General features: G+C 46.0%; 18 non-coding genes across 18 annotated transcripts; all 18 read left to right on the plus strand.

The window, feature by feature from the left end:
- The first annotated feature begins 27,853 nt into the window (after positions 1 to 27,853).
- Positions 27,854 to 27,925, plus strand: trnad-guc (transfer RNA aspartic acid (anticodon GUC)). The gene has a single exon. It is a non-coding gene; the product is annotated as a tRNA-Asp (tRNA).
- Positions 27,926 to 29,884: 1,959 nt separating this feature from the next.
- On the plus strand, positions 29,885 to 29,956 carry trnad-guc (transfer RNA aspartic acid (anticodon GUC)). Its single transcript has one exon. It is a non-coding gene; the product is annotated as a tRNA-Asp (tRNA).
- A 1,966-nt stretch (positions 29,957 to 31,922) lies between these two features.
- On the plus strand, positions 31,923 to 31,994 carry trnad-guc (transfer RNA aspartic acid (anticodon GUC)). Its single transcript has one exon. It is a non-coding gene; the product is annotated as a tRNA-Asp (tRNA).
- A 1,952-nt stretch (positions 31,995 to 33,946) lies between these two features.
- trnad-guc (transfer RNA aspartic acid (anticodon GUC)) lies at positions 33,947 to 34,018 on the plus strand. Its single transcript has one exon. It is a non-coding gene; the product is annotated as a tRNA-Asp (tRNA).
- Positions 34,019 to 35,972: 1,954 nt separating this feature from the next.
- On the plus strand, positions 35,973 to 36,044 carry trnad-guc (transfer RNA aspartic acid (anticodon GUC)). The gene has a single exon. It is a non-coding gene; the product is annotated as a tRNA-Asp (tRNA).
- A 1,957-nt stretch (positions 36,045 to 38,001) lies between these two features.
- Positions 38,002 to 38,073, plus strand: trnad-guc (transfer RNA aspartic acid (anticodon GUC)). Its single transcript has one exon. It is a non-coding gene; the product is annotated as a tRNA-Asp (tRNA).
- Positions 38,074 to 40,027: 1,954 nt separating this feature from the next.
- Positions 40,028 to 40,099, plus strand: trnad-guc (transfer RNA aspartic acid (anticodon GUC)). The gene has a single exon. It is a non-coding gene; the product is annotated as a tRNA-Asp (tRNA).
- Positions 40,100 to 42,059: 1,960 nt separating this feature from the next.
- Positions 42,060 to 42,131, plus strand: trnad-guc (transfer RNA aspartic acid (anticodon GUC)). The gene has a single exon. It is a non-coding gene; the product is annotated as a tRNA-Asp (tRNA).
- Positions 42,132 to 44,095: 1,964 nt separating this feature from the next.
- Positions 44,096 to 44,167, plus strand: trnad-guc (transfer RNA aspartic acid (anticodon GUC)). Its single transcript has one exon. It is a non-coding gene; the product is annotated as a tRNA-Asp (tRNA).
- Positions 44,168 to 46,119: 1,952 nt separating this feature from the next.
- Positions 46,120 to 46,191, plus strand: trnad-guc (transfer RNA aspartic acid (anticodon GUC)). Its single transcript has one exon. It is a non-coding gene; the product is annotated as a tRNA-Asp (tRNA).
- Positions 46,192 to 46,885: 694 nt separating this feature from the next.
- Positions 46,886 to 46,957, plus strand: trnae-uuc (transfer RNA glutamic acid (anticodon UUC)). Its single transcript has one exon. It is a non-coding gene; the product is annotated as a tRNA-Glu (tRNA).
- Positions 46,958 to 48,145: 1,188 nt separating this feature from the next.
- Positions 48,146 to 48,217, plus strand: trnad-guc (transfer RNA aspartic acid (anticodon GUC)). Its single transcript has one exon. It is a non-coding gene; the product is annotated as a tRNA-Asp (tRNA).
- Positions 48,218 to 48,911: 694 nt separating this feature from the next.
- On the plus strand, positions 48,912 to 48,983 carry trnae-uuc (transfer RNA glutamic acid (anticodon UUC)). The gene has a single exon. It is a non-coding gene; the product is annotated as a tRNA-Glu (tRNA).
- A 1,182-nt stretch (positions 48,984 to 50,165) lies between these two features.
- Positions 50,166 to 50,237, plus strand: trnad-guc (transfer RNA aspartic acid (anticodon GUC)). Its single transcript has one exon. It is a non-coding gene; the product is annotated as a tRNA-Asp (tRNA).
- An 871-nt stretch (positions 50,238 to 51,108) lies between these two features.
- Positions 51,109 to 51,180, plus strand: trnad-guc (transfer RNA aspartic acid (anticodon GUC)). The gene has a single exon. It is a non-coding gene; the product is annotated as a tRNA-Asp (tRNA).
- A 1,960-nt stretch (positions 51,181 to 53,140) lies between these two features.
- Positions 53,141 to 53,212, plus strand: trnad-guc (transfer RNA aspartic acid (anticodon GUC)). The gene has a single exon. It is a non-coding gene; the product is annotated as a tRNA-Asp (tRNA).
- Positions 53,213 to 55,172: 1,960 nt separating this feature from the next.
- trnad-guc (transfer RNA aspartic acid (anticodon GUC)) lies at positions 55,173 to 55,244 on the plus strand. The gene has a single exon. It is a non-coding gene; the product is annotated as a tRNA-Asp (tRNA).
- A 1,960-nt stretch (positions 55,245 to 57,204) lies between these two features.
- Positions 57,205 to 57,276, plus strand: trnad-guc (transfer RNA aspartic acid (anticodon GUC)). The gene has a single exon. It is a non-coding gene; the product is annotated as a tRNA-Asp (tRNA).
- The last annotated feature ends 13,308 nt before the right edge of the window (positions 57,277 to 70,584 follow it).

Here is a 70,584-nt window from a genome sequence, read left to right on the forward strand (position 1 = left end):
CTCCCACCCGGCTTCCTGGAAGGGCACTATTCTATTCTCACAGTTTTCCACCTCGGTTGCATATGTCCTGACGATGCCACCTTCCACACCCGTGCTTCTGAAATGTCTTCATATTTCCTCAGCCGAGTAATCACCTGCATTGTGATTGACAGGGCCCTCGACCATGTCAATCCTCTGTTGCTGCCATCACCCCTTGCCCTCCCTGCTAGAACCTAGTCAGGGTTCCACTTGTCCTCAGCTTCCTCTGCAACAGCCTTCACATTCAACGGATCATCCTCTGCCATTTCCACCATGTCTAGCTAAGTCCAACAACAAACATATCTTCCCCGGCCCTCCCGTCGCCCCGGCCTTCGCAGCACCCTGGCCCACTCTTCCTTCACCCCTAACATCTGCCTTCTCCAGCACCTTCCTATGCAAGCGCAGGAGATGGAACAGCTGCCCTTTCCCCTCGTTCGTTCCCACCATCCAGGACCCCAAACATTCCAACCACGTGAAAGACTAACGTACTTGTACTTCTTCCAATTTAACACGTCATATTCGCTGCCCACGATCCAGTCTCCTGTACATTGGGTGGACTAAATGTAGATTGAATAATTGCTTTGCTGAACGCCTCCATTCAGTCCACAAGTATGACCCTGAGCTTCAGGTCAATTGACACTTTAATTCTACATCGCACTCACAATCTGAATTCTCTGTTCTCGGCCTTCTGCACTGTTCCCCTTTTAAACTCATTGAGGAACAGCACTGTATTTTTCGATTAGGCATTTTATTGCCTTCCAGACTCAACACTAAGTTTACAAACTTCAGATCATAACCTCCGCTCCAGTTTTCTCGGACGACATGCGCAGATAATGGAGGATGGCTCCACCAGAGCCACTGAGAGTGGAGGAGGTGTAGGCTGGGGCTTGGGTGGCGATCCCGGTACACGGCCACTGCGAGTGGAGGATGTGTGGGCTGGGGCTTGGGGTGGTGATCCCGGTACATGGCCAGTGGGAGTGGAGGAGGTGTGGGCTGGGCCTTGGGGTGGCGATTTTGATACATGGCCATCGGGCTAGTCCAAATACCTGCGGTCTACCCAAATTTCTCTTCCACGTGTGCTACCCCTCCCCCTTGTTATTCTGCTGTAACCATTTACACCTCCTCTAGAACCATCTTCTGTTTCTTTAATTGTCCCATTCGCTTTGCACCATCAGTCATTTTGTCATTCAATCACTCCTGCCCTCCACTGATCTCAATCCTTCATCGTTGTTCTTTCTTGATGCTACCGCACATGTCTCTGAATCTAGCATTGCTTTAATACTGTTCATCTCTGATATCTTCCACTTCTGATGAAACGTCATCGACCTGAAATGATCAGGCTGTCTCTCTCTGCACAGATGCTGCCTTAGCTACTGAGTATTTTCAGCAATGTGTTTTTTATCAGACTTACGGCAGTCGCAGTACTTTGCTTTTGGTCAAATACTTATGCATAGTTAATAAGAGGGGTGGGTTACATAGGCGATGACACGCATGGTTTGGGGTGGATATGTAATATCAGCAAGGTGGGGGACGCCGGAGCAGGACCAGGTAGGTCTGATGCACAAATCTGGAGGGGAATGGAGCCTCCAATCCGCTGGTGTGTCCGATCACAGACCAGGGGGTTTCACTGGTCCCAGGTGTTAGACTGAGACCGGGGGTTTGACCAGTCCCGGGGGTTTGACTGGTCCAGGGTTTTGACTGGTCCCGGGGGTTTGACTGGTCCCAGGGGTTTGACCGGTCCCGGGGGTTTGAATGCACCCGGGGGGTTGACTGGTCCCGGTGGTTTTACTGTTCCCAGTGGTTTGACTGGTCCCGGGGGTTTGACCGGTCCTGGGGGTTTGACTGGTCCCGGGGGTTTGACCGGTCCCAGGGGTTTGAACAGTCCTGGGGGTTTGACAGGTTCGGAGGGATTGACTGGTCCCATGGGTTTGACTGGTCCCGGGGGTTTGACTGGTCCTGGGGGTTTGATTGGACCCGGGGGTTTGACAGGTTTGGAGGAATGGACATGTCCCGGGTGTTTGACCGGTCCTGGGGTTTGACCGGTCCCAGGGGTTTGAACAGTCCTGGGGGTTTGACAGGTTCGGAGGGATTGACTGGTCCCATGGGTTTGACTGGTCCCGGGGGTTTGACTGGTCCTGGGGGTTTGATTGGACACGGGGGTTTGACAGGTTTGGAGGAATGGACATGTCCCGGGTGTTTGACCGGTCCTGGGGTTTGGTTGGACCCGGGGGTTTGACCGGTCACAGGGGTTAGATCCTTCCCGGTGGTGTGTCCAATTCCCAGTCTTGGGGATGTGGGAACCCGGGGTTCTATCCATGGGAGTCGGGCGATGGGTAGAACTTGGGGGTGCGTGGTGAAAGCATTCCAGAAGCCCAGCAAGCCCGGCCAGTCGTAGTTAAACAGGTAAAACAGGTTAAATCCGAAGCTGCCCGCCTCATTAAAAAATGTATATTGTGTACCCGCCTCTTGGGCGCGCTTCATTGCCTCACCCACCCCCAGCTTCCGTCTCCTTTAAACTCGGAAGCGGGCGGGTTGGAGGTGGGTTGGTTCGGGAGGATGTTGTTCAATTTTCACCTCAGACCCGACCCGAACCCAACTGTTTTTGGTGCGTTAAAATCCAGCCCTTACTGTCTGGGCTCATACACGGAGAATGTGTGATCAGTAATTACCAGTCTCTTTTCCCTTCTGTGTTTTACAGTGAATTTGCTGGCGATTGTGATCCTGTCCTGGGGAAAGTGCGGGCTCTCCACCTGCACCACTCGCTACCTGGTGGCCATGGCAGCGGCCGATCTCCTGGTCATTGTCACTGAGGTCATACTGCGGAGAATCAGCATGTATTATTTCCCATGGTCTTTCCAGTCCATCACCCCTGTGTGTAGTGTAAACACTGTCCTGACCGCTGCAGCCACAGACTTTTCTGTCTGGTTCACCGTCACTTTCAACTTTGATCCATTTGCGGCCATTTGTTGCCAGAAGCTGAAATCTAAATATTGCACCGAGAAAACTGCGGCTGTGGTTCTAGCAACAACCGGCATTCTGCTCTGTTTTAAAAACGTTCCCTTCTACTTTGCAATTCAACCCAGGTGTACAATTGACAACGTGCCGTGGTTCTGTGACTCAATCCTGAGCTATTATACTGAACCCGGGTGGGTGGGATTTACCTGGTTTGATCGGGCTTTAACCCCGTTGCTCCCATTCGCTTTAATTCTGTCGCTCAACGCTCTGACAGTCAGACACATTTTAGTGGCCAGTCTGATCCGTAAGGGGCTGAAGGGTGAGAACAAGGGAGAGAAAGCCAGAGACCCAGAGATAGAGAGCAGAAAGAAGTCTGTAATTTTGCTCTTCACCATATCTGCCAGCTTCATACTGCTCTGGCTGGTCTATGTTATAAATTTCTTATTTTATAACATTGCAGGAACAAGTCCCCATTATTACAATGGCTCTTTAATTAACTTCAGACAAGTCGGAGTTATGCCGCAGATTTTAAGTTACTGCAGAAACACATTTATTTATGGGGTGACCCAGTCCAAGTTCAGAGAGCAGCTGAAGAGCGCCGTGAAATATCCACTTACCTCAATTATTCAATACATTAATAATCAGAAATAACTGAATGCAGCCCAGAGGCGGCTCCCACTGTTTCCAGCCCAGGAATGTAATATTCAGCCCCAGACTGCCATCCACTGACTTACACCAGCAATCGCTGGAGATCTGAAGATACGGCCAGCGGCGGGGCGAGCACTGTATTTAGGACTCGGCGCTGTTTCTAACTGACATTTCCCACGTTGTCTTTCGGGCAGGAACACTAGTTTGCTGCTTTCACTCTGAGCTCTTCTGTAAAGAGTCCCTTCAGCGACTGAGGGCAGCAATTCATTTGCAGCTTCCAGAGCAACAGCCTGGTCAATAAGTAGGCAGACAGAGCTGAGCTGCAGTTCAGAGGATTATATTACATGGAACATACAGCACACAAACAGGCCATTCGGCCCAATCAATCTGTGCTGGTGTTTATGCTCCACTCCAGTCTCCTCTCATTGAATCTACCTCACCTCAGCCTCTCAGAATATCTTTATATACCCCTTTCTAGCATTTACACGTCTAGTTTCCTTCTGAAAAAATCTAAAGTATTTTCCTCAAACACTTCCTGTGCTAATATGTTCCACTTTCTCAACACTCTCTGAGTACAGAAATTGCTCCTTATTTACCTATAGAATTTATTAGTAACTGTCTTGTATTTATGACCCCAAGTCTTGCATTCTCCCACAAGTGTAAAGAGTCTCTCCACATCCACCCTGTCCAACCCATTCATAATTTTCAAGATCTTTACCAGGCCTCATCAAAGTCGTCTCTCTTCTATAGCAGAAAGGCCCAACCTGGTTAATCGTTCCCGATAGCTGCAATCTTTCAGTTCTGGTGCCATCCAAATAAATATTTGTAAGACCGAAGCTATTCTTCCCGTTCACAAACTCCGTTGCCTAGGCAACGACTCCATCCCTCTCCTTAGCACCAGTTTGCTGTTTGCAACATTGGTGTCTTATTTGAGCACGGGATGATCTTCCGACCAGATATTCACTCCATCACCAGGACGGCATACTTCCAACTCCGTAATATCGCCGAAATTCGCCCCTGCCTCAGCTCATCTGCTGCTCAAACCATCATCCATGCTTTTGGTAGCTCTAGTCTTGATAACACCAACACTCTCCTGGCCAGTTCCCCATCTCCTACCCTCCCTAACTTGAGCTCCTCCAAACCTGTGCTTCCTGTAACCTAAACCACACCAAATCCCGGTAAACCACCAGCCCTGTGCTCCGCTGAATTACATTGGCTCCCGTTCCGGCAATTCCTCCATTTTAAAATGATCATTCTTGTTTTCAAATCCCTGCATGGCCTCGCCCTCCCTACATCTGCAAGCTCTATCAGCCCCTCAAAACTCCCGAGATCTCTGTGCTCCTCTAATTCTGGCCTATTGCACATCATTGATTTTAGCTGCTCCACCATTGGCGGCTGTGCTTTCAGTTGCCTGGGCCCTCAACTCAGGAATCCCCTCCCTAAACCTCTCTGCTTCTCTAAATCGCCCTCCCTCTTTAAGATACTGCTTAAAACATACCACTTTGACTAAGCTTTTGGTCATCTTTCCTAATATCTTGCTTATGTGGCTCAGGGTAAGGTTTTGTTCAATAACGCTCGCATGAATCGCTTGGGCAATTTTGCTATGTTAAAGGCGCTATATAAATGAAATTGTTCTTGTTGTAAGTCTTTTTTTGCACGTTCTCCATTTGTTCTATTCCATTTTTATGTCATGGTGAGCATAACTATGCACAGTTCTCTAAGTGTGACCTGACCCGGGTCCTAGACATGTTTAATACTATTTACAAAGTATTTACAGCACAGAGACAGGCCAGTCGACTCAAAATTCCACGTGGTGTCCATGCTCCACAGGACCCTCCTTCATCTAACCCAGTAAAAATATCGTTCCATTCCATTCCCCCTCATGTGCTTGTCTCACTCCCCTTTAAATATGTCTCTGCTATTCGCATCAACTGGTCCTTGTGTTAGCAAGTTGCACATTCTGACCAGTCATTTCTTAAACAGTTTTCTCCTCAATTCCCTATTAGGTTTATTAATGATTATCTTAAATCTGTGACCCCACGTTCTGGTCTCCCCTGCAAGTGCAAACACCTTCATCAATCTACCCTATGAAACCCTTTCGTAATCTCAAAGAACATAAGAACATAAGAACATATGAAATAGGAGCAGGAGTAGGCCAATCGGCCCCTCGAGCCTGCTCCGCCATTCAATAAGATCATGGCTGATCTGATCCTGACCACCAATCCACTATCCCAGAACCATCTCCTGAATCTAACAGAATCAGACACACGAAATAGTAGCAGGATCAGGCTACACGGCCCCTGGGCCCGCTCCACTACCCACAGGGCCATGACCGATCCGAACCTAGTCTCATGTCCAATTCCCTGCCCGCTCCCCGTAACCTTTAATTCCCTTTACTTGTAGGAAACTGTCTATTTCTGTTTTAAATTTATGTAATGATGTAGCTTCTACAGCTTTTTGGGGCAGCATATTCCATGGACCTACCACCCTCTGAGTGAAGTAGTTCCTCCTCATCCCAGTTTTGAAAGAGCAGCCCCTTATTCTAAGACTATGCCCCCTAGTTCTAGTTTCACCCATCATCGGGAACATCTTCCCTGCATCCACCCGATCCAACCCCTTCACAATCTTATATGTTTCAATAAGATCGCCTCTCATACTTCTGAACTCCAATGAGTAGTGTCCCAATCTACTCAACCTCTCCTCATATGTCCATCCCCTCATCCCCGGGATTAACCGAGTGAACCTTCTTTGTACTGACTCGATAAGAAGTATGTCCTTTCTTAAGTATGGACACCAAAACTGTACGCAGTATTCCAGGTGCGGTCTCACCAATACCTTGTACAACTGAAGCAATACCTCCCTATTTTTATATTCTATCCCCCTAGCAATGAAAGCCATTATTCCATTGGCCTTCTTAATCACTTGCTGCACCTGCATACTAATCTTTTGAGTTTCGTGCACCAGGACCCCTAGATCCCTTTGTACTTCAGTACTTTCCAGTTTCTTGCCATTAAGATAATAACTTGCTCTACTATTTTTCCTGCCAAAGTGCATAACCTCGCACTTTCCAGTATTGTATTCCATCTGCCAAATCTCTGCCCACTTACTTAGCCTGTCTATGTCCCCTTGCAGTTTTTTTATGTCCTCCTCACTCACTAATTTCCCTCCCATCTTAGTATCATCTGCAAACTTTGATATGTTACACTCGGTCCCCTCCTCCAAATCGTTTATATAGATTGTAAAGAGTTGGGGACCCAGCACTGACCCCTGCGGAACACCACTAGTTACTGATTGCCAGTCTGAGAATGAACCATTTATCCCAACTCTCTGCCTTCTGTTAGATAGCCAATCCTCTATCCATGCCAGAATATTACCCCCAATCCCGTGATTTTTTATCTTAAGCAATAATCTTTTATGTGGCACCTTGTCAAATGCCTTTTTGAAGTCTAAATACACTACGTCCACTGGTTACCCTTTATCCACCCTATACATTACTACCTCAAAGAACTCCAGCAAATTTGTCAAACATGACTTCCCCTTCATAAAACCATGCTGCCTTTGTCCTATTAAATTATGATTATCCAAATGTCCTGTTACTGTCTCCTTAATAATGAACTCCAAAATTTTGCCTACCACAGATGGTAGGCTAACCGGTCTATAGTTTCCAGCCTTCTGTCTACTGCCCTTTTTAAATAAGGGTGTTACATTTGCAGTTTTCCAGTCTGCCGGGACCTTTGCCGAGTCCAGGGAGTTTTGGAAAATGATTACCAACATCCACAATCCCTACCGCCACTTCCCTCAAGATCCTAGGATGTAAGCCATCAGGTCCAGGTGATTTATCCGCCTTGAGTACCATTATTTTACCGAGTACCACTTCCTTAGTGATTTTGATCGTGTTTAGCTCCTCCCCCCCTTTAGCCCCCTGTTTGTCCAGTGTTGGGGTATTCTTAGTGTCTTCTACTGTAAAGACTGATGTAAAATATTCATTCAGTGTTTTTGCCATCTCCATATATCCCACCATTAATTTCCCGGTCTCATCCTCTAAGGGACCAACATTTACTTTAGCCACCCTTTTTCTTTTTATATAACTATAAAAACTCTTACTATCTGTTTTTATATTTTTTGCTAATTTACTTTCATAATCTATCTTCCCTTTCTTAATCAATCTTTTTGTTATTTTTGGCTGTCTTTTAAAGTTTTCCCAATGCTCTATCTTCCCACTTGATTTAGCTACCTTATATGCCCTTGTTTTTAGTCGAATACTATCCTTAATTTCTTTACTTAGCCATAGATGGCTGTCTTTGCTTTTACACACTTTTCTTCTCAGTGGAATATATTTTTTTTGGAAGTTGTAAAATAACTCCCTAAATGTACACCACTGATCATGTATCGTCTTACCCTTTAATCTATTTTCCCAATCCACTCTACTCAATTCCGCTCTCATACCTTCATAGTCTCCTTTATTCAAGCTTAGCATGCTTGTTTGAGATCCAACCGTCTCACCCTCTAATTGAATATGGAATTCAGCTATGTTATGGTCACTCATTCCAAGGGGATCCTTTACTAGGACATTTTTAATTAATCCTGTCTCGTTACACAGGACCAGATCTAAGATGCTTGCCCCCTGGTCGGTTCAGTTGCATGCTGCTCAAGAAACCCATCCCTAATACAATCAATGAACTCATCTCAAGGCAGCCCTGCCCAATTTGATTTGTCCAATTAATATGATAGTTAAAATCCCCCATAATTATAGATGTTCCCTTATTGCAAGCCTCAACTATTTCCTGATTGATACTCCGTCCAACAGAGTTGCCACTGTTCGGCGGCCTATCTACTATGCCCACTCGTGTTATTTGCCCTTATTATTCCTTACCTCCACCCAAACTGTTTCATTATCCAGATCTTTTGACCCAATATCATTTCTCTGTGTTACATTATCTGATTATCCCTCAGTCTTCATTTCCCTAAAGAAAAGAGCCCCAGCCTGTTTAGTCTTACCTGACAGGTATAACCTCTCAGTTCTGGTATAATTCTAAAAAATACTTCGCCTTCGCCAGTGCCTCTGTGCCCTTTTTTTAAGATGGAGACTATGCTCACAGTACACCAAGTGTGGTCTAACCAAGGTTCCATACAAGTTTAAAATAACTTCTATTTATTTACAAATCTATGCCTCTGGTAATGAACCCCAGTGCTTTCTTTGTTTTTATGGCCTTATCAACCTGCATTGCAACTTATACTGATTTATATAACTGTACCCTCTCATCCCTCTGTCCCTCAACCCAGTTTAGAACTTATTTTCGAAGGAGTATGTGACCTCTGTACACTTCCTATTAAAATGCACTACCTCACATTTTTCTATATGAGGTTCATTTACCCATTCTGCTAGTTGAATAAAGTCTTCCTGGATTTTGTCGCAGTCCTCTGTATTAACTGTGAACCCTCATTTTAGGTAAGAAATCACACAACACCAGGCTATAGTCCAACAGCTTTATTTGAAATCACAAGCTTTCGGAGCGCTGCTCCTTCTTCAGGTGAAGTGGAGAAATGCATAAAGACACAGCTTATATAGTCAGAGAATCATGTCAGATGTTTACAGGTAACCTTTCCAACTGCCATTTATCGCACCTCGGCAGAGAGATAATCACAGCAGTCAAAGGTGTGAATGGTGTCCAAACAGGTCAGTCAGGGAAACATTACATCAAAGAACAATGAGGTGGGGTCACAAGGGGTCAAATATTGCAGATGCTGGGGTCTGTATGAAAAACAAAAAAACAGACAAAAAACATTTTTTTTGGCTGGAAATCACAGCAGGTCCAGCCGCATGTGTGTAGAGAGAACAAGCCAATGTCGACTCGAGTCTGGATGACCCTGCATCAGGTGGGGTTACATGTAGCGTGACATGAACCCAAGATCTCGGTTAAGGCCGTCCTCATGGGTGCGGAACTTGGCTATCAGTTTCTGCTCGACGATTTTGCGTTGTCGTGTGTCTCGAAGGCCACCTTGGAGAATGCTTACCCGAAGATCGGAGGCTGAATGTCCTTGGCTGAATGTCACTTTAGGTGGCATCCACAATGTTTGCAATTGCACTTCCGATTCCTGAGTCCGAATTGTTTAAGTAAATGGTGAACAAATGTGTTCCCAGCACCGATGCTTGTGAATCATCACTTCCCACCATTGGCCAACTTCGCTTCTTTTGAATTCTATCACCTTAGAAATAAACCCCAAATCATTGTTAGCATTTTAATTGCTTTGCTGTCCAGTGATACTGCTTTTAATTTTTTGTTCACCTGTAGCCCTACAGCCCTTTGCACTTCTGCCAGGTTCAGTTTCTTATTTTCTAACGTATCTGTGATTATAGAATCATGGAATGATACAGCACAAAAGGAGGCCATTCGGCCCACCATACCTGTTCCGGCTCTTTGGAAGCACTGTCCAATTAATCCCACTCCTCTGCTCTTAACCCTGTATTTTTTTTATCTCAAATATTTTTCCAAATCCACATTGAAAGTTACTATTGAATCTGCTTCCACCGCCCTTTCAGGCAGCGCATTCCAGGTCACAACAACTCGCTGTATATAACAAAAACTTCCTCATGTTGTCTCGGGTTCTTTTGTATTAAGTATGTGTCCTCTGGCGACCCCACTGCCACTGGAAACAGTTGCTCCTTAATTACTCTATTAACTCTATTTAGGCTTATGAACAGACCGTGCACTCAATCGTCTCCACACCTTCTGCGTCTCGCTTATTCAGATAGCCACCACTTTTACATTGTTGTTTCTTCCATTTTTTACAATCTATCGACTGCCCCCCCCATTGCTGCCACTCTCGCACCCACCATCTACCCGCCGTTAAGCCGTTCACCCTTCCAAACTTGCCGTTTGAACCGCACCTGCCATCTGCTCCTGTGATCCAATCCGATTAATATAACATGAATATTTTTTTTCCAATCTAACCTATCCAGACAGTGAAAATACATTAAGACAAGGATAAGCGAAGATCCGTTCTCTTTAAGTAGGTGGTGAGCAGGAGTCTGTGTTCAGGATGCGGGTCAGATGTGTTTTTCATTCCATTAATCTGAGGAATGTTTGATTAGGAGGGCAAATATTCCCTTTTATTGTCTCCTCTTATAATTGTGGTAACTTTCACGCTCAATGCGTCAGGAATAGTTCAGTTCAGAGAGCTTTAGAAGGAAGGTCACAATGAGCCACCTATGCTCAGAATTTTATTACCACAATTGGCACAATTCTCAAATATTTCTCTATGGAAATGGTTGTCGTTCTTTCTACCGTTGTTTTTTTCTTCCCTCAGGCTCGTTCTCTCCACTCTCACTGAATCTCTGCCGCCGGTTCTCCCGTTTTATTTGTTGTCCTCTTGCACTGTTTCCCATCAGGTTCACATTCTCCGCTCAAAATTGCACTTCCTTAGCGCCTTTCACCACCTCAGGGCATCCCAACGCTCTTTACAGCGAATGAAGTATTTTAAAGTGTATCAATATGACAATAATACATTTTCAGCCTGACACAGAGAGATGAATGGATTCGATTTTAGGCGTTGTTACTTTTCCAGAGAGCACGAACGATCAGAGACTCAGTAGGCACAACACCAGCCGGCAACTCATTTCTGCCACTGGGAACAGTTGCTCCTTAATTACCCTATTAAACCTATTTAGGCTTTTGAACAGCTCTATCAAATCTCCTCTTAACATTCTCAGCTTTAATCTGAACAACCCCAGCTACTCCAGTCTCTTCACATAACTGAAGTCCCTTATCCCTGGTACCATTCTCCTAAATTTCCTCTTAACCTTCTCTGCTCTAATCAGAACAAACCCAGCTTCTCCAGTCTCTCCACATAACTGAAGTCCCTTATCCCTGATACCATTCCAGTAAATCTCCTCTTAACCTTCTCTGCTCTAATCAGAATAACCCCAGCTTCTCCAGTCTCTCCACATAACTGAAGTCCCTTATCCCTGATACCATTCTAGTAAACCTTCTCTTAACCTTCTCTGCTCTAAGCAGAATAACCCCAGCTTCTCCAGTCTCTCCACATAACTGAAGTCCCTTATCCCTGGTACCATTCAAGTAAATCTCCTCTTAACCTTCCCAGCTCTAATCAGAACAACCCCAGCTTCTCCATTCTCTCCACATAACTGAAGTCCCTTATCCCTGGAACAATTCCAGTAAATCTCATCTTAACCTTCTCTGCTCTAATCTGAACAACCCCAGCTTCTGCAGTCTCTCCACATAACTGAATTCCCTTATCCCTGGTACCATTCTAGCAAATCTCCTCTTAACCTTCTCAGCTCTAACCTGAACAACCCCAGCTACTCCAGTCTCTTCACATAACTGAAGTCCCTTATCCCTGGTACCATTCTAGTAAATCTCTTCTGCACACGCTCAAAGGCCTTAAAATTTTCCTAAAGTTTGGTGCCCAGAATGGGACACAATGCTCCACCTGAAGCCTAATCAGCACTTTATAAAATGTTCTCATAACTACTGTGCTTTTGTACTTTACTGCTTATTAATAAAGCGAAGGATCCCATATGCTTTATTAACATACTTAGCAAATTGTCCGGCCGCCTTCAAAAATTAGTTCACATACATGCCTAGGTCCCTCTGTTCCTGCACTCCCTTTAAAGATGTGCCATTGAGATCACATTGTTTCTTCTCATTTTTCACTTCACAATTCTCTCTGTTAAATAGAATCTGCCAAGTTCCTTTTCCAATTGAATCAGATTTCGGATTATGCTGCATGCAAAGTGATTGGATTCGGAAAGAAACGCCATCAGAGAAGAGCAGGATCATGTCAAGGACGTATCTGAAGCACTCAAAACCTCCAGCCTGAAGTACAGTTTATAAGGGTAAAGACACAGCAAACTTTTCTTGGCCTTTAGATTCTTGCTTTCGGCTCCAATTATATTTTATTCTGTTAATGCAAAATATGTCAGTAAACTGAGTAACGAGATAACTTTATATGCATGAATGAGGGTCAGTTAGAAGGTGTTGCATGAATGACATTTTAACCGAAGGTCAGCCATGATCATATTGAATGGTGGAGCAGGCTCGAAGTGCTGAATGGCGTACTCCTGCTCCTATTTCTTATGCACTCTTGTTGACCAGTCAGTCTGCATCCCGTTGAAGTATGTTACTATCCTCCTCGTTGTGTGCTGCTTTTCTGAGTTTCGATGCCCTATATACTTCCCTCCAGTATGAAAAAGAACCCGTCACCACGACTCTCTGCTTTCTGACCCTTAGCCAATTTGGTATCCATGCTGCCCTGTCCCATTAATCCCATGAGCTATAATTTTGTGACCAGGTATGTCATGTGGTACTTTGTCAAACGCCTTTTCAAAGTCCATATACACAACATCAACCACACTACCCTCATGATGCTTCTATTTTCCTACCAAAGTGCATCGCCTTGCATTAATCGATGTTAAACTTCACTTGCCACATAACTGCGCAGTCTGTACGTTTTCTAATGTCTATTGTGAGAAGTCATATAGAGAAATGACTTTTCAATATTTGAAGCAAAGTATCAGTGTATTGAATATAAAACAATAATCCATATATATAAAAGGATTGTGGTGTCTGTCTGCGTGTCTGTCTGTCTGTCTGTCTGTCTGTGTGTATGTCCGGGCATAACTCAAAAGTTATAGAGCCTACCTACACATATGCTATAACAAAAGAAAGCTTATGATTATGGAAGTGTCATAGACGTATTTACTTTTTGGCCAGACAAACGTTGTTCGGACAGTATACAAAAAACGTTCACAAAACGGACAAAATCCACTCATTAGCTGTTGACCAATCCTACGGGGGAATCTGCTCATTAGCGTTGACTGACGTGAAGGTTGACCAATCCTCCGGGGGGAGCGCGCTGCGTCACGGGGGGCGTTTCATGGTGTGTGTGGGCGTGGCCTAATGCTTCAAACTGCCGTTCGTGCCTCACAAAATGGCAGCCACCCATCTTCACCCACAAAATCTCCCTCCGCTCTTACCTTTTACCGGGGGAGAGGCTGCTTTAAATTAGATTCACTCAGTGGCGTCTCTATTTATCTGTTTTGATGCGGCCCGAGAGACAGCGTGTGGGGGAGCAGCTGCGGTGGGGTGTTTGTTATGGATAAACTCTGCCTCTTTCCGACCATGGGCCCCAGTCCCACCCTCTGTCTCCTCCTCCTCCTTCTCGCCGCTTTCTCCCCTCTCTCCTGTGACCCCGGCCTCTCCGCTCTGCAGGATGTCACTGCCGAGCTCGTCGGGTCGGGGTCCCGGGGAACCATGGCCGCTTTCGGAGACTTCAACTCGGTGACAGGTGAGGAGGGTGTTTGTTATTCACGTTAGGTGGCGAGCCGAAGTGGGAGCTCAGCTCAGGTGACTCGGGCCGGGCCTCAGGTGCTACGCCGCCCATGGGGGCTCCGGGGCAGCGGACTGCAGCGCGAGCTCAGCTCGGGTGACTCGGGCCTGGACTCAGGCGCTACGCTGCCCACTGGGGCTCCGTGGCAGCGGGCCACAGTGGGAGCTTAGCTGCGGTGACTCAGGCCGGGCCTGAGGTGCTACGTCGTGCACGGGTGCTCTGGTCTATCTCCTTCCCTCACTCTCTCCTACTCTCTCTCTCTCTGTCTCTCGCACCTTCCCTCTCTCTCTCTCTCCTTCCCTCCCTCTCTCTCTCTCCTTCCCTCTCTCTCTCTCTCTCTCCCTCCCTCTCTCTCTCCTTCCCTCGCTCTCTCTGTCTCTCTCTCTTTCCCCCTCTCTCTCTCTCTCCTTCCCTCTCTCTCTCTGTTTCTCTCCCCTTCCCTCTCTCTCTCTCTCTCTCCTTACCACTCCCTCTCTCTCCTTCCCCGCAATGTCAATCAACAAGGCACAGGGGCAGACTTTGCACAGGCAGCGCCGGGCACTCCAGCTAGTAATTAATAAAGGTTGCCATCTAAAACAATGTGTGGTTTTGGAATTTTATCCAAAAATCTGAGGATTTATTGCAGAGAAACCTCATGGCTTCTCACTTTGTACCACTGCATTTCGAAGAAGTTGGTGAAGATATTATTTATATCAAATAACAGAATTGCCCTCCTGTATGCTTCAGCCTCACTTTGTGACTTTCGAAATCTATGTATGCATCGAACATACTAAACTCCTTCCCACCCCAGCTAATATCCGCAGCTCCTCCCCACCCCACCTAATATCCTCAGCTCTGCCCCACCACACCTAATATCCTCAGCTCCTCCCCACCCCACCAAATATCCTCAGCTCTGCCCCACCAAACCTAATATCCTCAGCGCCTCCCCACCCCACCTAATATCGTCAGCTCTGCCCCACCAAACCTAATATCCTCAGCGCCTCCCCACCCCATCTAATATCCTCAGCTCTGCCCCACCCATCTAATATCCTCAGCGCCTCCCCACCACATCTAATATCCTCAGCGCCTCCCCACCCATCTAATATCCTCAGCTCTGCCCCACCACACCTAATATCCTCAGCTCCTCCCCACCCCAACTAATATCCTCAGCTCTGCCCCACCCCACCTAATATCCTCAGCGCCTCCCCAACCCATCTAATATCCTCAGCTCTGCCCCACCACACCTAATATCCTCAGCGCCTCCCCAACCCATCTAATATCCTCATCTCTGCCCCACCCCACGTAATATCCTCAGCTCCTCCCCACCCCAACTAATATCCTCAGCTCTGCCCCACCACACCTAATATCCTCAGCTCTGCCCCACCCCATCTAATATCCTCAGCTCTGTCCCACCACACCTAATATCCTCAGTGCCTCCTCACCCCATCTAATATCCTCAGCTCTGCCCCACCCCACCTAATATCCTCAGCGCCTCCCCACCCCATCTAATGTCCTCAGCTCTGCCCCACCACACCTAATATCCTCAGCTCCTCCCCACCCCAACTAATATCCTCAGCTCCTCCCCACCCCAACTAATATCCTCAGCTCTGCCCCACCACACCTAATATCCTCAGCTCTGCCCCACCCCACCAAATATCCTCAGCTCTGACCCACCACACCTAATATCCTCAGCGCCTCCCCACCCCATCTAATATCCTCAGCTCTGCCCCACCACACCTAATATCTTCAGCGCCTCCCCACCCCACCTAATATTAGCAGCGCCTCCCCACCCCACCTAATATCCTCAGCTCTGCCCCACCACAAGTAATATCCTCAGCACCTCCCCACCCCATCTAATATCCTCAGCGCCTCCCCACCCCACCTAATATCCTCAGCTCTGCCCCACCCCACCTAATATCCTCAGCTTTGCCCCACCCCACCTAATATACTCAGCTCTGCCCCACCACACCTAATATCCTCAGCTCCTCCTCACCCCATCTAATATACTCAGCTCTGCCACACCCCATCTAATATCCTCAGCTCCTCCTCACCCCACCGAATATCCTCAGCTCCGCCCTACCACACCAATATCCTCAGCTCCTCCCAACCCCACCTAACATCCTTAGCTCCTCCCCAACGCACCTAATATCCTCAGCAGCTCCTGCACCCACCTAATATCCTCAGCTCCTCTCCACCCCACCTAATATCTTCAGCTCCTCCTGAACCCATCTAATATCCTGAACACCTCCCCACACCACCTAATATGCTCAGCTCCTCTCCGCCCTACCTAATATCCTCAGCTCATCCCCACCCAACCTATTATCCTTAGCTCCTCCCCACCCCACCTAATATCCTCAGCTGATCCCCACACCACCTAATATCCTCAGCTCCTCCCCACCCTACCTAAAATCCTCAGCTCATCCTCCACAGACCTAATATCCTCAGCTCCTCCCCATCCCAACTAATATCCTCAGCTCCTCCCCAACCCAGCTAATATCCTTAGCTACTCCTGAACCCTCTTAATATCCTCAGCTCCTCCCCATCCCAACTAATATTCTCAGCTCCTCCCCAACCCAGCTAATATCCTCAGCTCCTCCCCACCCCAACTAGTATCCTCAGCTCCTCTCCACCCCAACTAATATCCTCAGCTCCTCCCCACTAATGTTCCATCGAATCTTTTTGTGCTCAGCGGCTGCAATCTCTTTTGAGCTCGACCTTTTCTTCCACGGGCAAATTTTAAAACAACAAATATTGGAGCAACTTTTAGAAAAGCAACTTACCCAACAACGACAGCAGCAACAACCAGTTAAAATCATATATACAGTAATGAGATATTGCCACCCCACCACCTCAAATCATGAGGCAATCAGATAAGTTTCTGCAAGTTAAACATAACTTCCCTGCTTTTGAATTCTATTCCTCTAGAAATGAGCCCGTGCTTTATTTGCAATTTCATGGAGTTTTAACCTGCGTTGCTACTTCTGATGATTTGTGAATCTATACCCCGAGATACCTTTGCACCTCTACTCCATTTAGACTCTTATTTTCCAAGGAGTAGCTAGGCTCCTTAAACCTGCTACCACAATGCTCCACCTCACACTTACGGATATTGAAATTCATTTGTAATTTACATGCCCATTCTGCTATATTGTTTACGGTAGAATTAATTAAAAGCTTTTAGTTCGTCATGTACAAATTCTATTTAAATAAAAACTTGTCAGAAATGACTGGGATATAAAAGAACTGCAGAATAATAAATTAACACTTCAGCAACGTCACTCAGTTACACATCGACAAACAATCCAATAGCTCAATTTGAGCTGAATGAGGCAAATCCATTCGTGAATTTGTATTAATTTTAAGGTTTTCAACTTATTAGCCCATCCCTCTTGTCACTATAGTAAAGGCTGCACAAGCAGCAGGCGCAGTGACTTTCCCATGGCGCTGACGTGCTGTACGTCCTGATATGTAATCAGAATAATAATCACAATGCAACCAGGCAACCAACAAATATGAAGTGCTGTAGTTCTTTAGTACACAATATTAAAAATAATTGAACAAAAACTGGTATCCATATTTCCAAATTCAATCAATCCCATTAATAAACATGGTCTTGTTGAACCGACACACCCCACATGTAACATGACAGAAATGCAGAACTTATTCACAAGTGCAGAAAAACATATACACATTTTGCTTCGCTGAATTAAAAATAAAATGCAGGGAAAGCTATGATTTAACACAAATAAATATTCATCACTCCTCCTGGACAAGAGAACCATTCAGACTGACTTCGAAATATTTACTAATATGTTGATGTAAAGATGTTAATTTACAAATTTTGCTTCCAATGTTTTTTCTCTCAAACATTCTCCACAATATTAATCCCTGCTCTTATCACGAAAAGTGTTGAATTATTTTAGGTACTTCCCAAGTAAACAGCAGGAAACAAACTTTATTGTTGTCTCAATTTTCAATCTCCTAAATCAAAAATGTTACCTAATCAAAATGACAGATTAGCTGTTTAATCAAAGTATTTTGCGTGTCTTTCTCAATAAACAAGTAATGGTTTCTTCTAAAGTAGCTGCCTCCATTTTTCATACATCAATACAGAGTTCTTGTTTCTATTAACACTCCACTAATCATTTAAGAAGGAATCTATAGTTACGTTATTGCTGGGATTGTTCAGACTATAGAACGACAGACAAAATAAAATCGTTCACAATAGCAAAATACAGCGGATGCTGGAATCTGAAATATACACAGAAAAAGCTGGGAATACGCAGCAGGCCCGGCAGCATCTGTGGAGAGCGAGAGATGAACAAAGTTAAGGCTTCAGGTCTGTGGCCTGTTGTCGCAACTGGATAAAGTTAGAGATTTAACCAGATGCAGAGGCCGGATTTAACCACTGCTGCCTTCCACCATATCACAGACCATTCCCTTTGTTCCTTCCGCCCGCCCGCATTTCGCTGACTCTGCACCTGGTTAAAATCTGTAACAACTCTAACATTTTTCATTTCTGAAGAAAGGTCACAGACCTGAAACGTTCAACCTGTTTTTCTCTCTCTCCACCGATGCTGCCTGGCCTGCTGAGTATATCCAGCATTTTCTCTTTTTATATTATGTAAAATAAAATTGTTTGTGTTTTTCCCCATTTTTGGTTCTCTTCCTAAACGTCTTAATTATATTATTATAAAATCAATAAAAAGTAATAAGTTACTCCTCCAAAACCTCCACTGCTCTCCCCGAATTCAACTGCATGTTTCTGTGAAGCTACTCACTTCATTCCATTGTTGAAAATCAAATTTTGAGCAATTTCCAATTTAAAAAGTTTTAAGCAATTTAGCGCCTGCTTAAAATAATTCCGACTTCAAGACGCGCTTGAAACTTGTTTAGATGCGGGGAACACTGATGTTTGCTTGTTTCTTCCAAAATCATATTCGAAACGTAGGGGTAAAGAAGTGTTTATAACATTTATTTTTTGAGAACATTTCTTTAAAAATCTTTAAATTCTTTCTAGTCACATCGCAGCTATGACAGAAGAAGTTGCTCCAAGTTTCTCTTTCCCTCTTGAAAGCTGTCTTTAAACATGCTGCAATAATATAAAATAAACTCTAATTACAAACGGAGCTCAAATAAGAAAGTGAATAAAGTGGTTAAACTTCCTAAGAAGGCGGTGAGGTTATCTTTCCCCAGTACCATCGTGAACCATCGTCAGAGCTGGAAACAGTTGGAGATGCAACAGGTTTTAAGCAGGTGTAAAGGCAGGGAAAGTGGGGGAGCGGAGGAAGGAAATAAAGGGACAGTCTGTGCTAGGATTGAAGGCAGGAGAGATGAAATGTTGCAAATGGGGATGGCAGAATGATCAACAGCTGCGACCTGCAAAAATAAGTTCAGGGGTTATAGTCTGAAATTGATGAACTCAGTGTTGAGTCCAGAAGGCTGTAAAGTGCCTAATCGAAAGAGGAGGTGCTGTTCCTCCAGCTTGCATTGAGCTTCATTGGATCAGTGTAACAGGCCTAGGACAGACTGGCCTGTGTTGGAGTGGAGCGGCGAATTAAAGTGACAGGCGACCAGATGCTCGAGGTCACCATTACGGACGAAATGGACGTGTTCTGCAAAGTGGTATTCCCAATCTGGCTTTGGTCTCCCCAATGAAGAGGAGACCGCATCATGAGCAGTGAATACAGTATACTAAATTGGAAGAAGTACAAGTAAATCGCTGTTTCACCTGGAAGGGTTGCTTGAAGCCCTGGACAGTGGGAAGGTAGGAAGTAAAAGGGCATGTATTGCTACTCCTGCACTTACACGGGAAGGTGCCGGGCGAACGGGAAGGAGTGTTGGGGTGATAGAGGATTGGACCAGGGTGTTGTGGAGGGAGCGGCCCCTTCAGAATGCTGAAAGTGGAGGTGAGGGCAAGATGTGCTTGGCGGTGGTATCACGCTGGAAGTGGCAGAAATGGCGGAAGATTTTTGCAGGTGGCAGCTGTTGATCCTTCTGCAATCCCCATTTGCAACATTTCATCTCTCCTGCCTTCAATCCTAGCACAGACTGCCCCATTATTTCTTTGAATGTGGAGACTGGTGGGGTGAAAGCTGATGACAAGGGGAACCCTATTGTGGTTCCGCGAGGGAGGGGAAAAGGTGAGAGCAGAAGTGCGGGAAATAGAATGGACACAGTCAAGAGCCGTGTCAGCCACGGTAGAGGGGAATCCTAGGTTGAGGAAAGAGGAAGACATGTCTGAAGCACTGGAATGGAATGAGGCATCGTCAGGCCAGAAGCGGCGGAGATGGAGCAACTGGGAGAATGGAATAAAATCCTTACAGGAAGCAGGGTGGGAGGAAGTGCAGTCCAGACATCTGTGGGAGTCCGTGGGCTTATAGTGAATATAATAGAAAAATACTTCGGATATTGGACATCTTACATAACAACAAAAAACGCTGGAAATACTCAGCAGGCCAGGCAGAATATGTGGAGAGCCGAACAGAGTTAATGTTTCAGGTCTTGGACCCTTCATCAGAACTGGAGAAAGCTGGAGATGTAACAGATATTAAGCAGGTGCATGGACGGGGGAGGTGGCGTGGGTGGGAGGAATGTATTGAAGGAAAATACTGTGCTTATGTAGGAAGCGACTCATGCCCTCATTTGTTTAAAGTAATAAGCAGACAAAAACACAGGTATTTGATCAAAATGAACCCGCAGATGACCACGCACAAATAAACAACCAGAGAGGCAGACAGAGTTGGGAAACACCAGGAAATTGACAAGGAGTAAAGTGCTTTGCCATCAGAAAATTGCTGGATTTTGATGCTTGTTGAACGGCATCTCCCTAACAAATTTAGCTGATCACAGCATGGCTATCAATCAATTCATTGCCAGTGTGAAAAATGCAACTCTTGATACTTAGCAACGTGTGCAAGACTGGAATGAGAGAGTGCCTGGGCCGTGGTCAGTGATAGCTTATCCTGAGCATCAAGATATTCATTAGGCCTGAGCCCTTGCTGCGTAAGAAAATTCTCCTCATCTCCCCTCTGGGCCTTTTGCCAGTTATGTCCTTCGGTTACCGACCCTCCTGCCACTGCAAACGGTTTCTCCTTATTTATTCTTTCAATGCACCTTGCAATTATGAAAAACTCTATTAAATTTCTTCTTAAACTTCTGAGGAAAGCAATCTCAGCTTCTCCAGTCTCTCAACATAACTGAAGTCCTTCACCCCTCGGACCACTCTGTGAGACGTGAAACCGAGGCTCTCGCTCTCTGTGTGTCTCTCTCTATCTTTGTCTCTGTCTCTCTCTTTGTCTCTGTATACATTTCTGAGGGGGATTGACAGGGTAGATGCAGGAAGGATGCTTCCCCTCTTGGGGGAATCTAGAACTAGGGGGCAAAGATTCAGGCTAAGGGGTCGTCCATTTAAAACGGAGGAATTTCTTCTCTCAGAGGGTCGTGAATCTTTGGTAATCTCTAACCCAGAGAGCTGTGGAGGCGGAGTCATTGGATATAATCAAGTCGGAGATTGACAAATATTTGAGCTGCATAGAAACGTAGAAGATAGGATCAGGAGAAGTCCATTCGGCCCCTCGAGCCTGCTCCTCTGATCAATGCGGTCATGGCTGATCATCCAGATTCAGCATTCTGTCCCTGCTTTCTCCCCATATCCCTTGATCCCCTTATCCTTAAGAAATATTTCTAACGCCTTCTTGAATGTATTTAATGAATTGGCCTCAACTGTCTTCTGTGGTAGAGAATTCCACAGGTTCACCACTCTGGGTGAAGCAATTCCTCCTAATCTCAGCCCTAAATGGCTTACCCCTTATCCTTAGACAGTGACCCCTGGTTCTGGACTCCCGCACCATCGGGAACAGCCTTCCTGCATCTAATATGTCTAGTCCTGTTAGAATTTTATAAGTTTCAATGAGATCCCCTCTCATTCTTATAAACTCCAGCGAATATAAGACTAATCAATCCAATCTCTCTTCATACGTCATTCCTGCCATTCCAGGTATCAATCTGGTGAATCTTCGCTGCACTCCCTCCAGGGCAAGATCATCCTTCGTCAGATAAGGCGACCAAAGCTGCACACAATACTCAAGGTATGGTTTCACCAAGGCCCTGTAGAATTCCATCAACACATTCTTGTTCCTGTACACGAATGTTCTCGCTGTGAAGGACAGCATACCATTTGCCTTCTTAACCGCCCGCTGCACCTGCATGCTTGCCTTCAGCGACTGGTGAACAAGGACACCCACGTCTCGCTGCACTTCCCCTTTTCCCAATCTATTGCCGTTCAGTTAATAATCTGCCTTCCTGTTTTTGCCACCAAAGTGGATAACCTCGCATTTATTTACATTATACTGCATCTCCCATGCATCTGCCCAATCGCCCAACCTATCCAAATCGTACACGCCCACCCAGCTTTGTGTCGTCTGCAAACTTGCTGATATTACATCTAGTTCCCCCGTCTAGATCATTAGTATATATTGTGAATAACTGGGGTCCTAGCCCCGATCCCTCTGCTACCCCACTAGTCAGTGCCGTCAACTCGGAAAAAGACCCATTTATTCTAAATCTTTGCTTCCTGTCTGCCAACCAGTTTTCTATCCAAGTCAGTACATTACCCCCAATCCCATGTGCTTTAACTTTGCATGCTAGTCTCTTATGCAGGACCTTTTCGAAGGCCTTCTGAAATTCCAAATACACCACATCCATTTGTTCTCCCTTTTCTATTCTACCAGTTACATCTTCAAATAATTCCAGTAGATTAGTCAAGCACGATTTACCTTGTGTAAAACCATTTTGACTTTGTCCAACATAACAACAGAAAATGCTGGAAAAATCAGCAGGCCAGGCAACATCCTTGGAGAGAAAATAGAGTCTACGTTGAAAATAGACCAGAAACGTTGACACTATTTTCTCTCCACGGATGTTGCCTGGCCTGCTGAGCTTTTCCAGCATTTCCTGTTGTTATTGCGGATTTCCAGCATCTGCAGCATTTTGCTTTTGACTTTGTCCGATCCTGTCATTGTTTTCCAAGTGCTGTGCTATTACATCTTTTATAATGGACAATAGCATTTTCCCCACTACCGATGTCATGCTTACCGGCCTATAATGCCCCGTTTTTGCTCTACCACCTTTTTTAAATAGTGGTGTTACATTACCTTCCCTCCAATCCATGGGAATTGTTCCAGAATTTATAGAATTTTGGAAGATGACCAGCATTGCATCTATTCTTTCTAGGGCCACTTCCTTAAGTACCCTAGGATGTAGATTATCAGGCGCTGAGGATTTATCGGCCCTCAATCCCGTCAATTTCCCTAACACCATTTCCCTACAAATACTGATTTCATTCAGTTCCTCCCTTTCATTAAACCTTATGTTCCCCGACATCTCTGGGAGTTTATTCGTGTCCTCCTTTGTGAAGACAGAACCAAAGTATGGATTTAATTTGTCTGCCATGTCTTTGTTCCCCATTATAAATTCCCCTGTTTCTGAATGCAAGGGACCTGCGCTTCACTTTAACAATCTCTTTCTATTCACATATCTATAGATGCTTTTACTGTCCGTTTTTATGTTCCCTGATAGCTTACTCTCATACTCTATATTCCCCCTCTTAATTAATACCTTTGTCCTCCTTTGCTGGATCCTAAACATAGAAAGATAGAAACATAGAAGATAGGAGCAGGAGTCGGCCATTCAGCCCCTCGAGCCTGCTCCACCATTCAATGAAATCATGGCTGATCATCCAAATTCAGTACCCTGTCCCTGCCTTCTCCCCATATCCCTTGATCCCATTGGCCTGAAGAAATAGATCTAACTCCTACTTGAACATATTTAATGAATTTGCCTCCACTGCCTTCTGGTGTAGAGAATTCCACAGGTTCACCATACTGTGGCTTACCCCTTATCCTTAAACTCTGACACCTGGGTCTGGACTCGCTGGCCATCTGGAACATCCTTCCTGCATCTAGTCTGTCTAGTCCTGTTAGAATATTATAAGTTTCAATGAGACCCCCTCTCATTCTTCTAAACTCCAGCGAGTAAAAGCCCAGTCGACACAACCTCTCCTCATACATCATTCCTGCCATCCCAGGTATCAGTCTGGGAAACTGCTCCCAATCGTCAGATAGCAAAATTTTCTATAGTTATATAAAAAGAAAAAGGGTGGCTAAAGTAAATGTTGGTCCCTTAGAGAATGAGACTGGGAAATTAAAGCTGGGAAACATGGATATGGCAAAAAAGCTGAACAATTATTTTGTATCAGTCTTTACGGCGGAGGACACTAAGAATATCCCAACACTGGACAAACAGTGGGCTCTAGGGGGGGGGAGGAGAAGCTAAATACGATTAAAATCACTAAGGAAGTGGTACTTGGTAAAATAATGGGACTCAAGGCGGATAAATCCCGTGGACCTGATGGTTTACATCCTAGGGTCTTGAGGGAAGTGGCGGTAGGGATTGTGGATGCATTGGTAATAATTTTCCAAAACTCCCTGGACTCAGCAAAGGTCCCAGCAGATTGGAAAACTGCTAATGCAACACCCTTATTTAAAAAAGGTAGTAGGCAGAAGGCTGAAAACTACAGACCTGTTAGCCTAACATCTGTGGTTTGTAAAATTTTAGAGTCCATTATTAAGGAGACAGTAACGGGACATTTGGATAAACATAATTTAATAGGACAAAGTCAGCATGGTTTTATGAAGGGGAAGTCATGTTTGACAAATTTGCTTGTGTACTTTGAGGAACTAACATACAGGGTGGATAAAGGGGGACCAGTGGATGTATTGTATTTAGACTTCCAAAAGGCATTTGACAAGGTGCCACACAAAAGATTATTACTCAAGATAAAAAATCATGGGATTAGGGGTAATATTCTGGCATGGGTGCAGGATTGGCTATCTAACAGAAAGCAGAGAGTTAGGATAAATGGTTCGTTCTCAGACTGGCAATCAGTAACTATTGGTGTCCCGCAGGGGCCAGTGCTGGGTCCCCAACACTTTGCAATCTATATTAATGATTTGGAGGAGGGGACCGAGTGTAACATATCAAAGTTTGCAGATGATACAAAGATGGGAAGGAAAGTAGTGAATGAGGAGGACATAAAAAACCTGCAAAGGGAGATAGACAGGCTACGTTAGTGGGCAGCGATTTGCCAGATGGAATACAATCCTGGAAAGTGTGAGGTTATGCACTTTGGCAGAAAAAAATCATAGAGCAAGTTATTATCTTAATGGCAAGAAACTGGAAAGTACTGTAATACAAAGGGATCTGGGGGTCCTGGTGCACGAAACACAAAAAGTTAGTATGCAGGTGTAGCAAGTGATCAAGAAGGCCAATGGAATGTTGGTTTTTATTGCTTGGGGGACAGAATATAAAAACAGGGAGCTATTGTTGCAGTTGTACAAGGTATTGGTGAGCCCGCACCTGGAATACTGCATACTGTTTTGTTGTCCATACTTAAGAAAATACATACTTGCTCTCGAGTCAGTACAAAGAAGGTTCACTCGGTTAATCCCAGGGATCAGGGGCTGGTCATATGAGAGAGGTTGAGTAGATTGGGACACTACTCAATGGAGTTCAGAAGAATGAGAGGCGATCTTATTGAAATATATAAGATTGTGAAGGGGCTTGATCGGGTGGATGTGGTGAGGATGTTCCCAATGATGGCTGAAACTAGAACTAGGGGGCATAATCTTAGACTAAGGGGCTGCTCTTTCAAACTGAGATGAGGAGAAACTTCTTCAATCAGAGGGTAGTAGGTCTGTGGAATTTGCTGCCCCAGAAAGCTGTGGAAGCTACATATTTAAATAAATTTAAAACAGAAATAGACAGTTTCTTAGAATTAACGGGAATTAGGTGTTACGGGGAGCCGGCAGGAAATTGAACATGAGTCTATGTTCGGAACGGTCATGGCCCTGTGGGTAAAGGAGCGGGCTCAGTGGCCATGTAGCCTGGTTCTGCTCCTACTTCTTATGTTCTAATTATGTGTTAGATTGCAGGAGATGGTTCTATTCCTGTTCCTGGCTGGGGTGGAAATCAACTTTTACAGAATGTAAGTACTGTAGAAAATATAGGGACGAGTTGCGATCGCCCAGATGGGTCGGAGAGGAATTCCCAGATTTTTATCTCCCAAATTGGCCATTGGGTTTTTTTATCAGGTTTTTCGCCTCTCCCAGGAGATCACATGGGTTCGGGAGGGATGTAGAGTAACAGTAGATTTGAGGTTAGGATCAGATCAGCCATGATCTATTGAATGCTGGAGCAGGCTCGAGGGGCCGATTAGCCTACTCCTGCTCCTATTTCTTATGTTCTTTTGTTTGCTGCTTTATCTGTCCAATTGATATGTCCTCTCCTTGGAACTTATGCTATCATTAATTTCCCTTGTTAGCCAATGTTGAGGGAGTCAAGGGTTATGGGGTGCGGACGTTGAGCCGAAGATCTGATCAGCCATGATCTTATTGAATAGCGGGGCATGCTGGAGTGTCCGAATGGCATACTCCTGCTCCAATTTCTTCTGTACTTATTTTTATTTCTGTCCCTTCTGCCACTTTGTCCCTCTGTTCCCAGGTCGATTATTGCTCTGACAGATTCTGCATCTTTCAGTTCCTCGCTAGCATAGTGGTGAGTATCCCCGCCTGTCATGATAACTTATCCTGAGCAGTAAGAAAAACATTACGCCTGAGCCCTTGCTGCGTAAGCCAATTCTCCCCATACTGATTATTTTGCTGGTTATCTTCAATCGGTGTCCTCTGGTTACCGTCACTCCTGCCACTGGCAAGCGTTTCTCCTTATTGCCTCTATCTAATCCCCTTGTAATTTTGAAGGCCTCTTATTAAATTTCCTCTTAACTTCTGAGGAAAACAATCCCAGACTCTCAACATAACTAAAGTCCCTTAAATCTCGGGCCAATCAGCAAGACGTCAAACTGAGGGTCTCGCTCTGTATGTCTATTTTTGTCTACCTCTTTGTCCCTGTCTCTCTCTGTATAGGATTCTGAGGATGCTTGACAGGATAGATGCAGGGAGGATATTTCTCCTCCTGGGGGAATCGATAACTTGGGGGCAGAGCTCAGAATCAGTGGTCGCCCAATTAAAACAGAGATGAGGAGGAATTTCTTCTCTCAGAGTGTAGTGAAACTTTGGAATCCACTACCCCAGAGAGCTGTGCAGGCTGAGTCATTGAATATAATCAAGGCGGAGACAGACATATGCTTGAGATACAGTGGAGTCACGGGTTATGTGGAGTGGGCGGAAAAGTGGCGTTGATTCGAAGATCTGATCAGCCATGATCTTATTGAATGGCGGGGCAGGCTCGAGGGGCCGAATGGCACACCCCTGCTACAATTTCTTCTGTTCTTATTCTTATCTCTGTCCCTTCTGCCTCTTTGTCCCTCTGTTCACAGGTCGATTTTTGCTCTGACAGATTCGGTATGTTTTAGTTCCTCGTTAGTATAACGGTGAGTATCCCTGCCTGTAATGTGGAGACAGGGGTTCATCCCCCAAATTTAATCCTTTGGGCAGCTCCTTAAAATGCTCCTGGGAGAAGTTGAACAGGACAAAATGAACTAAAATAATTTAAAATATGTACTGGCATAAGAAGAACTGTATAACAATTCCCCCATATTAAATTTCCTCCTAACCGTCGGAGGAAAACAATCCCAGACTCTCAACATAACTGAAGTCCCTTATCCCTCGGACCACTCTGCAAGACGTCAAACTGAGTGTCTCGCTCTGTATGTCTATCTTTGTCACCCTCTTTGTCCTGATCTCTCTCTGTATAGGATTCCGAGGGTGCTTGACAGGATAGATGCAGGGAGGATGTTTCCCCTCCTGGGGGAATCTACAACTAGGGGGCAAAGCTTCAGGATATCCGGTCGATTTTTGCTCTGACAGGTTCGGCACCTTTCAGTTCCTCGTTAGTATAGTGGTGAGTATCCCCGCCTGTCACGCGGGAGACCGGGGTTCAATTCCCCGACGGGGAGAATTTTTAACATCCCCAATTTTAAACCTTTGGGCAGCTCCTTAAAAAGACCCTGGGAAAAGTTGAATAGAACAAAATGAACGAAAATAATTTTAAAATATGTACATGACGAAATGTATAACAACTCCCTGCACCAGTTCCTCGTTAGTAGAGTGTTCTCCTTCTGTTTGCCTGTTGTGTGGGGCACTGAGGAGGGAGAGAGAAAATGAGATAACAGCGGGAGAAAGCACGACTGCTCTTTCAAAGAGACAGCACAGGCACGATTGGCCGAATGGCCTCCCACCGTGCTGCCAGCCTCCATGAATGCATGACACTGAGGTGGATATCTGAGACATACCCACACAAAGAGAGCACATACGGGTATTTTGTGTGTGTTTGCTGCTTTGTCTCAAGCACTGCATAACCATTTCCTCGACAATGTCGTGGATATTATGATGTTCAGTTTTCACTTCCCCGACGGCTTCTCTCTGACTTTATGCCTCTGTCTCTGAGAAAAGCATAGAAGGAAATATATGGCAAATGGACGCCTTCCCGCACTTGATGCTGTGGTTTAGTGAACATGTCCTTTGTGTTCTCGTCTAAAAGATGTCATCTTGTACGAAAAGTTTGCCTGGCGTGAAAGTGATCTGAATTTCAAAGCAGCAAGGAGGAAAGTCTGCGTTGCTCTGCTTGCTGGCATGCAGCTTTATGCAGCTTACCTGGTGGTCTAGTGGTTAAGAATCAGCGCTTTCACCACCACGGTCCGGGTTCGATTCCCGGTCAGGGAACAGTGCGTTTTGAGGCTGCTGAAATGCCTCCAATCAATGCACCCGCGCGAAGCAATGCCTGCTCCTGATCAACCTTTGCAATTTCAACACTGCTGCTGCCTCAACAGGTACACAATGCACTTCCTTGCCTTCTGTAAAATGCCGGCTGTTTCAAAGTCAGCAGGAAATTACATTTGGAACGAGACAATTTAAACGTGTACATGTCCACATTTAACTGCAGCTGACAGTGTCAGAACAGTCACGGTTATTATCAAGCTTCCATGTATTTTCTTGTAGGCTGCACCCCCCTAACAAACTTAGCTTATCACAGCACGGCTATCAATCAACTCAACGCCAGTGTGAAGAATGCAACATTTGAAAGTTAGCAACGTGTGCAAGACTTTAGTGAGAGAGAGTTGGGCCGTGATAACATTTCTAAGCAGTAAGATATTCAGTAGGCCTGAGCCCTTGCTGCGTAATACAATTCTCCCCATACTGATTCTGTTATCTTCAATTGGTCTCCTCTGGTTACCGTCATACCTGCCACTGGCAAGCGTTTCTCCTTATTACCTCAAACAAATCCCCTTGTAATTTTGAAAGCCTCTTATTAAATTTCCCCTTAACCGTCTGAAGAAAACAATCACAAACTCTCAACATAGTTAAAGTTCCTTATCCCTCGGACCACTCTGCAAGACGTCAAACTGAGTGTCTCGCTCTGTATGTCTATCTTTGTCTCCCTCTTTGTCCCTGTCTCTCTATGTATAGGATTCTGAGGGTGCTTGACAGGATAGATGCAGGGAGGATGTTTCCCCTCCTGGGGGAATCTACAACTAGGGGGCAAAGCTTCAGGATATCCGGTCGCCCATTTAAAACGGAGATGAGGAGGAATTTCTTCTCTCAGAATGTCGTGAATCTTTGGAATCCTCTACCCCAGAGAGCTGTGGAGGCGGAGTCATTGAATATATTCAAGGTGGAGACAGACATATATTTGAGCTACAGTGGAGTCAAGGGTTATGGGGAGCGGGCAGGAAAGTGGCGTTGAGTAGAAGAACTGATCAGCCATGATCTTATTGAATGGCGGGGCAGGCTCGAGGGGCCGAATGGCCCACTCCTGCTCCTATTCCTTCTGTTCTTATTCTTATTTCTGTCCCTTCAGCCTCTGTCCCTCTGTCCACAGGTCGATTTTTGCTCTGACAGGTTCGGCACCTTTCAGTTCCTCGTTAGTATAGTGGTGAGTATCCCCGCCTGTCACGCGGGAGACCGGGGTTCAATTCCCCGACGGGGAGAATTTTTAACATCCCCAATTTTAAACCTTTGGGCAGCTCCTTAAAAAGACCCTGGGAAAAGTTGAATAGAAAAAAATGAACAAAAATAATTTTAAAATATGTACATGACGAAATTTATAACAACTCCCTGCACCAGTTCCTCGTTAGTAGAGTGTTCTCCTTCTGTTTGCCTGTTGTGTGGGGCACTGAGGAGGGAGAGAGAAAATGAGATAACAGCGGATGAAAGCACGACTGCTCTTTCAAAGAGACAGCACAGGCACGATTGGCCGAATGTCCTCCCACCGTGCTGCCAGCCTCCATGAATGCATGACACTGAGATGGATATCTGAGACATACCCACACAAAGAGAGCACATACGGGTATTTTGTGTGTGTTTGCTGCTTTGTCTCAAGCACTGCATAACCATTTCCTGGACAATGTCGTGGATATTATGATGTTCAGTTTTCACTTCCCCGACGGCTTCTCTCTGACTTTATGCCTCTGTCTCTGAGAAAAGCATAGAAGGAAATATATGGCAAATGGACCCCTTCCCGCACTTGATGCTGTGGCTTAGTGAACATGTCCTTTGTGTTCTCGTCTAAAAGATGTCATCTTGTACGAAAAGTTTGCCTGGCGTGAAAGTGATCTGAATTTCAAAGCAGCAAGGAGGAAAGTCTGCGTTGCTCTGCTTGCTGGCAGGCAGCTTCTTGCAGCTTTTTGCAGCTTCCCTGGTGGTCTAGTGGTTAAGATTCGGCGCTTTTACTGCCGCGGCCCGGGTTCGATTCCCGATTAGGGAACAGTGCGTTTTTTGAGGCTGTTTGAAATGCCTCCAATCAATGCACCCGCGCGAAGCAATGCCTGCTCCTGATCAACCTTTGCAATTTCAACACTGCTGCTGCCTCAACAGGTGCACAATGCACTTCCTTGCCTTTTGTAAAATGCCTGCTGTTTCAAAGTCAGCAGGAAATTACATTTGGGACGAGACAATTTAAACGTGTACATGCCCACATTTAACTGCAGCTGACAGTGTCAGAACAGTCACGGTTATTATCAAACTTCCATGTATTTTCTTGCAGGCTGCACCCCCCTAACAAACTTAGCTTATCACAGCACGGCTATCAATCAACTCAACGCCAGTTTGAAGAATGCAACATTTGAAAGTTAGCAACGTGTGCAAGACTTTAGTGAGAGAGAGTTGGGCCGTGATAACATTTCTAAGCAGTAAGATATTCAGTAGGCCTGAGCCCTTGCTGCGTAATACAATTCTCCCCATACTGATTCTGCTATCTTCAATTGGTCTCCTCTGGTTACCGTCATACCTGCCACTGGCAAGCGTTTCTCCTTATTACCTCAATCAAATCCCCTTGTAATTTTGAAAGCCTCTTATTAAATTTCCTCTTAACCGTCTGAGGAAAACAATCACAAACTCTCAACATAACTAAAGTTCCTTATCCCTCGGACCACTCTGCAAGACGTCAAACTGACTGTCTCGCTCTGTATGTCTATCTTTGTCTCCCTCTTTGTCCCTGTCTCTCTCTGTATAGGATTCTGAGGGTGCTTGACAGGATAGATGCAGGGAGGATGTTTCCCCTCCTGGGGGAATCTACAACTCGGGGGCAAAGCTCCAGGATATCCGGTCGCCCATTTAAAACGGAGATGAGGAGGAATTTGTTCTCTCAGAATGTCGTGAATCTTTGGAATCCTCTACCCCAGAGAGCTGTGGAGGCGGAGCCACTGAATATATTCAAGGTGGAGATAGACATATATTTGAGCTGCAGTGGAGTCAAGGGTTATGGGGAGCGGGCAGGAAAGTGGCGTTGAGTACAAGATCTGATCAGCCATGATCTTATTGAATGGCGGGGCAGGCTCGAGGGGCCGAATGGCCCACTCCTGCTCCGATTCCTTCTGTTCTTATTTCTGTCCCTTCTGCCTCTGTCCCTCTGTTCACAGGTCGATTTTTGCTCTGACAGATTCGGCACCTTTCAGTTCCTCGTTAGTATAGTGGTGAGTATCCCCGCCTGTCACGCGGGAGACCGGGGTTCAATTCCCCGACGGGGAGAATTTTTAACATCCCCAATTTTAAACCTTTGGGCAGCTCCTTAAAAAGACCCTGGGAAAAGTTGAATAGAACAAAATGAACAAAAATAATTTTAAAATATGTACATGACGAAATTTATAACAACTCCCTGCACCAGTTCCTCGTTAGTAGAGTGTTCTCCTTCTGTTTGCCTGTTGTGTGGGGCACTGAGGAGGGAGAGAGAAAATGAGATAACAGCGGATGAAAGCACGACTGCTTTTTCAAAGAGACAGCACAGGCACGATTGGCCGAATGGCCTCCCACCGTGCTGCCAGCCTCCATGAATGCATGACACTGAGATGGATATCTGAGACATACCCACACAAAGAGAGCACATACGGGTATTTTGTGTGTGTTTGCTGCTTTGTCTCAAGCACTGCATAACCATTTCCTGGACAATGTCGTGGATATTATGATGTTCAGTTTTCACTTCCCCGACGGCTTCTCTCTGACTTTATGCCTCTGTCTCTGAGAAAAGCATAGAAGGAAATATATGGCAAATGGACCCCTTCCCGCACTTGATGCTGTGGCTTAGTGAACATGTCCTTTGTGTTCTCGTCTAAAAGATGTCATCTTGTACGAAAAGTTTGCCTGGCGTGAAAGTGATCTGAATTTCAAAGCAGCAAGGAGGAAAGTCTGCGTTGCTCTGCTTGCTGGCAGGCAGCTTTTTGCAGCTTCCCTGGTGGTCTAGTGGTTAAGATTCGGCGCTTTCACTGCCGCGGCCCGGGTTCGATTCCCGATTAGGGAACAGTGCGTTTTGAGGCTGTTTGAAATGCCTCCAATCAATGCACCCGCGCGAAGCAATGCCTGCTCCTGATCAACCTTTGCAATTTCAACACTGCTGCTGCCTCAACAGGTGCACAATGCACTTCCTTGCCTTTTGTAAAATGCCTGCTGTTTCAAAGTCAGCAGGAAATTACATTTGGGACGAGACAATTTAAACGTGTACATGCCCACATTTAACTGCAGCTGACAGTGTCAGAACAGTCACGGTTATTATCAAACTTCCATGTATTTTCTTGCAGGCTGCACCCCCTAACAAACTTAGCTTATCACAGCACGGCTATCAATCAACTCAACGCCAGTTTGAAGAATGCAACATTTGAAAGTTAGCAACGTGTGCAAGACTTTAGTGAGAGAGAGTTGGGCCGTGATAACATTTCTAAGCAGTAAGATATTCAGTAGGCCTGAGCCCTTGCTGCGTAATACAATTCTCCCCATACTGATTCTGCTATCTTCAATTGGTCTCCTCTGGTTACCGTCATACCTGCCACTGGCAAGCGTTTCTCCTTATTACCTCAATCAAATCCCTTGTAATTTTGAAAGCCTCTTATTAAATTTCCTCTTAACCGTCTGAGGAAAACAATCACAAACTCTCAACATAACTGAAGTTCCTTATCCCTCGGACCACTCTGCAAGACGTCAAACTGACTGTCTCGCTCTGTATGTCTATCTTTGTCTCCCTCTTTGTCCCTGTCTCTCTCTGTATAGGATTCTGAGGGTGCTTGACAGGATAGATGCAGGGAGGATGTTTCCCCTCCTGGGGGAATCTACAACTAGGGGGCAAAGCTCCAGGATATCCGGTTGCCCATTTAAAACGGAGATGAGGAGGAATTTGTTCTCTGAGAATGTCGTGAATCTTTGGAATCCTCTACCCCAGAGAGCTGTGGAGGCGGAGCCACTGAATATATTCAAGGTGGAGATAGACATATATTTGAGCTGCAGTGGAGTCAAGGGTTATGGGGAGCGGGCAGGAAAGTGGCGTTGAGTACAAGATCTGATCAGCCATGATCTTATTGAATGGCGGGGCAGGCTCGGGGGGCCGAATGGCCCACTCCTGCTCCTATTCCTTCTGTTCTTATTTCTGTCCCTTCTGCCTCTGTCCCTCTGTTCACAGGTCGATTTTTGCTCTGACAGATTCGGCACCTTTCAGTTCCTCGTTAGTATAGTGGTGAGTATCCCCGCCTGTCACGCGGGAGACCGGGGTTCAATTCCCCGACGGGGAGAATTTTTAACATCCCAAATTTTAAACCTTTGGGCAGCTCCTTAAAGAGACCCTGGGAAAAGTTGAATAGAACAAAATGAACGAAAATAATTTTAAAATATGTACATGACGAAATTTATAACAACTCCCTGCACCAGTTCCTCGTTAGTAGAGTGTTCTCCTTCTGTTTGCCTGTTGTGTGGGGCACTGAGGAGGGAGAGAGAAAATGAGATAACAGCGGGAGAAAGCACGACTGCTCTTTCAAAGAGACAGCACAGGCACGATTGGCCGAATGGCCTCCCACCGTGCTGCCAGCCTCCATGAATGCATGACACTGAGATGGATATCTGAGACATACCCACACAAAGAGAGCAGATACGGGTATTTTGTGTGTGTTTGCTGCTTTGTCTCAAGCACTGCATAACCATTTCCTGGACAATGTCGTGGATATTATTATGTTCAGTTTTCACTTCCCCGACGGCTTCTCTCTGACTTTATGCCTCTGTCTCTGAGAAAAGCATAGAAGGTAATATATGGCAAATGGACCCCTTCCCGCACTTGATGCTGTGGCTTAGTGAACATGTCCTTTGTGTTCTCGTCTAAAAGATGTCATCTTGTACGAAAAGTTTGCCTGGCGTGAAAGTGATCTGAATTTCAAAGCAGCAAGGAGGAAAGTCTGCGTTGCTCTGCTTGCTGGCAGGCAGCTTTTTGCAGCTTCCCTGGTGGTCTAGTGGTTAAGATTCGGCGCTTTTACTGCCGCGGCCCGGGTTCGATTCCCGATTAGGGAACAGTGCGTTTTGAGGCTGTTTGAAATGCCTCCAATCAATGCACCCGCGCGAAGCAATGCCTGCTCCTGATCAACCTTTGCAATTTCAACACTGCTGCTGCCTCAACAGGTACACAATGCACTTCCTTGCCTTTTGTAAAATGCCTGCTGTTTCAAAGTCAGCAGGAAATTACATTTGGGACGAGACAATTTAAACGTGTACATGCACACATTTAACTGCAGCTGACAGTGTCAGAACACTCACGGTTATTGTCAAACTTCCATGTATTTTCTTGCAGGCTGCACCCCCCTAACAAACTTAGCTTATCACAGCACGGCTATCAATCAACTCAACGCCAGTTTGAAGAATGCAACATTTGAAAGTTAGCAACGTGTGCAAGACTTTAGTGAGAGAGAGTTGGGCCGTGATAACATTTCTAAGCAGTAAGATATTCAGTAGGCCTGAGCCCTTGCTGCGTAATACAATTCTCCCCATACTGATTCTGCTATCTTCAATTGGTCTCCTCTGGTTACCGTCATACCTGCCACTGGCAAGCGTTTCTCCTTATTACCTCAATCAAATCCCCTTGTAATTTTGAAAGCCTCTTATTAAATTTCCTCTTAACCGTCTGAGGAAAACAATCACAAACTCTCAACATAACTGAAGTTCCTTATCCCTCGGACCACTCTGCAAGACGTCAAACTGACTGTCTCGCTCTGTATATCTATCTTTGTCTCCCTCTTTGTCCCTGTCTCTCTCTGTATAGGATTCTGAGGGTGCTTGACAGGATAGATGCAGGGAGGATGTTTCCCCTCCTGGGGGAATCTACAACTAGGGGGCAAAGCTCCAGGATATCCGGTCGCCCATTTAAAACGGAGATGAGGAGGAATTTGTTCTCTGAGAATGTCGTGAATCTTTGGAATCCTCTACCCCAGAGAGCTGTGGAGGCGGAGCCACTGAATATATTCAAGGTGGAGATAGACATATATTTGAGCTGCAGTGGAGTCAAGGGTTATGGGGAGCGGGCAGGAAAGTGGCGTTGAGTACAAGATCTGATCAGCCATGATCTTATTGAATGGCGGGGCAGGCTCGAGGGGCCGAATGGCCCACTCCTGCTCCTATTCCTTCTGTTCTTATTTCTGTCCCTTCTGCCTCTGTCCCTCTGTTCACAGGTCGATTTTTGCTCTGACAGATTCGGCACCTTTCAGTTCCTCGTTAGTATAGTGGTGAGTATCCCCGCCTGTCACGCGGGAGACCGGGGTTCAATTCCCCGACGGGGAGAATTTTTAACATCCCCAATTTTAAACCTTTGGGCAGCTCCTCAAAAAGACCCTGGGAAAAGTTGAATAGAACAAAATGAACGAAAATAATTTTAAAATATGAACATGACGAAATTTATAACAACTCCCTGCACCAGTTCCTCGTTAGTAGAGTGTTCTCCTTCTGTTTGCCTGTTGTGTGGGGCACTGAGGAGGGAGAGAGAAAATGAGATAACAGCGGGAGAAAGCACGACTGCTCTTTCAAAGAGACAGCACAGGCACGATTGGCCGAATGGCCTCCCACCGTGCTGCCAGCCTCCATGAATGCATGACACTGAGATGGATATCTGAGACATACCCACACAAAGAGAGCACATACGGGTATTTTGTGTGTGTTTGCTGCTTTGTCTCAAGCACTGCATAACCATTTCCTGGACAATGTCGTGGATATTATGATGTTCAGTTTTCACTTCCCCGACGGCTTCTCTCTGACTTTATGCCTCTGTCTCTGAGAAAAGCATAGAAGGTAATATATGGCAAATGGACCCCTTCCCGCACTTGATGCTGTGGCTTAGTGAACATGTCCTTTGTGTTCTCGTCTAAAAGATGTCATCTTGTACGAAAAGTTTGCCTGGCGTGAAAGTGATCTGAATTTCAAAGCAGCAAGGAGGAAAGTCTGCGTTGCTCTGCTTGCTGGCAGGCAGCTTTTTGCAGCTTCCCTGGTGGTCTCGTGGTTAAGATTCGGCGCTTTTACTGCCGCGGCCCGGGTTCGATTCTCGATTAGGGAACAGTGCGTTTTGAGGCTGTTTGAAATGTCTCCAATCAATGCACCCGCTCGAAGCAATGCCTGCTCCTGATCAACCTTTGCAATTTCAACACTGCTGCTGCCTCAACAGGTACACAATGCACTTCCTTGCCTTTTGTAAAATGCCTGCTGTTTCAAAGTCAGCAGGAAATTACATTTGGGACGAGACAATTAAACGTGTACATGCCCACATTTAACTGCAGCTGACAGTGTCAGAACAGTCACGGTTATTATCAAACTTCCATGTATTTTCTTGCAGGCTGCACCCCCCTAACAAACTTAGCTTATCACAGCACGGCTATCAATCAACTCAACGCCAGTTTGAAGAATGCAACATTTGAAAGTTAGCAACGTGTGCAAGACTTTAGTGAGAGAGAGTTGGGCCGTGATAACATTTCTAAGCAGTAAGATATTCAGTAGGCCTGAGCCCTTGCTGCGTAATACAATTCTCCCCATACTGATTCTGCTATCTTCAATTGGTCTCCTCTGGTTACCGTCATACCTGCCACTGGCAAGCGTTTCTCCTTATTACCTCAATCAAATCCCCTTGTAATTTTGAAAGCCTCTTTCTTATTAAATTTCCTCTTAACCGTCTGAGGAAAACAATCACAAACTCTCAACATAACTGAAGTTCCTTATCCCTCGGACCACTCTGCAAGACGTCAAACTGACTGTCTCGCTCTGTATGTCTATCTTTGTCTCCCTCTTTGTCCCTGTCTCTCTCTGTATAGGATTCTGAGGGTGCTTGACAGGATAGATGCAGGGAGGATGTTTCCCCTCCTGGGGGAATCTACAACTAGGGGGCAAAGCTCCAGGATATCCGGTCGCCCATTTAAAACGGAGATGAGGAGGAATTTGTTCTCTCAGAATGTCGTGAATCTTTGGAATCCTCTACCCCAGAGAGCTGTGGAGGCGGAGCCACTGAATATATTCAAGGTGGAGATAGACATATATTTGAGCTGCAGTGGAGTCAAGGGTTATGGGGAGCGGGCAGGAAAGTGGCGTTGAGTACAAGATCTGATCAGCCATGATCTTATTGAATGGCGGGGCAGGCTCGAGGGGCCGAATGGCACACTCCTGCTCCTATTCCTTCTGTTCTTATTTCTGTCCCTTCTGCCTCTGTCCCTCTGTTCACAGGTCGATTTTTGCTCTGACAGATGCGGCACCTTTCAGTTCCTCGTTAGTATAGTGGTGAGTATCCCCGCCTGTCACGCGGGAGACCGGGGTTCAATTCCCCGACGGGGAGAATTTTTAACATCCCCAATTTTAAACCTTTGGGCAGCTCCTTAAAAAGACCCTGGGAAAAGTTGAATAGAACAAAATGAACGAAAATAATTTTAAAATATGAACATGACGAAATTTATAACAACTCCCTGCACCAGTTCCTCGTTAGTAGAGTGTTCTCCTTCTGTTTGCCTGTTGTGTGGGGCACTGAGGAGGGAGAGAGAAAATGAGATAACAGCGGGAGAAAGCACGACTGCTCTTTCAAAGAGACAGCACAGGCACGATTGGCCGAATGGCCTCCCACCGTGCTGCCAGCCTCCATGAATGCATGACACTGAGATGGATATCTGAGACATACCCACACAAAGAGAGCACATACGGGTATTTTGTGTGTGTTTGCTGCTTTGTCTCAAGCACTGCATAACCATTTCCTGGACAATGTCGTGGATATTATGATGTTCAGTTTTCACTTCCCCGACGGCTTCGCTCTGACTTTATGCCTCTGTCTCTGAGAAAAGCATAGAAGGAAATATATGGCAAATGGACCCCTTCCCGCACTTGATGCTGTGGCTTAGTGAACATGTCCTTTGTGTTCTCGTCTAAAAGATGTCATCTTGTACGAAAAGTTTGCCTGGCGTGAAAGTGATCTGAATTTCAAAGCAGCAAGGAGGAAAGTCTGCGTTGCTCTGCTTGCTGGCAGGCAGCTTCTTGCAGCTTCCCTGGTGGTCTAGTGGTTAGGATTCGGCGCTTTCACCGCCGCGGTCCGGGTTCGATTCTCGGTTAGGGAACAGTGCGTTTTGCGGCTGTTTGAAATGCCTCCAATCAATGGACCGGCGCGAAGCAATGTCTGCTCCTGATCAACCTTTGCAATTTCAACACTGCTGCTGCCTCAACAGGTACACAATGCACTTCCTTGCCTTTTGTAAAATGCCTGCTGTTTCAAAGTCAGCAGGAAATTACATTTGGGACGAGACAATTTAAACGTGTACATGCCCACATTTAACTGCAGCTGACAGTGTCAGAACAGTCACTGTTATTATCAAACTTCCATGTATTTTCTTGCAGGCTGCACCCCCCTAACAAACATAGCTTATCACAGCACGGCTATCAATCAACTCAACGCCAGTTTGAAGAATGCAACATTTGAAAGTTAGCAACGTGTGCAAGACTTTAGTGAGAGAGAGTTGGGCCGTGATAACATTTCTAAGCAGTAAGATATTCAGTAGGCCTGAGCCCTTGCTGCGTAATACAATTCTCCCCATACTGATTCTGCTATCTTCAATTGGTCTCCTCTGGTTACCGTCATACCTGCCACTGGCAAGCGTTTCTCCTTATTACCTCAATCAAATCCCCTTGTAATTTTGAAAGCCTCTTATTAAATTTCCTCTTAACCGTCTGAGGAAAACAATCACAAACTCTCAACATAACTGAAGTTCCTTATCCCTCGGACCACTCTGCAAGACGTCAAACTGACTGTCTCGCTCTGTATGTCTATCTTTGTCTCCCTCTTTGTCCCTGTCTCTCTCTGTATAGGATTCTGAGGGTGCTTGACAGGATAGATGCAGGGAGGATGTTTCCCCTCCTGGGGGAATCTACAACTAGGGGGCAAAGCTCCAGGATATCCGGTCGCCCATTTAAAACGGAGATGAGGAGGAATTTGTTCTCTGAGAATGTCGTGAATCTTTGGAATCCTCTACCCCAGAGAGCTGTGGAGGCGGAGCCACTGAATATATTCAAGGTGGAGATAGACATATATTTGAGCTGCAGTGGAGTCAAGGGTTATGGGGAGCGGGCAGGAAAGTGGCGTTGAATAGAAGATCTGAGCAGCCATGATCTTATTGAATGGCGGGGCAGGCTCGAGGGGCCGAATGGCCCACTCCTGCTCCTATTCCTTCTGTTCTTATTTCTGTCCCTTCTGCCTCTGTCCCTCTGTTCACAGGTCGATTTTTGCTCTGATAGATTCGGCACCTTTCAGTTCCTCGTTAGTATAGTGGTGAGTATCCCCGCCTGTCACGCGGGAGACCGGGGTTCAATTCCCCGACGGGGAGAATTTTTAACATCCCCAATTTTAAACCTTTGGGCAGCTCCTCAAAAAGATCCTGGGAAAAGTTGAATAGAACAAAATGAACGAAAATAATTTTAAAATATGAACATGACGAAATTTATAACAACTCCCTGCACCAGTTCCTCGTTAGTAGAGTGTTCTCCTTCTGTTTGCCTGTTGTGTGGGGCACTGAGGAGGGAGAGAGAAAATGAGATAACAGCGGGAGAAAGCACGACTGCTCTTTCAAAGAGACAGCACAGGCACGATTGGCCGAATGGCCTCCCACCGTGCTGCCAGCCTCCATGAATGCATGACACTGAGATGGATATCTGAGACATACCCACACAAAGAGAGCACATACGGGTATTTTGTGTGTGTTTGCTGCTTTGTCTCAAGCACTGCATAACCATTTCCTGGACAATGTCGTGGATATTATGATGTTCAGTTTTCACTTCCCCGACGGCTTCTCTCTGACTTCATGCCTCTGTGTGTGAGAAAAGCATAGAAGGAAATATATGGCAAATGGACGCCTTCCCGCACTTGATGCTGTGGCTTAGTGAACATGTCCTTTGTGTTCTCGTCTAAAAGATGTCATCTTGTACGAAAAGTTTGCCTGGCGTGAAAGTGATCTGAATTTCAAAGCAGCAAGGAGGAAAGTCTGCGTTGCTCTGCTTGCTGGCAGGCAGCTTTTTGCAGCTTCCCTGGTGGTCTAGTGGTTAAGATTCGGCGCTTTCACTGCCGCGGCCCGGGTTCGATTCCCGGTTAGGGAACAGTGCGTTTTGAGGCTGTTTGAAATGCCTCCAATCAATGCACCCGCGCGAAGCAATGCCTGCTCCAGATCAACCTTTGCAATTTCAACACTGCTGCTGCCTCAACAGGTACACAATGCACTTCCTTGCCTTTTGTAAAATGCCTGCTGTTTCAAAGTCAGCAGGAAATTACATTTGGGACGAGACAATTTAAACGTGTACATGCCCACATTTAACTGCAGCTGACAGTGTCAGAACAGTCACTGTTATTATCAAACTTCCATGTATTTTCTTGCAGGCTGCACCCCCCTAACAAACTTAGCTTATCACAGCACGGCTATCAATCAACTCAACGCCAGTTTGAAGAATGCAACATTTGAAAGTTAGCAACGTGTGCAAGACTTTAGTGAGAGAGAGTTGGGCCGTGATAACATTTCTAAGCAGTAAGATATTCAGTAGGCCTGAGCCCTTGCTGCGTAATACAATTCTCCCCATATTGATCCTGCTATCTTCAATTGGTCTCCTCTGGTTACCGTCATACCTGCCACTGGCAAGCGTTTCTCCTTATTACCTCAATCAAATCCCCTTGTAATTTTGAAAGCCTCTTATTAAATTTCCTCTTAACCGTCTGAGGAAAACAATCACAAACTCTCAACATAACTGAAGTTCCTTATCCCTCGGACCACTCTGCAAGACGTCAAACTGACTGTCTCGCTCTGTATGTCTATCTTTGTCTCCCTCTTTGTCCCTGTCTCTCTCTGTATAGGATTCTGAGGGTGCTTGACAGGATAGATGCAGGGAGGATGTTTATCCTCCTGGGGGAATCTACAACTCGGGGGCAAAGCTCCAGGATATCCGGTCGCCCATTTAAAACGGAGATGAGGAGGAATTTGTTCTCTCAGAATGTCGTGAATCTTTGGAATCCTCTACCCCAGAGAGCTGTGGAGGCGGAGCCACTGAATATATTCAAGGTGGAGATAGACATATATTTGAGCTGCAGTGGAGTCAAGGGTTATGGGGAGCGGGCAGGAAAGTGGCGTTGAGTATAAGATCTGATCAGCCATGATCTTATTGAATGGCGGGGCAGGCTCGAGGGGCCGAATGGCCCACTCCTGCTCCTGTTCCTTCTGTTCTTATTCTAATTTCTGTCCCTTCTGCCTCTGTCCCTCTGTTCACAGGTCGATTTTTGCTCTGACAGATTCGGCACCTTTCAGTTCCTCGTTAGTATAGTGGTGAGTATCCCCGCCTGTCACGCGGGAGACCGGGGTTCAATTCCCCGACGGGGAGAATTTTTAACATCCCCAATTTTAAACCTTTGGGCAGCTCCTTAAAAAGACCCTGGGAAAAGTTGAATAGAAAAAAATGAACAAAAATAATTTTAAAATATGTACATGACGAAATTTATAACAACTCCCTGCACCAGTTCCTCGTTAGTAGAGTGTTCTCCTTCTGTTTGCCTGTTGTGTGGGGCACTGAGGAGGGAGAGAGAAAATGAGATAACAGCGGATGAAAGCACGACTGCTCTTTCAAAGAGACAGCACAGGCACGATTGGCCGAATGGCCTCCCACCGTGCTGCCAGCCTCCATGAATGCATGACACTGAGATGGATATCTGAGACATACCCACACAAAGAGAGCACATACGGGTATTTTGTGTGTGTTTGCTGCTTTGTCTCAAGCACTGCATAACCATTTCCTGGACAATGTCGTGGATATTATGATGTTCAGTTTTCACTTCCCCGACGGCTTCTCTCTGACTTTATGCCTCTGTCTCTGAGAAAAGCATAGAAGGAAATATATGGCAAATGGACCCCTTCCCGCACTTGATGCTGTGGCTTAGTGAACATGTCCTTTGTGTTCTCGTCTAAAAGATGTCATCTTGTACGAAAAGTTTGCCTGGCGTGAAAGTGATCTGAATTTCAAAGCAGCAAGGAGGAAAGTCTGCGTTGCTCTGCTTGCTGGCAGGCAGCTTCTTGCAGCTTTTTGCAGCTTCCCTGGTGGTCTAGTGGTTAAGATTCGGCGCTTTTACTGCCGCGGCCCGGGTTCGATTCCCGATTAGGGAACAGTGCGTTTTGAGGCTGTTTGAAATGCCTCCAATCAATGCACCCGCGCGAAGCAATGCCTGCTCCTGATCAACCTTTGCAATTTCAACACTGCTGCTGCCTCAACAGGTGCACAATGCACTTCCTTGCCTTTTGTAAAATGCCTGCTGTTTCAAAGTCAGCAGGAAATTACATTTGGGACGAGACAATTTAAACGTGTACATGCCCACATTTAACTGCAGCTGACAGTGTCAGAACAGTCACGGTTATTATCAAACTTCCATGTATTTTCTTGCAGGCTGCACCCCCCTAACAAACTTAGCTTATCACAGCACGGCTATCAATCAACTCAACGCCAGTTTGAAGAATGCAACATTTGAAAGTTAGCAACGTGTGCAAGACTTTAGTGAGAGAGAGTTGGACCGTGATAACATTTCTAAGCAGTAAGATATTCAGTAGGCCTGAGCCCTTGCTGCGTAATACAATTCTCCCCATACTGATTCTGCTATCTTCAATTGGTCTCCTCTGGTTACCGTCATACCTGCCACTGGCAAGCGTTTCTCCTTATTACCTCAATCAAATCCCCTTGTAATTTTGAAAGCCTCTTATTAAATTTCCTCTTAACCGTCTGAGGAAAACAATCACAAACTCTCAACATAACTGAAGTTCCTTATCCCTCGGACCACTCTGCAAGACGTCAAACTGACTGTCTCGCTCTGTATGTCTATCTTTGTCTCCCTCTTTGTCCCTGTCTCTCTCTGTATAGGATTCTGAGGGTGCTTGACAGGATAGATGCAGGGAGGATGTTTCCCCTCCTGGGGGAATCTACAACTCGGGGGCAAAGCTCCAGGATATCCGGTCGCCCATTTAAAACGGAGATGAGGAGGAATTTGTTCTCTCAGAATGTCGTGAATCTTTGGAATCCTCTACCCCAGAGAGCTGTGGAGGCGGAGCCACTGAATATATTCAAGGTGGAGATAGACATATATTTGAGCTGCAGTGGAGTCAAGGGTTATGGGGAGCGGGCAGGAAAGTGGCGTTGAGTACAAGATCTGATCAGCCATGATCTTATTGAATGGCGGGGCAGGCTCGAGGGGCCGAATGGCCCACTCCTGCTCCGATTCCTTCTGTTCTTATTTCTGTCCCTTCTGCCTCTGTCCCTCTGTTCACAGGTCGATTTTTGCTCTGACAGATTCGGCACCTTTCAGTTCCTCGTTAGTATAGTGGTGAGTATCCCCGCCTGTCACGCGGGAGACCGGGGTTCAATTCCCCGACGGGGAGAATTTTTAACATCCCCAATTTTAAACCTTTGGGCAGCTCCTTAAAAAGACCCTGGGAAAAGTTGAATAGAACAAAATGAACAAAAATAATTTTAAAATATGTACATGACGAAATTTATAACAACTCCCTGCACCAGTTCCTCGTTAGTAGAGTGTTCTCCTTCTGTTTGCCTGTTGTGTGGGGCACTGAGGAGGGAGAGAGAAAATGAGATAACAGCGGATGAAAGCACGACTGCTTTTTCAAAGAGACAGCACAGGCACGATTGGCCGAATGGCCTCCCACCGTGCTGCCAGCCTCCATGAATGCATGACACTGAGATGGATATCTGAGACATACCCACACAAAGAGAGCACATACGGGTATTTTGTGTGTGTTTGCTGCTTTGTCTCAAGCACTGCATAACCATTTCCTGGACAATGTCGTGGATATTATGATGTTCAGTTTTCACTTCCCCGACGGCTTCTCTCTGACTTTATGCCTCTGTCTCTGAGAAAAGCATAGAAGGAAATATATGGCAAATGGACCCCTTCCCGCACTTGATGCTGTGGCTTAGTGAACATGTCCTTTGTGTTCTCGTCTAAAAGATGTCATCTTGTACGAAAAGTTTGCCTGGCGTGAAAGTGATCTGAATTTCAAAGCAGCAAGGAGGAAAGTCTGCGTTGCTCTGCTTGCTGGCAGGCAGCTTTTTGCAGCTTCCCTGGTGGTCTAGTGGTTAAGATTCGGCGCTTTCACTGCCGCGGCCCGGGTTCGATTCCCGATTAGGGAACAGTGCGTTTTGAGGCTGTTTGAAATGCCTCCAATCAATGCACCCGCGCGAAGCAATGCCTGCTCCTGATCAACCTTTGCAATTTCAACACTGCTGCTGCCTCAACAGGTGCACAATGCACTTCCTTGCCTTTTGTAAAATGCCTGCTGTTTCAAAGTCAGCAGGAAATTACATTTGGGACGAGACAATTTAAACGTGTACATGCCCACATTTAACTGCAGCTGACAGTGTCAGAACAGTCACGGTTATTATCAAACTTCCATGTATTTTCTTGCAGGCTGCACCCCCTAACAAACTTAGCTTATCACAGCACGGCTATCAATCAACTCAACGCCAGTTTGAAGAATGCAACATTTGAAAGTTAGCAACGTGTGCAAGACTTTAGTGAGAGAGAGTTGGGCCGTGATAACATTTCTAAGCAGTAAGATATTCAGTAGGCCTGAGCCCTTGCTGCGTAATACAATTCTCCCCATACTGATTCTGCTATCTTCAATTGGTCTCCTCTGGTTACCGTCATACCTGCCACTGGCAAGCGTTTCTCCTTATTACCTCAATCAAATCCCTTGTAATTTTGAAAGCCTCTTATTAAATTTCCTCTTAACCGTCTGAGGAAAACAATCACAAACTCTCAACATAACTGAAGTTCCTTATCCCTCGGACCACTCTGCAAGACGTCAAACTGACTGTCTCGCTCTGTATGTCTATCTTTGTCTCCCTCTTTGTCCCTGTCTCTCTCTGTATAGGATTCTGAGGGTGCTTGACAGGATAGATGCAGGGAGGATGTTTCCCCTCCTGGGGGAATCTACAACTAGGGGGCAAAGCTCCAGGATATCCGGTCGCCCATTTAAAACGGAGATGAGGAGGAATTTGTTCTCTGAGAATGTCGTGAATCTTTGGAATCCTCTACCCCAGAGAGCTGTGGAGGCGGAGCCACTGAATATATTCAAGGTGGAGATAGACATATATTTGAGCTGCAGTGGAGTCAAGGGTTATGGGGAGCGGGCAGGAAAGTGGCGTTGAGTACAAGATCTGATCAGCCATGATCTTATTGAATGGCGGGGCAGGCTCGGGGGGCCGAATGGCCCACTCCTGCTCCTATTCCTTCTGTTCTTATTTCTGTCCCTTCTGCCTCTGTCCCTCTGTTCACAGGTCGATTTTTGCTCTGACAGATTCGGCATCTTTCAGTTCCTCGTTAGTATAGTGGTGAGTATCCCCGCCTGTCACGCGGGAGACCGGGGTTCAATTCCCCGACGGGGAGAATTTTTAACATCCCAAATTTTAAACCTTTGGGCAGCTCCTTAAAGAGATCCTGGGAAAAGTTGAATAGAACAAAATGAACGAAAATAATTTTAAAATATGTACATGACGAAATTTATAACAACTCCCTGCACCAGTTCCTCGTTAGCAGAGTGTTCTCCTTCTGTTTGCCTGTTGTGTGGGGCACTGAGGAGGGAGAGAGAAAATGAGATAACAGCGGGAGAAAGCACGACTGCTCTTTCAAAGAGACAGCACAGGCACGATTGGCCGAATGGCCTCCCACCGTGCTGCCAGCCTCCATGAATGCATGACACTGAGATGGATATCTGAGACATACCCACACAAAGAGAGCACATACGGGTATTTTGTGTGTGTTTGCTGCTTTGTCTCAAGCACTGCATAACCATTTCCTCGACAATGTCGTGGATATTATGATGTTCAGTTTTCACTTCCCCGACGGCTTCTCTCTGACTTTATGCCTCTGTCTCTGAGAAAAGCATAGAAGGAAATATATGGCAAATGGACGCCTTCCCGCACTTGATGCTGTGGTTTAGTGAACATGTCCTTTGTGTTCTCGTCTAAAAGATGACATCTTGTCCGAAAAGTTTGCCTGGCGTGAAAGTGATCTGAATTTCAAAGCTGCAAGGAGGAAAGTCTGCGTTGCTCTGCTTGCTGGCAGGCAGCTTCTTGCAGCTTCCCTGGTGGTCTAGTGGTTAGGATTCGGCGCTTTCACCGCCGCGGCCCGGGTTCGATTCCCGGTTAGGGAACAGTGCGTTTTGAGGCTGTTTGAAATGTCTCCAATCAATGCACCCGCGCGAAGCAATGCCTGCTCCTGATCAACCTTTGCAATTTCAACACTGCTGCTGCATCAACAGGTGCACAATGCACTTCCTTGCCTTCTGTAAAATGCCTGCTGTTTCAAAGTCAGCAGGAAATTACATTTGGAACGAGACAATTTAAACGTGTACATGCCCACATTTAACTGCAGCTGACAGTGTCAGAACAGTCACGGTTATTATCAAACTTCCATGTATTTTCTTGCAGGCTGCACCCCCCTAACAAACTTAGCTTATCACAGCACGGCGATCAATCAACTCAACGCCAGTGTGAAGAATGCAACATTTGAAAGTCAGCAACGTGTGCAAGACTTTAGTGAGAGAGAGTTGGGCCGTGATAACATTTCTAAGCAGTAAGATATTCAGTAGGCCTGAGCCTTTGCTGCGTAATACAATTCTCCCCATACTGATTCTGTTATCTTCAATTGGTCTCCTCTGGTTACCGTCATACCTGCCACTGGCAAGCGTTTCTCCTTATTACCTCAATCAAATCCCCTTGTAATTTTGAAAGCCTCTTATTAAATTTCCTCTTAACCGTCTGAGGAAAACAATCACAAACTCTCAACATAACTGAAGTTCCTTATCCCTCGGACCACTCTGCAAGACGTCAAACTGAGTGTCTCGCTCTGTATGTCTATCTTTGTCTCCCTCTTTGTCCCTGTCTCTCTCTGTATAGGATTCTGAGGGTGCTTGACAGGATAGATGCAGGGAGGATGTTTCCCCTCCTTGGGGAATCTACAACTAGGGGGCAGAGCTCCAGGATATCCGGTCGCCCATTTAAAACGGAGATGAGGAGGAATTTCTTCTCTCAGAATGTCGTGAATCCCTGGAATCCTCTACCCCAGAGAGCTGTGGAGGTGGAGTCATTGAATATATTCAAGGTGGAGACAGACATATATTTGAGCTACAGTGGAGTCAAGGGTTATGGGGAGCGGGCAGGCAAGTGGCGTTGAGTAGAAGAACTGATCAGCCATGATCTTATTGAATGGCGGGGCAGGCTCGAGGGGCCGAATGGCCCACTCCTGCTCCTATTCCTTCTGTTCTTATTTCTGTCCCTTCAGCCTCTGTCTCTCTGTTTACAGGTCGATTTCTGCTCTGACAGATTCGGCATCTTTCAGTTCCTCGTTAGTATAGTGGTGAGTATCCCCGCCTGTCACGCGGGAGACCGGGGTTCAATTCCCCGACGGGGAGAATTTTTAACATCCCCAATTTTAAACCTTTGGGCAGCTCCTTAAAAAGACCCTGGGAAAAGTTGAATAGAACAAAATGAACGAAAATAATTTTAAAATATGTACATGACGAAATTTATAACAACTCCCTGCACCAGTTCCTCGTTAGCAGAGTGTTCTCCTTCTGTTTGCCTGTTGTGTGGGGCACTGAGGAGGGAGAGAGAAAATGAGATAACAGCGGGAGAAAGCACGACTGCTCTTTCAAAGAGACAGCACAGGCACGATTGGCCGAATGGCCTCCCACCGTGCTGCCAGCCTCCATGAATGCATGACACTGAGATGGATATCTGAGACATACCCACACAAAGAGAGCACATACGGGTATTTTGTGTGTGTTTGCTGCTTTGTCTCAAGCACTGCATAACCATTTCCTCGACAATGTCGTGGATATTATGATGTTCAGTTTTCACTTCCCCGACGGCTTCTCTCTGACTTTATGCCTCTGTCTCTGAGAAAAGCATAGAAGGAAATATATGGCAAATGGACGCCTTCCCGCACTTGATGCTGTGGTTTAGTGAACATGTCCTTTGTGTTCTCGTCTAAAAGATGACATCTTGTCCGAAAAGTTTGCCTGGCGTGAAAGTGATCTGAATTTCAAAGCAGCAAGGAGGAAAGTCTGCGTTGCTCTGCTTGCTGGCAGGCAGCTTCTTGCAGCTTCCCTGGTGGTCTAGTGGTTAGGATTCGGCGCTTTCACCGCCGCGGCCCGGGTTCGATTCCCGGTTAGGGAACAGTGCGTTTTGAGGCTGTTTGAAATGTCTCCAATCAATGCGCGAAGCAATGCCTGCTCCTGATCAACCTTTGCAATTTCAACACTGCTGCTGCATCAACAGGTGCACAATGCACTTCCTTGCCTTCTGTAAAATGCCTGCTGTTTCAAAGTCAGCAGGAAATTACATTTGGAACGAGACAATTTAAACGTGTACATGCCCACATTTAACTGCAGCTGACAGTGTCAGAACAGTCACGGTTATTATCAAACTTCCATGTATTTTCTTGCAGGCTGCACCCCCCTAACAAACTTAGCTTATCACAGCACGGCGATCAATCAACTCAACGCCAGTGTGAAGAATGCAACATTTGAAAGTCAGCAACGTGTGCAAGACTTTAGTGAGAGAGAGTTGGGCCGTGATAACATTTCTAAGCAGTAAGATATTCAGTAGGCCTGAGCCTTTGCTGCGTAATACAATTCTCCCCATACTGATTCTGTTATCTTCAATTGGTCTCCTCTGGTTACCGTCATACCTGCCACTGGCAAGCGTTTCTCCTTATTACCTCAATCAAATCCCCTTGTAATTTTGAAAGCCTCTTATTAAATTTCCTCTTAATCGTCTGAGGAAAACAATCACAAACTCTCAACATAACTGAAGTTCCTTATCCCTCGGACCACTCTGCAAGACGTCAAATTGAGTGTCTCGCTCTGTATGTCTATCTTTGTCTCCCTCTTTGTCCCTGTCTCTCTCTGTATAGGATTCTGAGGGTGCTTGACAGGATAGATGCAGGGAGGATGTTTCCCCTCCTGGGGGAATCTACAACTAGGGGGCAGAGCTCCAGGATATCCGGTCGCCCATTTAAAACGGAGATGAGGAGGAATTTCTTCTCTCAGAATGTCGTGAATCCCTGGAATCCTCTACCCCAGAGAGCTGTGGAGGCGGAGTCATTGAATATATTCAAGGTGGAGACAGACATATATTTGAGCTACAGTGGAGTCAAGGGTTATGGGGAGCGGGCAGGAAAGTGGCGTTGAGTAGAAGAACTGATCAGCCATGATCTTATTGAATGGCGGGGCAGGCTCGAGGGGCCGAATGGCCCACTCCTGCTCCTATTCCTTCTGTTCTTATTTCTGTCCCTTCTGCCTCTGTCCCTCTGTTCACAGGTCGATTTTTGCTCTGACAGATGCGGCACCTTTCAGTTCCTCGTTAGTATAGTGGTGAGTATCCCCGCCTGTCACGCGGGAGACCGGGGTTCAATTCCCCGACGGGGAGAATTTTTAACATCCCCAATTTTAAACCTTTGGGCAGCTCCTTAAAAAGACCCTGGGAAAAGTTGAACAGAACAAAATGAACGAAAATAATTTTAAAATATGTACATGACGAAATGTATTGAGCCCTTGCTGCGTAATACAATTCTCCCCATACTGATTCTGTTATCTTCAATTGGTCTCCTCTGGTTACCGTCATACCTGCCACTGGCAAGCGTTTCTCCTTATTACCTCAATCAAATCCTCTTGTAATTTTGAAAGCCTCTTATTAAATTTCCTCTTAACCGTCTGAGGAAAACAATCACAAACTCTCAACATAACTGAAGTTCCTTATCCCTCGGACCACTCTGCAAGACGTCAAACTGAGTGTCTCGCTCTGTATGTCTATCTTTGTCTCCCTCTTTGTCCCTGTCTCTCTCTGTATAGGATTCTGAGGGTGCTTGACAGGATAGATGCAGGGAGGATGTTTCCCCTCCTGGGGGCATCTACAACTAGGGGGCAAAGCTCCAGGATATCCGGTCGCCCATTTAAAACGGAGATGAGGAGGACTTTCTTCTCTCAGAATGTCGTGAATCTTTGGAATCCTCTACCCCAGAGAGCTGTGGAGGCGGAGTCATTGAATATATTCAAGGTGGAGACAGACATATATTTGAGCTACAGTGGAGTCAAGGGTTATGGGGAGCGGGCAGGAAAGTGGCGTTGAGTAGAAGAACTGATCAGCCATGATCTTATTGAATGGAGGGGCAGGCTCGAGGGGCCGAATGGGCCACTCCTGCTCCTATTGCTTCTGTTCATATTCTTATTTCTGTCCCTTCAGCCTCTGTCCCTCTGTTCACAGGTCGATTTTTGCTCTGACAGATTCGGCACCTTTCAGTTCCTCGTTAGTATAGTGGTGAGTATCCCCGCCTGTCACGCGGGAGACCGGGGTTCAATTCCCCGACGGGGAGAATTTTTAACATCCCCAATTTTAAACCTCTGGGCAGCTCCTTAAAAAGACCCTGGGAAAAGTTGAAAGAACAAAATGAACGAAAATAATTTTAAAATATGTACATGACGAAATGTATAACAACTCCCTGCACCAGTTCCTCGTTAGTAGAGTGTTCTCCTTCTGTTTGCCTGTTGTGTGGGGCACTGAGGAGGGAGAGAGAAAATGAGATAACAGCGGGAGAAAGCACGACTGCTCTTTCAAAGTGACAGCACAGGCACGATTGGCCGAATGGCCTCCCACCGTGCTGCCAGCGTCCATGAATGCATGACACTGAGATGGATATCTGAGACATACCCACACAAAGAGAGCACATACGGGTATTTTGTGTGTGTTTGCTGCTTTGTCTCAAGCACTGCATAACCATTTCCTCTACAATGTCGTGGATATTATGATGTTCAGTTTTCACTTCCCCGACGGCTTCTCTCTGACTTTATGCCTCTGTCTCTGAGAAAAGCATAGAAGGAAATATATGGCAAATGGACGCCTTCCCGCACTTGATGCTGTGGTTTAGTGAACATGTCCTTTGTGTTCTCGTCTAAAAGATGTCATCTTGTTCGAAAAGTTTGCCTGGCGTGAAAGTGATCTGAATTTCAAAGCAGCAAGGAGGAAAGTCTGCGTTGCTCTGCTTGCTGGCAGGTAACATCTTGCAGCTTCCCTGGTGGTCTATTGGTTAAGATTCGGCGCTTTCACCGCCGCGGCCCGGGTTCCATTCCCGGTTAGAGAACTGTGCGTTTTGAGGCTGTTTGAAATGCCTCCAATCAATGCACCCGCGCGAAGCAATGCCTGCTCCTGATCAACCTTTGCAATTGCAACACTGCTGCTGCCTCAACAGGTACACAATGCACTTCCTTGCCTTCTGTAAAATGCCTGCTGTTTCAAAGTCAGCAGGAAATTACATTTGGAACGAGACAATTTAAACGTGTGCATGCCCACATTTAACTGCAGCTGACAGTGTCAGAACAGTCACGGTTATTATCAAACTTCCATGTATTTTCTTGCAGGCTGCACCCCCCCTAACAAACTTAGCTTATCACAGCACGGCTATCAATCAACTCAACGCCAGTGTGAAGAATGCAACATTTGAAAGTCAGCAACGTGTGCAAGACTTTAGTGAGAGAGAGTTGGGCCGTGATAACATTTCTAAGCAGTAAGATATTCAGTAGGCCTGAGCCCTTGCTGCGTAATACAATTCTCCCCATACTGATTCTGTTATCTTCAATTGGTCTCCTCTGGTTACCGTCATACCTGCCACTGGCAAGCGTTTCTCCTTATTACCTCAATCAAATCCCCTTGTAATTTTGAAAGCCTCTTATTAAATTTCCTCTTAACCGTCTGAGGAAAACAATCACAAACTCTCAACATAACTGAAGTTCCTTATCCCTCGGACCACTCTGCAAGACGCCAAACTGAGTGTCTCGCTCTGTATGTCTATCTTTGTCTCCCTCTTTGTCCCTGTCTCTCTCTGTATATAATTCTGAGGGTGCTTGACAGGATAGATGCAGGGAGGATGTTTCCCCTCCTGGGGGAATCTACAACTGGAGGGCAAAGCTCTAGGATATCCGGTCGCCCATTTAAAACGGAGATGAGGAGGAATTTCTTCTCTCAGAATGTCGTGAATCTTTGGAATCCTCTACCCCAGAGAGCTGTGGAGGCGGAGTCATTGAATATATTCAAGGTGGAGACAGACATATATTTGAGCTACAGTGGAGTCAAGGGTTATGGGGAGCGGGCAGGAAAGTGGTGTTGAGTAGAAGAACTGATCAGCCATGATCTTATTGAATGGCGGGGCAGGCTCGAGGGGCCGAATGGGCCACTCCTGCTCCTATTGCTTCTGTTCATATTCTTATTTCTGTCCCTTCAGCCTCTGTCCCTCTGTTCACAGGTCGATTTTTGCTCTGACAGATTCGGCACCTTTCAGTTCCTCGTTAGTATAGTGGTGAGTATCCCCGCCTGTCACGCGGGAGACCGGGGTTCAATTCCCCGACGGGGAGAATTTTTAACATCCCCAATTTTAAACCTTTGGGCAGCTCCTTAAAAAGACCCTGGGAAAAGTTGAAAGAACAAAATGAACGAAAATAATTTTAAAATATGTACATGACGAAATGTATAACAACTCCCTGCACCAGTTCCTCGTTAGTAGAGTGTTCTCCTTCTGTTTGCCTGTTGTGTGGGGCACTGAGGAGGGAGAGAGAAAATGAGATAACAGCGGGAGAAAGCACTACTGCTCTTTCAAAGAGACAGCACAGGCACGATTGGCCGAATGGCCTCCCACCGTGCTGCCAGCGTCCATGAATGCATGACACTGAGATGGATATCTGAGACATACCCACACAAAGAGAGCACATACGGGTATTTTGTGTGTGTTTGCTGCTTTGTCTCAAGCACTGCATAACCATTTCCTCTACAATGTCGTGGATATTATGATGTTCAGTTTTCACTTCCCCGACGGCTTCTCTCTGACTTTATGCCTCTGTCTCTGAGAAAAGCATAGAAGGAAATATATGGCAAATGGACGCCTTCCCGCACTTGATGCTGTGGTTTAGTGAACATGTCCTTTGTGTTCTCGTCTAAAAGATGTCATCTTGTTCGAAAAGTTTGCCTGGCGTGAAAGTGATCTGAATTTCAAAGCAGCAAGGAGGAAAGTCTGCGTTGCTCTGCTTGCTGGCAGGTAACATCTTGCAGCTTCCCTGGTGGTCTAGTGGTTAAGATTCGGCGCTTTCACCGCCGCGGCCCGGGTTCGATTCCCGATTAGGGAACAGTGCGTTTTGGGGCTGTTTGAAATGCCTCCAATCAATGCACCCGCGCGAAGCAATGCCTGCTCCTGATCAACCTTTGCAATTGCAACACTGCTGCTGCCTCAACAGGTACACAATGCACTTCCTTGCCTTTTGTAAAATGCCTGCTGTTTCAAAGTCAGCAGGAAATTACATTTGGAACGAGACAATTTAAACGTGTGCATGCCCACATTTAACTGCAGCTGACAGTGTCAGAACAGTCACGGTTATTATCAAACTTCCATGTATTTTCTTGCAGGCTGCACCCCCCCTAACAAACTTAGCTTATCACAGCACGGCTATCAATCAACTCAACGCCAGTGTGAAGAATGCAACATTTGAAAGTCAGCAACGTGTGCAAGACTTTAGTGAGAGAGAGTTGGGCCGTGATAACATTTCTAAGCAGTAAGATATTCAGTAGGCCTGAGCCCTTGCTGCGTAATACAATTCTCCCCATACTGATTCTGTTATCTTCAATTGGTCTCCTCTGGTTACCGTCATACCTGCCACTGGCAAGCGTTTCTCCTTATTACCTCAATCAAATCCCCTTGTAATTTTGAAAGCCTCTTATTAAATTTCCTCTTAACCGTCTGAGGAAAACAATCACAAACTCTCAACATAACTGAAGTTCCTTATCCCTCGGACCACTCTGCAAGACGTCAAACTGAGTGTCTCGCTCTGTATGTCTATCTTTGTCTCCCTCTTTGTCCCTGTCTCTCTCTGTATATAATTCTGAGGGTGCTTGACAGGATAGATGCAGGGAGGATGTTTCCCCTCCTGGGGGAATCTACAACTGGAGGGCAAAGCTCTAGGATATCCGGTCGCCCATTTAAAACGGAGATGAGGAGGAATTTCTTCTCTCAGAATGTCGTGAATCTTTGGAATCCTCTACCCCAGAGAGCTGTGGAGGCGGAGTCATTGAATATATTCAAGGTGGAGACAGACATATATTTGAGCTACAGTGGAGTCAAGGGTTATGGGGAGCGGGCAGGAAAGTGGCGTTGAGTAGAAGAACTGATCAGCCATGATCTTATTGAATGGCGGGGCAGGCTCGAGGGGCCGAATGGGCCACTCCTGCTCCTATTGCTTCTGTTCATATTCTTATTTCTGTCCCTTCAGCCTCTGTCCCTCTGTTCACAGGTCGATTTTTGCTCTGACAGATTCGGCACCTTTCAGTTCCTCGTTAGTATAGTGGTGAGTATCCCCGCCTGTCACGCGGGAGACCGGGGTTCAATTCCCCGACGGGGAGAATTTTTAACATCCCCAATTTTAAACCTCTGGGCAGCTCCTTAAAAAGACCCTGGGAAAAGTTGAAAGAACAAAATGAACGAAAATAATTTTAAAATATGTACATGACGAAATTTATAACAACTCCCTGCACCAGTTCCTCGTTAGTAGAGTGTTCTCCTTCTGTTTGCCTGTTGTGTGGGGCACTGAGGAGGGAGAGAGAAAATGAGATAACAGCGGGAGAAAGCACTACTGCTCTTTCAAAGAGACAGCACAGGCACGATTGGCCGAATGGCCTCCCACCGTGCTGCCAGCGTCCATGAATGCATGACACTGAGATGGATATCTGAGACATACCCACACAAAGAGAGCACATACGGGTATTTTGTGTGTGTTTGCTGCTTTGTCTCAAGCACTGCATAACCATTTCCTCTACAATGTCGTGGATATTATGATGTTCAGTTTTCACTTCCCCGACGGCTTCCCTCTGACTTTATGCCTCTGTCTCTGAGAAAAGCATAGAAGGAAATATATGGCAAATGGACGCCTTCCCGCACTTGATGCTGTGGTTTAGTGAACATGTCCTTTGTGTTCTCGTCTAAAAGATGTCATCTTGTTCGAAAAGTTTGCCTGGCGTGAAAGTGATCTGAATTTCAAAGCAGCAAGGAGGAAAGTCTGCGTTGCTCTGCTTGATGGCAGGTAACATCTTGCAGCTTCCCTGGTGGTCTAGTGGTTAAGATTCGGCGCTTTCACCGCCGCGGCCCGGGTTCCATTCCCGGTTAGAGAACAGTGCGTTTTGGGGCTGTTTGAAATGCCTCCAATCAATGCACCCGCGCGAAGCAATGCCTGCTCCTGATCAACCTTTGCAATTGCAACACTGCTGCTGCCTCAACAGGTACACAATGCACTTCCTTGCCTTCTGTAAAATGCCTGCTGTTTCAAAGTCAGCAGGAAATTACATTTGGAACGAGACAATTTAAACGTGTGCATGCCCACATTTAACTGCAGCTGACAGTGTCAGAACAGTCACGGTTATTATCAAACTTCCATGTATTTTCTTGCAGGCTGCACCCCCCCTAACAAACTTAGCTTATCACAGCACGGCTATCAATCAACTCAACGCCAGTGTGAAGAATGCAACATTTGAAAGTCAGCAACGTGTGCAAGACTTTAGTGAGAGAGAGTTGGGCCGTGATAACATTTCTAAGCAGTAAGATATTCAGTAGGCCTGAGCCCTTGCTGCGTAATACAATTCTCCCCATACTGATTCTGTTATCTTCAATTGGTCTCCTCTGGTTACCGTCATACCTGCCACTGGCAAGCGTTTCTCCTTATTACCTCAATCAAATCCCCTTGTAATTTTGAAAGCCTCTTATTAAATTTCCTCTTAACCGTCTGAGGAAAACAATCACAAACTCTCAACATAACTGAAGTTCCTTATCCCTCGGACCACTCTGCAAGACGTCAAACTGAGTGTCTCGCTCTGTATGTCTATCTTTGTCTCCCTCTTTGTCCCTGTCTCTCTCTGTATATAATTCTGAGGGTGCTTGACAGGATAGATGCAGGGAGGATGTTTCCCCTCCTGGGGGAATCTACAACTGGAGGGCAAAGCTCTAGGATATCAGGTCGCCCATTTAAAACGGAGATGAGGAGGAATTTCTTCTCTCAGAATGTCGTGAATCTTTGGAATCCTCTACCCCAGAGAGCTGTGGAGGCGGAGTCATTGAATATATTCAAGGTGGAGACAGACATATATTTGAGCTACAGTGGAGTCAAGGGTTATGGGGAGCGGGCAGGAAAGTGGCGTTGAGTAGAAGAACTGATCAGCCATGATCTTATTGAATGGCGGGTCAGGCTCGAGGGGCCGAATGGGCCACTCCTGCTCCTATTGCTTCTGTTCATATTCTTATTTCTGTCCCTTCAGCCTCTGTCCCTCTGTTCACAGGTCGATTTTTGCTCTGACAGATTCGGCACCTTTCAGTTCCTCGTTAGTATAGTGGTGAGTATCCCCGCCTGTCACGCGGGAGACCGGGGTTCAATTCCCCGACGGGGAGAATTTTTAACATCCCCAATTTTAAACCTCTGGGCAGCTCCTTAAAAAGACCCTGGGAAAAGTTGAATAAAACAAAATGAACGAAAATAATTTTAAAATATGTACATGACGAAATGTATAACAACTCCCTGCATCAGTTCCTCGTTAGTAGAGTGTTCTCCTTCTGTTTGCCTGTTGTGTGGGGCACTGAGGAGGGAGAGAGAAAATGAGATAACAGCGGGAGAAAGCACGACTGCTCTTTCAAAGAGACAGCACAGGCACGATTGGCCGAATGGCCTCCCACCGTGCTGCCAGCCTCCATGAATGCATGACACTGAGATGGATATCTGAGACATACCCACACAAAGAGAGCACATACGGGTATTTTGTGTGTGTTTGCTGCTTTGTCTCAAGCACTGCATAACCATTTCCTCAACAATGTCGTGGATATTATGATGTTCAGTTTTCACTTCCCCGACGGCTTCTCTCTGACTTTATGCCTCTGTCTCTGAGAAAAGCATAGAAGGAAATATATGGCAAATGGACGCCTTCCCGCACTTGATGCTGTGGTTTAGTGAACATGTCCTTTGTGTACTCGTCTAAAAGATGTCATCTTGTACGAAAAGTTTGCCTGGCGCGAAAGTGATCTGAATTTCAAAGCAGCAAGGAGGAAAGTCTGCGTTGCTCTGCTTGCTGGCAGGCAGCTTCTTGCAGCTTCACTGGTGGTGTAGTGGTTAAGATTCGGCGCTTTCACCGCCGCGGCCCGGGTTCGATTCCCGGTTAGGGAACAGAGCGTTTTGAGGCTGTTTGAAATGCCTCCAATCAATGCACCCGCGCGAAGCAATGCCTGCTCCTGATCAACCTTTGCAATTTCAACACTGCTGCTGCCTCAACAGGCGCACAATGCACTTCCTTGCCTTCTGTAAAATGCCTGCTGTTTCAAAGTCAGCAGGAAATTACATTTGGAACGAGACAATTTAAACGTGTGCATGCCCACATTTAACTGCAGCTGACAGTGTCAGAACAGTCACGGTTATTATCAAACTTCCATGTATTTTCTTGCAGGCTGCACCCCCCCTAACAAACTTAGCTTATCACAGCACGGCTATCAATCAACTCAACGCCAGTGTGAAGAATGCAACATTTGAAAGTCAGCAACGTGTGCAAGACTTTAGTGAGAGAGAGTTGGGCCGTGATAACATTTCTAAGCAGTAAGATATTCAGTAGGCCTGAGCCCTTGCTGCGTAATACAATTCTCCCCATACTGATTCTGTTATCTTCAATTGGTCTCCTCTGGTTACCGTCATATCTGCCACTGGCAAGCGTTTCTCCTTATTACCTCAATCAAATCCCCTTGTAATTTTGAAAGCCTCTTATTATATTTCCTCTTAACCGTCTGAGGAAAACAATCACAAACTCTCAACATAACTGAAGTTCCTTATCCCTCGGACCACTCTGCAAGACGTCAAACTGAGTGTCTCGCTCTGTATTTCTATCTTTGTCTCCCTCTTTGTCCCTGTCTCTCTCTGTATAGGATTCTGAGGGTGCTTGACAGGATAGATGCAGGGAGGATGTTTCCCCTCCTGGGGGAATCTACAACTAGGGGGCAAAGCTCCAGGATATCCGGTCGCCCATTTAAAACGGAGATGAGGAGGAATTTCTTCTCTCAGAATGTCGTGAATCTTTGGAATCCTCTACCCCAGAGAGCTGTGGAGGCGGAGTCACTGAATATATTCAAGGTGGAGATAGACATATATTTGAGCTGCAGTGGAGTCAAGGGTTATGGGGAGCGGGCAGGAAAGTGGCGTTGAGTAGAAGATCTGATCAGCCATGAGCGTATTGAATGGTGGGGCAGGCTCGAGGGGCCGAATGGCCCACTCCTGCTCCTATTCCTTCTGTTCTTATTCTCATTTCTGTCCCTTCTGCCTCTGTCCATCTGTTCACAGGTCGATTTTTGCTCTGACAGATTCGGCACCTTTCAGTTCCTCGTTAGCATAGTGGTGAGTATCCCCGCCTGTCACGCGGGAGACCGGGGTTCAATTCCCCGACGGGGAGAATTTTTAACATCCCCAATTTTAAACCTTTGGGCAGCTCCTTAAAAAGATCCTGGGAAAAGTTGAATAGAACAAAATGAACGAAAATAATTTTAAAATATGTACATGACGAAATTTATAACAACTCCCTGCACCAGTTCCTCGTTAGTAGAGTGGTCTCCTTCTGTTTGCCTGTTGTGTGGGGCACTGCGGAGGGAGAGAGAAAATGAGATTACAGCGGGAGAAAGCACGACTGCTCTTTCAAAGAGACAGCACAGGCACGATTGGCCGAATGGCCTCCCACCGTGATGCCAGCCTCCATGAATGCATGACACTGAGATGGATGTCTGAGACATACCCACACAAAGAGAGCACATACGGGTATTTTGTGTGTGTTTGCTGCTTTGTCTCAAGCACTGCATAACCATTTCCTCTACAATGTCGTGGATATTATGATGTTCAGTTTTCACTTCCCCGACGGCTTCTCTCTGACTTTATGTCTCTGTCTCTGAGAAAAGCATAGAAGGAAATATATGGCAAATGGACGCCTTCCCGCACTTGATGCTGTGGCTTAGTGAACATGTCCTTTGTGTTCTCGTCTAAAAGATGTCATCTTGGACGAAAAGTTTGCCTGGCGTGAAAGTGATCTGAATTTCAAAGCACCAAGGAGGAAAGTCTGCGTTGCTCTGCTTGCTGGCAGGCAGCTTCTTGGCAGCTTTTCTGGTGGTCTAGTGGAGCGCCGCGGCCCGGGTTCGATTCCCGGTTAGGAAACAGTGCGTTTTGAGGCTGTTTGAAATGCTTCCAATCAATGCACCCGCGCGAAGCAATGCCTGCTCCTGATCAACCTTTGCAATTTCAACACTGCTGCTGCCTCAACAGGGACACAATGCACTTCCTTGCCTTCTGTAAAATGCCTGCTGTTTCAAAGTCAGCAAGAAATTGCATTTGGAACGAGACAATTTAAACGTGTACATGCACACATTTAACTGCAGCTGACAGTGTCAGAACAGTCACGGTTATTATCGAACTTCCATGTATTTTCTTGCAGGCTGCACCCCCCTAACAAACTTAGCTTATCACAGCACGGCTATCAATCAACTCAACGCCAGTGTGAAGAATGCAACATTTGAAAGTTAGCAACGTCTGCAAGGCTTTAGTGAGAGAGAGTTGGGCCGTGATAACATTTCTAAGCAGTAAGATATTCAGTAGGCCTGAGCCCTTGCTGCGTAATACAATTCTCCCCATTCTGATTCTGTTATCTTCAATTAGTCTCCTCTGGTTACCGTCATACCTGCCACTGGCAAGCGTTTCTCCTTATTACCTCTATCAAATCCCCTTGTAATTTTGAAAGCCTCTTATTAAATTTCCTCTTAACCGTCTGAGGAAAACAATCACAAACTCTCAACATAACTGAAGTTCCTTATTCCTCGGACCACTCTGCAAGACGTCAAACTGAGTGTCTCGCTTTGTATGTCTATCTTTGTCTCCCTCTTTGTCCCTGTCTCTCTCTGTATAGGATTCTGAGGGTGCTTGACAGGATAGATGCAGGGAGGATGTTTCCCCTCCTGGGGGAATCTACAACTAGCGGGCAAAGCTCCAGGATATCCGGTCGCCCATTTAAAACGGAGATGAGAAGGAATTTCTTCTCTCAGAATGTCGTGAATCTTTGGAATCCTCTGCCCCAGAGAGCTGTGGAGGCGGAGTCATTGAATATATTCAAGGTGGAGATAGACATATATTTGAGCTACAGTGGAGTCGAGGGTTATGGGGAGCGGGCAGGAAAGTGGCGTTGCGTAGAAGATCTTATCAGCCATGATCTTATTGAATGGCGGGGCAGGCACGTGGGGCCGAATGGCCCACTCCTGCTCCTATTCCTTCTGTTCTTATTCTTAATTCTGTCCCTTCTGCCTCTGTCCCTCTGTTCACAGGACGATTTTTGCTCTGAAAGATTCGGCATTTTGCAGTTCCTCGTTAGTATAGTGGCGAGTATCCCCGCCTGTCACGCGGGCGACCGGGTTTCAATTCCCCGACGGGGAGGATTTTTAACATCTCCAATTTTAAACCTTTGGGCAGCTCCTTAAAAATAACCTGGGAAAAGTTGAATCGAACAAAATGAACGAAAATAATTTTAAAATATGTACTTGCAAATGAAGAAATTTATAACAACTCCCTGCACCAGTTCCTCGTTCGTAGAGTGTTCTCCTTCTGTTTGCCTTTTGTGTGGGGCACTGAGGAGGGAGAGAGAAAATGAGATAACAGCGGGAGAAAGCACGACTGCTCTTTCAAAGAGACAGCACAGGCACGATTGGCCGAATGGGCTCCCACCGTGCTGCTAGCCTCCATGAATGCATGACACTGAGATGGATATCTGAGACATACCCACACAAAGAGAGCACATACGAGTATTTTGTGTGTGTTTGCTCCTTTGTCTCAAGCACTGCATAACCATTTCCTCTACAATGTCGTGGATATTATCATGTTCAGTATTCAATGCCCCGACGGCTTCTCTCTGACTTTATGCCTCTGTCTCTGAGAAAAGCATAGAAGGAAATATATGCCAAATGGACGCCTTCCCGCACTTGATGCTGTGGCTTAGTGAACATGTCCTTTGTGTTCTCGTCTAAAAGATGTCATCTTGTACGAAAAGTTTGCCTGGCGTGAAAGTGATTTGAATTTCAAAGCAGCAAGGAGGAATAACTGCGTTGCTCTGCTTCTTGGCAGGAAGTTTTTCGCAGCTTTTCTGCTGGACTAGTGGTTAGGATTCGGCGCGTTCACCACGGCTGCTCGGGTTCGTTTCCTGCCCAGAGAACAGTGCATTTTGGGGCTGTTTGAAATGCCACCAATCAAAACACCCGCGCGAAGCAATGCTTGCACATCATCAACCTTTCAACTTTCCGCAGCGCTGCTGCTTCGACAGTCAGCAGCTTATCATTAGGCATTCTGTGAAATGGCTGCTCTTTCAAAGCCAGCCGGAAATTACATTTGGAACGAGACACTTTAAATGTTTACATGCCCACATTTAACTGTAGCTCACAGTATCAGAACAGTCACGGTTATTATCCGTATTCCATGTATTTTCTTGTCAACTGCATCTCCCTAACAAACTTAGCTGATCACAGCACGGCTATCAATCAACTCATTGCCAGTGTGAAAAATGCAACATTTGAGACTTATAAACGGTTGCAATCCTGGAATGAGAGAGTGCCTGGGCCGTGATAACTTATCCTGAGCAGTAAGATATTCATTAGTCCTGAGCCCTTGCTGCGTAAGACAATTCTCCCCATACTGATTCTTTTGCTGGTTATCTTCAATCGGTGTCCTCTGGTTACCGTCACTCCTGCCACTGGAAAGCGTTTCTCCTTATTACCTCAATCAAAGCCACTTTAGTTTTGAAAGCCTCAATTAAATTTCCTCTTAACCTTCTGAGGAAAACAATCCCAGCTTCTCCACACTCTCAACATAGCTGAAGTCCCTTTTCCCTCGGACGAGTCTGTAAGACGTCAAACTGAGGCTCTCGCTCTATATGTCTATCTTTGTCTCTGTCTCCCTCTTTGTCTCTTTATATGATTCTGTGGGGGATTGACAGTGTAGATGCAGGGAGGATGTTCCCCTCCTGCGAGAATCTAGAACATGGGGGCAGCGTTTCAGGATAAGAGGTAGCCCATTTAAGACGGAGATGAGGAGGAATTTCTTCTCTCAAACGGTCGTGAATCTTTGGAATCCTCTAGCCCAGAGAGCTGTGGAAGCGGAGTCATTGATTATATTCAAGGCGGAGATAGACATATATTTGAGCTACAAGGGAGTCAAGCGTTAGGGGAAGCGGGTGCGAAAGTGGCGTTGAGTCGAACATCTGATCAGCCATGATCTTATTGAATGGCGGAGCAGGCTCGAGGAACGCATGGCCAAATCCTGCTCCTATTTCTTACGTTCTCATATACCGATCTTGGCCAGCGGGGTTGCGAACTGTGGCTCGTCTGGCTTAGTTCATTAAATAAGCATCGCAGTAGGAAGCAGCATCAACTTGAAGATGGCTGCGCGGACGACGTGCATTTTCTTCAATGGGTTGCAAAATAAATATATTCGACGTTTAAAATTGCTTTCACGGTTTCAAGAGCATTAATCAATGTAGTATTTCTCCTGTGGCCTAGGCCTCTCGTGATGTCGTGATGTAATAATGGGCTGAAGTGCTTGTTTAACTTTCTGCTTGAATCGTTGTTTGATTGTAGCTTTGAATGTGTCTCGGCACAGGAACCGAAAGGCAGCGGTTAAAATGCAGTAAAAATGGCTCATTGGGGACGATGTCCTCATTTCCGTAGTCGGCATAATTCGAACTTGCGCGGGGAAACTCCAATGGATTTAAAATCCATCGACTTAACCATTCGGCCACGACAACCCCGACATTCCATTGGAACCACGCAGCTTCTCATTTGCTGCAAAATCGGTGCCTCTGCTGCGAACGCTCTGGTACATAATCACTTGGGTTCCTGTGGAATAATTCCAATTGTAAAGTTTTCGTCACTTGTCTCTGGGGCGCAATGAGCCAGCGCGTTCGGCTGTTAACTGAAAGGTTGATGGTTTGAGACCACCCAGGGACGTGACTGTTGTGTATTTAGAATGTTGTATTCGAATTGTTCCATATAGCTTACCGTAGTTGTGATGTGCAATACACTATGGGAAATAGAGTGCATCGAGTTGAGAAGACTCTCTTGAAAGTGATGGCTGTTAACTGAACTCTGTCTCCTGCGTACTCTTTTAATTGTTATACAAGAAATGTTATTAAACTCCTGAGATTTAACAAAAGTGGCGACGAGGACGTCTGAACTTACATGGCTCTGCTGTGCGGAAGATAGTCGGGTTTTAAGAACATAAGAAATAGGAGCAGCAGTAGGCCAATCGGCCCCTCGAGCCTGCTCCGCCATTCAATAAGATCATGGCTGATCTGATCCTAACTGCCAATCCACTATCACAGAACCATCTCCTGAATCTAACAGAATTAGACACACGAAATAGGAGCAGGATCAGGCTACACGGCCTCTGGGCCCGCTCCGCTACCCACAGGGCCATGACCGATCCAAACCTAGACTCATGTCCAAATTCCTGCCCACTCCCCGTAACCCTTAATTCCCTTTACTTCTAGGAAACTGTCTATTTCTGTTTTAAATTTATGTAATGATGTAGTTTCTACAGCTTTTTGCGGCAGCATATTCCATGGACCTACCACCCTCTGAGTGAAGTAGTTCCTCCTCATCTCAGTTTTGAAAGAGCAGCCCCTTATTCTAAGACTATGTCCCCTAGTTCTAGCTTCACCCATCATCGGGAACATCTTCCCCGCATCCACCCGATCCAACCCCTTCACATACTTATATGTTTTACGTGTTTAAAACTGTTATTTTTGCCATGGACAGTTAATTAAAGTGAGGCTGGCTCGAGGATAAAGGAGCTTGCAATGTCGGGAAGACGAGATGGCGTATAATGTACTAACGACTTGAAAAAGGGGAGTAAAAGCAGTGAGTAAATCGGGAAGGACACTTATTCGACTGTGGAACGACCTGTGAATTGAAGCAGTAAATAACTGATAGTGATGTTAGTTGAGTTCAGCATTGGAAGGATCCTTAGTGAATGATAAATAGGATCCTGAGAGAAGGAAAATGGCTGGAATTGTCGTTCACACTGGACCATTTGATGAGAATGTCGAACAATGGAGCTCATACACAGAACGATTTGAATACTTCACACAAGCAAATGACATTGGAGGGAACAAAGTAGTACTTACATTGTTAAGTGTGATGGGACCAAAGACTTTCAATCTTTTGCGTACTTTAGTGCATCCAGATAAACCAGGGACTAAACAATATAGCGAAATTCTGGAGATACTAAAAGGGCATTTTTCACCCAAACCCCTAGTCATAGCTGAAATGTTTAGGTTCCACAGGCGTAACCAGGAAGAAGGAGAAACAGTGACCATGTTTGTAGCTGCCCTAAAAAGACTATCAGAGCACTGTGAGTTTAATGACGTGCTAAATGATACTATAAGAGATAGGCTAGTGTATGGTATGAGAACTGACTGAAGCCTTACAGAAGAGACTATTAATGGAGATTAACCTGACACTACAAAGGGCCATTGAAATCAGTATTTCCATGGAGTTGGCAGCTAAGGAAGCGCAACATTTGGGTACAAAAGAAAAAGTGCACAAAGTAAGAACAGAGAGCCAAGGGCCATGCTGCCGTTGTGGCAAAACGGGGCATCTTGCGTCTGCATGCTGTTGTGTGGACATGGATTGCCACAGTTGTGGTAAAAAGGGACATAGTCAGCGCACATGCAGAAATAAAAAGGACACAGAGATAACGTCAAAGACGGAAGGAAGTAAAGAAACATTCAGACAAAAGACAAAGAAGCATGTCGGCTCTGTAGAACAGGACAAAACAGAGGCAAGTGACACGTCAGAGGAGGAATGATCACTGAGCGTGCTGACTGTAGCTGGGGATTCGCATGGCTACTGGCTATCGCCCTTGTTGGAGGGGCAGCCTGTGCGAATGCAGATCGATACCGGGGCAGCAGTATCTCTTATGTCAGAGACAGTCTACAAAAAGACATTAAAGCACCTTCCACTTCAGCCAGCTAACATAGCATTAAAGACATATTCTGGTGAAAGAGTAACCGTGAGAGATATCACTGAGGTCACAGTTTAGTTGAATGAACAAACTAGGAAGTTACCACTCTACATAGTTAAAGGAGACTAGCCCTCCCTGCTGGGACGTTCGTGGATGGAGGAAATAAAATTAGACTGGTCATCAGTCTATATGATGTCACACAATGATCCAGGCTTACCCGCCATCTTAAAGAAACATGCAGAATTCTTTATTGGAGAACTGGGTAGCATGAAAGATATTATTGTGAAGCTCCCTATTAAGCAGGATAGCAAACCCAAGTTCATGAAGGTCCGACCTGTACCCTATGCCATCAGACCAAAAGTCGAGGGTGACTTCGAAGCCCTAGTTGAAAGCTGAGTACTAGAACCATGCAGCATGAGTGAATGGGCAACGCCCATCTTACCAGTGCTCAAGAAAGGGGGTGGAGTTAGGATATGTGGCGATTTTAAAGTATCTGTTAGCCCTGTATTGTCCGTGGAGCAATATCCACTTTCCCATATTGATGATTTGTTTGCGGGTCTTGCTGGGGGCCAGTCGACCTCTGTCAAGCCTACCTGCAAATGCATGTGGATGAACAGTCACGAGAAATGCTGACTATTGTGATGCACAAGGGCCTATTTAGGTATCGTCGACTACCTTTCGAATTTACTTTAGCTCCATCGCATTTCCAACATGCTATGGACCAGATCGTTAGTGGATTGCCTGGAGTCCACTGCTATTTAGATGATATCTTAGTTACTGGGTGTGATGACCAAGACCATCTGCGTAACTTGGATGCAATGCTACAGAGACTGAGGGATTGCGGACTCAGAGTTCGCAGGGATAAATGCGATTTTATTCATGCATCAGTTGAGTACCTCGGTCATGTGATCGATGCCACAGGCCTTCACAAGGCACCGTCCAAGACCAAGGCAATCGAGGATGCCCCAGCACCTGAAAATATCAGCCAGCTGCGTTCTTTTCTATTGTTACTGAACTACTATGACGGTTCATACCGAAACGAGCTTCGATGCTGAGGCCGCTGCATTGGTTTCTATGTAAAGGCAAGAAGTGGGAATTGACTAACAAGTGTCAGGAGGCGTTCATGACAGCAAAGGACACGCTCCTGAATTCAGAGCCTTTGACGCATTTTAGCCTTTCATTACCAATACAGTTAGCTTGCAATGCATTGTCATATGTTGTTGGAGCGGTCGTTTCTCATATCATGCCAAATGGAGAATAGAAGCCGACAGCATTCGCATTTAGGACTTTGAACAGAGCTGAAACTAACTACGCCCAAATAGAACGAGAAGCACTGAGCATCGTTTATGGCGTTCGCAAGTTTCTCCAATATTTGTACGGGAGACAGTTCACCCTACTAACAGATCACCGCCCTCTCACGACCATCTTCGGGCCCCATACAGGGATTCAGTCACTTGCTGCTAGCAGAATGCAAAGGTGGGCGCTGCTGTTGTCTGTACACACATTTGACATTAATTATCGCAAATCTGACATGCACGGCAATCCCGACGGTCTTTCCAGGTTGCCGCTGCCTGTCACCAAGCCTATGATGCGTAGCTTGGACATCTGCTATTTTAGGCAGGTGGAGAACGTGCCTGTTACACAGGTCCGACGAAACACCAGAAATGACCCAGTGTTGTCTGCACTGCTGGACATTATCATCAGGGGCAAGCTTGTCAGCGATGACCCAAACCTGAAACCATATCTCTTACGGTGAAAGGAACTGTTGGTGCAGTCTGGATGTTTCCTGTGGGGGAGGAGAGTGGTTATTCCACCATCACTACGGATACCAGTGTTACAGCCACTACACTCCAGACACTGCGGAATGGTTCGTATGAAAGAAATGGCGAAGAGCTACTTCTGGTGGCTGGGTATGAATGGACAGATTGAGGACAAAGCTAAAACCTGTTCCTCATGTCAGAGAGTTCGTAATGGGCCACAGCTTGCACCTCTTCACTCCTGGGACTTTCTAGAGGAAGCATGGCACCTCATTCATGGAGACTTTGCAGGTCCATTCGAGGAGAGAATGTTCCTGGTGGCTGTTGGCGCGCACAGTAAGTGGCCAAAGGTTGTTATAATGAGGTTCACCACCGCTGAGAAGACCATCGAGAAGTTAGGTGAGGTGTTCAGCCGATGTGGATCTCCGATGCAACTTGTCTCAGACTACGGTCCACAATGGGTGTCACAAGAAATGGCTACATTCCTGCAGGTGAATGGCATACAACATATCAGGGCTGCACTATACCACCGTGCGACCAATGGTCTAGCTGAGAGGTTTGTTCAGACCATGGAGCACTCTCTAAGGCCAGGCAATGCTTCATCAGCGCCTGTATAGTTTCCTGTTGAGTTACAGGAACACACCACAAGCGACCACAAAAGCATCACCTGCCACTCTACTGCTCAAAAGATAGCTACGAACCAACTTCGACCTACTGAAACCGCCAAAGGTGAAAGACGTGGTACAGTATCAGCAGGACAAGCACAGCAAACGACGTGAAGAACGCTCCAAAGACAGAGTCTTCAGTCCAGGTGAACATGTGTTGGCACGGAACTATAGTGCTGGACCTAAGTGGGTTCCAGCTACTGTCATTGCAAAGACTGGTCCAGTATCCTACACTGGACAGACACCTGAGGACATTGTCTGGAAGTGACACACCGATCAGCTTCTTCAAAGTGCAGCAACACCCACGGAACCACCAAAAGCAGTTTATCTGCCATTGGGTGATGCTGTGGGTCATCCGCCTTCTGCACCGAGAGGCTCAACTTCTGAGAAAGCAGCCGCTTGAGCCCCTATCTCATCAGCAAGGGAGGCCTGTATACAGGCACCTCAGCCGCCTACAACTGTGTTGACGTCACCTGTGAGAGACAATGAACTGTAGAGCCAGGTTGACCGCCGGCATCCTACCAGAGAACGGCGGGCACCTATACGTTTGAACTTAAAGTTCAGAGGCTTACCATTTATCTGGGGCAGTATAATCCCCATGGCTATAGCCATGGTGGGAGGAAGTCTACCCCCACCCAGGTTATTGTGTTTTAAAATGTTGTGGTTCTATTGGGACATCTAATGTAAGAGGGGAGGAGATATTGTGTATTTTGAATGTTGTATTTGAATTGTTCCACATAGGTTACCGTAGTTGTGATGTGCAATGCACTATGGGAATGAGAGTGCATCGAGTTGAGAAGACTCTCTTGAAAGTGATGGCTGTTAACTGAACTCTGTCTCCTGCGTACTCTTTTAATTGTTATACAAGCAAGGTTATTAAACTCTTGAGATTTAACATTCACCAGGTTTTACTTATTGCAAACATATCTATTGTATAATAATTGAGTCTTTGATTCCGTGAAATGAACAGTGGTGAGGAAACTGCTGCTGCCTTCCTGCTTCCAATGGGAACAATCGCTTCAGCGATCAGTCTTCTGCCAGGCAGCCTGGATATACTACTTCCCTTATACCAATATTCCAAGTGCAGAGTTCTTGCCGTGAAAATCCAGCAGGAAAATCGGCCACAGTAGATAACCCATTCTGAAAACCCTTATCTACACTTTCCTCCGTTTTACACTTACATGGACAAGAACGGAAAGCTTGAAACAATAACAATTGCCAGACAACTTCAGCTTCCTTGCATCGCCCCGCACTCTGATCACGAGTCAACAACGATTCAATCACATACAACGTCGCGAGAACGCCCCCATTTGAATGTGTCCAAACAGGGCCTGAGGATTGAGCTGCTCCATCACAATCAGTTCCAGTACGTTGGAGGACTCGGTTGTGAGCGGGTGATTTGTTCCTGTCGCTGGCGGCATGGCCGAGAAACGAGCAGCCCCTGCAATCTCCTGTTTTCAGCCAAATGCTAGAGGTATGAATTTCTAATCATCAAATCTTTGACCCGAGATGACTTGATTACTGTGTTTGAATGCGGTTTAGTGACTCGCACGGGCCTTGTGCTTTTCTTTTCGCGTGCGGTTTGCAGTGTGTGACCGCTTAACGTTTTGAGACTGAAATGAAGTGTAATGTCTGATTCAAATTGCTGCTCCATATGGCGTTCGGCCAAATTGAGGAATTCAACACAACGAACGGGATTCAAATCGCCATTTCTCTCGTGTGCTGCCTTTGTCCCTTTATACGGCCGCGTGCGTGTCAGAGAATGTGGTTGGAGAATAAATCTGCGGCTGCCTTGTTTTCTGTGGTGAAATGAAATCAGCAGACTGAACGAAGGAAGAACATATAGATTCTTTCAGGGCTTGACTGTGCGGATGCTGAGAGGCTGTTAACCCTGGCTGTGGAGTCCCGAACTCGGGGTCAAAGTTTCAGAATAAGGGGCCGGCCATTAACAATTGAGATGAGGAGAAATTGCTTAATTGTAAGGATTGCGGTTCTTTGGGATTCTCTACCGCAGACGGTTGTGGTGTTCAGTCGTTGAGTACATTCCTAACCGAGATGGATTTGCCCATTACGGAAATCAAGGTATATGGGGCTAGGTCGGTATTTTCAGTTGAGGTAGAGCCATGAACTTATTGAACGGCGGAGCAGGATCGAGGGCCACATGGCCAAATCCTGCTCCTATTTCTTATGTTATCATGTACCGATCTTGGCCGGCAGGCTTGAGAACTGTGGCCGGTCTGGCTTAGTTCATTAATAAGCATCG

The sequence above is a fragment of the Somniosus microcephalus genome, unplaced genomic scaffold (genome assembly GCF_052327205.1).
Source record: "Somniosus microcephalus isolate GS21.2 unplaced genomic scaffold, FLI_Smic_1.0 unresolved_chr5, whole genome shotgun sequence".
Classification (NCBI taxonomy): Eukaryota; Metazoa; Chordata; class Chondrichthyes; order Squaliformes; family Somniosidae; genus Somniosus; species Somniosus microcephalus.